This window comes from Pantherophis guttatus, chromosome 11 (genome assembly GCF_059756535.1).
Source record: "Pantherophis guttatus breed Tessera chromosome 11, ASM5975653v1, whole genome shotgun sequence".
NCBI classification, from domain to species: Eukaryota; Metazoa; Chordata; class Lepidosauria; order Squamata; family Colubridae; genus Pantherophis; species Pantherophis guttatus.
Window position 1 is genome coordinate 25,814,098 of NC_142073.1, and position 69,993 is coordinate 25,884,090.

The 69,993-nt window shown below is 44.3% G+C and overlaps 4 protein-coding genes across 11 annotated transcripts in view; 1 reads left to right on the plus strand and 3 right to left on the minus strand.

Moving 5' to 3' along the window:
* Positions 1 to 637: 637 nt before the first annotated feature.
* Positions 638 to 33,987, minus strand: LOC117670461 (fatty acyl-CoA hydrolase precursor, medium chain-like). Of its 4 annotated transcripts, none has more exons than XM_087877160.1 (13): positions 33,728 to 33,987; positions 31,141 to 31,345; positions 28,778 to 28,907; positions 24,309 to 24,442; positions 21,703 to 21,856; positions 19,607 to 19,711; positions 18,906 to 19,013; positions 17,957 to 18,097; positions 15,522 to 15,602; positions 13,053 to 13,200; positions 1,680 to 1,829; positions 1,026 to 1,098; positions 638 to 925 (listed from the first exon to the last, which is right to left on the minus strand). In XM_087877160.1, the coding sequence occupies exons 3-13, from the start codon at positions 28,862 to 28,864 to the stop codon at positions 739 to 741; spliced, it is 1,368 nt and encodes a 455-aa protein (XP_087733286.1). In that variant the 5' UTR covers positions 28,865 to 28,907; positions 31,141 to 31,345; positions 33,728 to 33,987; the 3' UTR covers positions 638 to 738. The 4 variants fall into 4 exon arrangements, with proteins under 4 accessions (XP_087733286.1, XP_087733285.1, XP_034281509.2 ...); XM_087877159.1 differs by having other exon boundaries at positions 31,114 to 31,345; positions 33,728 to 33,962; XM_034425618.3 differs by lacking the exon at positions 33,728 to 33,987 and adding an exon at positions 33,109 to 33,260.
* Positions 33,988 to 37,074: 3,087 nt separating this feature from the next.
* CIAO2B (cytosolic iron-sulfur assembly component 2B) lies at positions 37,075 to 45,360 on the plus strand. The gene is made up of 5 exons (XM_087877171.1): positions 37,075 to 38,158; positions 38,251 to 38,330; positions 38,408 to 38,533; positions 40,681 to 40,726; positions 41,246 to 45,360. Exons 1-5 carry the CDS (start codon positions 37,864 to 37,866, stop codon positions 41,341 to 41,343), a joined length of 645 nt encoding a protein of 214 aa, XP_087733297.1. The 5' UTR covers positions 37,075 to 37,863; the 3' UTR covers positions 41,344 to 45,360.
* Positions 45,361 to 47,169: 1,809 nt separating this feature from the next.
* MATCAP1 (microtubule associated tyrosine carboxypeptidase 1) lies at positions 47,170 to 64,287 on the minus strand. Of its 4 annotated transcripts, XM_034425623.3 has the most exons (8): positions 63,394 to 63,497; positions 62,757 to 62,838; positions 59,031 to 59,649; positions 56,906 to 57,049; positions 56,691 to 56,823; positions 48,801 to 49,106; positions 48,115 to 48,212; positions 47,170 to 47,453 (listed from the first exon to the last, which is right to left on the minus strand). In XM_034425623.3, exons 3-8 carry the CDS (start codon positions 59,589 to 59,591, stop codon positions 47,289 to 47,291), a joined length of 1,407 nt encoding a protein of 468 aa, XP_034281514.2. In that variant the 5' UTR covers positions 59,592 to 59,649; positions 62,757 to 62,838; positions 63,394 to 63,497; the 3' UTR covers positions 47,170 to 47,288. The 4 variants fall into 4 exon arrangements, with proteins under 4 accessions (XP_034281514.2, XP_034281511.2, XP_034281512.2 ...); XM_034425620.3 differs by lacking the exons at positions 62,757 to 62,838; positions 63,394 to 63,497 and adding an exon at positions 64,092 to 64,287; XM_034425621.3 differs by lacking the exon at positions 62,757 to 62,838 and having other exon boundaries at positions 63,394 to 63,534.
* A 3,789-nt stretch (positions 64,288 to 68,076) lies between these two features.
* LCAT (lecithin-cholesterol acyltransferase) overlaps positions 68,077 to 69,993 on the minus strand; it is a 22,611-nt gene continuing 20,694 nt past the window's right edge. For both annotated transcript variants that reach the window (XM_034425628.3, XM_034425629.2), the window contains 2 exons: positions 69,470 to 69,694; positions 68,077 to 69,127 (listed from right to left, as the gene is read on the minus strand). In XM_034425628.3, the coding sequence (XP_034281519.1) occupies positions 68,565 to 69,127; positions 69,470 to 69,694 (788 nt within the window). In that variant the 3' untranslated portion in view covers positions 68,077 to 68,564. The remainder of the gene's footprint in view (positions 69,128 to 69,469; positions 69,695 to 69,993) is intronic.

Here is a 69,993-nt window from a genome sequence, read left to right on the forward strand (position 1 = left end):
AAACGTCTTCAAAGAAAAAAACAAGGAAGTCCAGTTGCCTCCTGAAAAAGCACCTTTGGGACAAAATAATGGCAGTGTCTTTTTTCCTTTTCCTTTTAACATCTTACATCATGTTTATCCTTGATAAATTCTGGATCTATTTCTTGTAGGACTGATGGTTCTGCCTCTATGCCCTAACAAGGGCCCTTTGTTGCCAAAGCCAAACTCATTTCATAGTACGCTGATTCATTTTTATCCTTGAGCTCCAAGGTAAGTCTGTCCATTTCTGCACAATTGAGGATTTTGATTAGCACTTCTTCTTCCGAGGGAATTTCTTTGCTCTTCCATTTCTGGGCAAAAGCTATTCTTGCTGCTACTAATATGTGTAATATTAGGTAGGTTGTGTTCTTGTTATATTTGCCATCTATAATACCTAATAGCATCCCTGGGCTACAGAGCTCCAGCCTGGAAGAAGCCACAATGCATCTGGGATCATACGGATTAAAGGAAACTTTTTATTCATCTGCACTGTGGAAAATCTGTTTGAGACTGACTGAATGTGACTGATGATTCTTATTTGATTGCTTTGAATACCATTAGCCTCAAATATTACTTATGAAAAGTATATAATTGTTACAAATTACACTCATTTCTGGACTGTCTGTTTAATAAGCTTTAATAAGCTTTACTATCCAGTCCAGTCAAGACTGGTGCTGTACACCAGTCGGTCCTGCTGCAAGAGAAATAAAAAACAGCATTTTACAGCTCCGGGTGTGTTTTCTCTTCTTCAATTATTGCTTTCATTTTTTCAGGCAGGGCCTTTAACCAAAAGTCCACATAGCTGTTTCTCAGTTTCTTCGATTTTCTTTGTTCCAAGTCTAATTCGAGATACTCTTCATGCAGACCATAAGATGGCCATTCCACCAGGCCTTCCCCATTTGGATTCCTGGAAATAGCAGAGCCAAGAATTCAGTTTGCCTTTAGCATACTGCCTTCACATAACTCAGCCATCAAAATTCAATGTTTCAAAATAGCCAAACTCTCACCCGTTATGGGCAAAGTTGCTCCAGTATTTCATGATTGTTCTGCTAAGCTGTTTCTCATCCTCTGTAGCTTCACCTGTGCAGAGCACACAAGAGAAAATACTTAGTCATACTATGCATAATCTAATTAGAATTTAAAGGCTTTAAAATGATTTCTACCTACTTATGAAGAAAGTTTACCAGCAATTCCCATCTATCTGCAATTATAGCTAAACTGATTTCCCGTAAAGTGAACCCGAGATTTTAGATCGTCAGATTCTGGGGACACTGACAAATCATCTGAGTTAGGAACCGCTTGGCTGGATGGGACACAGCACTTGGCCTGATCATCCAATGGGATATTATTTTTGGGCTGACAACCTTGTCATGCAAAAGTAGAATCTTCAGGCTCCACCAATATGTTTTCAGTTTGTGAATGATTGATTTGAGCCATCTGAACAGTTAAGACAAAAACTTGCTAAATCAATGCAAGGTTCTCCTACTTCTTTTTCAAGCATGCCAGCAAACATCTGGAGCTAAATTAACAAGCTGCAGTTAAACTGTAAATCACTGATCTGAACAGAATCAAACTAAAGCTAATCTGCAAATCCCTCGTAGATGGCCTGGTCTGGGCACGATTTCTGGATAAATTTTCCATTCAGTCGTTTTAGGGCTTACTAAGTTTGACTGAGTTGCTTCTCAGGAATGGTCCTCCAAATACAAAGCCAACTTCATCGCCATGGTCTGCCTTTACAAAATCTGGCTTTGTATCTTTGAATGCTGTGGGACGATGCTGGAACTCATAAAAGTAGACCGGAGCAGCAGAATCTATCAAAAATATGAGAAACAGAGAAAGTATTATGGCCATGTAGAGAGAGGAACTATGTTCAGTAAGAGACAAGGAACATGACAGCTGTGCTCCTGCATTAACTGGCATGATGGTAGCCTTATATCAGGTTATATAAATTAAATTAAAACATTATATATAAACATAGGCAATTAGTGTTTCCTTGGAAAAATTTTCCAGCAGTCAAAAAGACAGATGCCTGACCAGAAAGGATTTTAGAAAGCCCGTGTCTGAACATGCTATGCCAGCTTCACTGGGCAGGGTACAAGGTGACACTGCACTGGTCTTATGATCATTATGGATTTCTACTGTGTGAGGATGCTCAGCGAAAGATCTTCTTCCCTAGTTTGAGCAGTTCTTCTAAATCTTCATGTCCACAGTCCACAGGTGTCAAACTCGCCATGTCACCTGATGTTTTTCCCATTTACGGAGCTGGGGTGGGCGTGATCTGCATGTGACACATCAGGTCCACGGGTTGCCAGTTTAACACCCCTGCTCTAAACTAAGCAAGAGAAGTCCTCCCTTGATCTATTCTGGACTATTTAGGCTTCCAAATTAGTCAGAAGCAATTCAGGTGGATCTGCCTAAGGTGGAATCGATTCTCTTTCCCACTTTCTCACATTGTTCTTCTGGACTTCTGGCGGTGATGTCAAAGCGGTATGGGTGAGGGTGCGTTTTATAGCTCCTGAAAGCCCAATTAATTCCTGAAAAGAAGCCCTTTAAGGGCATTTCCAAACCCGGAGGGCTCGGAATACTAAAGGGGAAGGTTTTAAGGCTTCGGACGATACGCTAGCATCCTGGAGAATTAAACCAAACTCCTTAAATCCAGGGAAAAATCTGTCTTTAGGGCAGATCGAGAGCAATGGCAGTCGCATAGCAAGGAAGCAAAAAGTGGATTCAGCATCGGTGGTCGCGGAAGATCAGGGGGAAAAAAGGGAAGTGAGATTTTTTAATAAGCAGTCATGAAACGAGAGAGGAAAAGAAAGTGGCGCTTGGGAAGGAAAGCGCTTAACAGAGAGACGATCAAATGAAGACAGTGAAACAGTGTAATAGAAGTGGCAGAAGAAGTTATCAACAAAGGAGATACAAAGTAACCAACTGAAATATTTGGACTCGAGTTATGGACTTATTGCAGAAAAAAAAAGAGTAAATACAGCACGAGAAGGAAGAAACATTGAAAATATATATAAACTTTGGATTTAAAAATTAAAGAAGTTCTTTCCTTAAATTGGTGGACTGAGGAGATAATTTGGAAAGAAATTTACAGATAGATGTGTGGACAATTGTGGACTTATAAATATTAAGAAGAAATTAAGAAAGAGTCTGGGAGGACTTAGAGATTGTACGGTGGAATAGAAAGTGACTAAGCTTGAACTGCGTGATAGAAAAAATCTGATGCAATAAGGACTGGAGAGAAGAAAATCAGAAAAGAACCCCGAAAAAAGGAAAAATCTGGTTGGAATTTAATATATTTATACTTACTTACAGAAATTGTAATCTGAGGGTGGGGGGGAATTGTGTTTGTTAATAACTTTTGAAAAAGGGGAAGTTATAGAATATATTGCTAAGAATAATCAATGTTAAAGAACTGTTTGGATAGATGTTGAAGAAACCAAAGGGAAGATATATCTTGACTATTTGGTACTTTATAATAATTATAGTGAAAATATTTGAAAAAGAATAATTAATTAATTAATTAATCTGATTTGGGGGAAGAGGGAACAATTGTTAAAGAGCAATTCAATGGTAAAATCTGATTTGAGTGGTGGTGAATAATAAGGGATTGATATATAAGAACTGTGGTAAAAGGTAAATATATAATATTGACTAAGAAAAATTGTGGTTACAAATTGAGAACAAAAGGAGGGTAATAAAAAAAGGGGGGGAGGGAAACAGACAAATATACATTTATATTTATAAATACATAGATAAACATATATAAATACAATTGAGATATACACATTGAATATTACTAGTAATTAAAAGTAATTAAGAGTGATATTAGTTAAATTAAGTTTGCAAGAAACTAAACAAATAAATTAGAAAGTAGTAAGCATAGAAGAACGTTTTAAATCAAATAGAATACTTCACTTTTATGATACTATGGAAGAACTTTACTAGAAACTTAACAATGTCAACCACAGCAACAGTAACCAAAACCGGAAAAAAGCTTATCTCTAACCCAACATCCATGGCTTCTCCTACAACTCAATGGTTAATTGAAAATATGTTAGGGAAGGAAAAAGATAAAACAGAGCCAACAATGAATAGTATGGAAAATATGCTCCAAATGATTCAAGAGACATTAATGAAGTCACAAGAATGAATGGTGGATAATCAAGGCCAGAAAACACCATCAAGAAATAAAAAATGAGATAGGGGAAGTAAAAGAAGATTTTAAAAATATGAAGGGAAAGATGGAAAATATACAACAAACAATTGTGGAAAATGAGCAAAAAGTTAAAAAAATAGAAACCAAGGTAGACCAATTAGACCTTAAGTTAGAAATGGCGGAGCAGAAAGTATTACAATCAAATAAGGAATTGTCGGACTCAATTATATTCTTGGAAATGGAGAAAGCCTCATATTTTCTATGTTTTCAAAATGTCATGAAGGAGAAAGAGGAAGATCTGGGGGAAAAATGGTCGAAATAATAGCAGAGTTAACACAGAGAGATAAGTCAGAGATAAAAGACACCATAGATGAAATTTACCGAGTGCACAACAACTACATAAGAAGACACCGTTTAGCAAGAGAAGTGCACATAAGATTTATAAAAAAAAACAATAAGAGATGAAATCTACAAAAAATCAAGACAAGAGACCGTAACATATAAAGGGAAAGAGATTATAATTCTAAAACAAATCCCACGTAGAATTCGAGAGCAAAGGCAACAGTACCAATTTCTAACATCTCACCTTATAAAATACAAAGTAATGTTTAGATGGATTATCCCCGAAGGTATTCTTATCACATGGCAGGATAGGAAATTTAAGATAGATTCAATAGAAAAAGCTCAATAATTCTATAAAAACTACCTTGAAGAAGAACAAGAAAGTAAAGATGAATCAGAGAGTAAAAATCAAGAGGGTGATCAAGAAGAGGAGCTGGAAAGAGAGAGAGATAAGAAAAACTCAAGAAAAAGAATGAGAAGAAAGAGAAGGAACAAGAGGAAGAGTAAAAAGGGAGACAAGAAACACCAGGAAACAAACACAGTAGGGGATGGAAGAGACATTATAAACGTGAATATAAACGGTCTAAATGCACAGAAAAAGAACACAAATATTTACAAAATTAAAAAATTAGAGATAGATGTGATTTGCCTGCAAAAGGTACATATAAAAAAAAATTCCAAAAATTATTAGAAAACAAGAAATTAGGAAGATTACACGTATCATTATCACAACAGAAAAAAAGAGGAATTGCAGTGTACATACTGCATATGTACACTGCATAAAAGAGAGAATAAATTCAAGATTAGTTTATGCAGATGATGAGGGTAGAACTTTGATGATAGAATTAGAAGCAGAACATAAACAAATTTTATTAGTAGTGGTATATGCCCCAAACAAAAATCAACAGGAATATTTCAAAAAATTACATGACAGAATAATAGAACAAGGATTAGAAAATGTATGTATGTATTTACAATGCCCTAGTGATAGCAAAAAAGATTATTATAGTAACAAGAAAAATAAAAAAAGAAGGAAATATCACCTAAAGAATTCTTCAACATGACATCAGAATTAAGTTTAAAAGACGCATGGAGAGAAATTTATAAAGAAGAAAAACAATATACATATTACTCTCATCCGCATCAATCATGGTCTAGGATTGATATGGCCTGGATGGCAGCACAATTACAATCAGAATTAGAAAAAATAGAAATAGGAATAAATGAATGGGCTGATCATAACCCGATAATTATATACTGGAAAGGGCAAAAAAGATACAAAAGATGGACGCTAAATCAAAACATACGTAAAGAGAAAGAATATAAGCAATTGTTGGGAAAAGAGCTAGAGATTTTCCTAAGTGTAAATAAAAAAGAAGACACGTCAATTCAAAACCATTGGGATACATTAAAAGCGTATATTAGAGGGTTGACGATTGCAAAGAAAAGGAGAGAGAAAAGGTCCCAGCAAGAAAAACTTCAGGAAGAACTTAAAAAATTAGAAGAAGACCTACAGAAAGATCCCCAAAATAAAAAAGTAAAAGAGGAACAGAGAATAATTAAACATAAACTAAATTTAATAACCCAAGAAGAAGTGGCATTGAAAATAAAGATGGCAAAACAAAATTATTTTAAGCATGCAAATGCTTAGCTTATAGTGAGCAGATGGTTAGCTTATAAGATAAAAAAGGAAAAAGACAAAAGAATGATACAACATTTGAAGGATGAAGAAAGGAAAGTCCAATATAAAAGAGAAGACAAGAAATGAATTATACATATTTTCTTTTCTAAATTATATACACAGGAAGAGACAACAGAAGCAAAAATTAAAAATTACCTAGAGGAAACAAATGTATGAAAACTTATGGAGGAACAGAAAGAAGTACTAAATCGACCAATCTCTGAAACAGAATTTGGAATAGCAATAAAAAGGCAAAAAAACAATAAAACAATAAAACACCAGGACCAGATGGAATACCAGTCAAGTTATATAGGAGTATACAAGAACAGATAGGAGGATTAATGCTGGAAATATACAACGAAGCATTAGATCAAACAAACATACCCAAAACATGGACAGAAGCATTAATCATGCTCATACATAAGGAAGGTTCAGACCAGCAATCAGTACAAAATTACAGGCCTATCTCTTTGTTAAATTCAGATTATAAAATATACATGTCAATTATAGCTGAGAGGTTAAAAACTATTTTAGATAAACACATATATTCGGATCAAAATTGTTTTCTCCCAGGTCGACAAATTAAAAACAACACACGGACCATAATAGATAAGAGTTTTATAAAGTACACCCAGAGAAACAAATTTCACTGGTTTTCCTTGATGCCCAAAAAGCCTTTGATAATTTAAACTGGAGATTCATGATACAACAATTGAAAAAAATGGAATTTGGGTCAAAATTTGAAAAAATGATTGAGAAAATGTATTAAAAAAACCTGCAAAGGTAATTATAAATCAATATATGACTGATAGATTCGAGATCACAAAAGGTGTGAGACAAGGATGCCCACTTTCCCCACTTCTCTCTATATTGTCATTGGAACCACTCTTAAGAAAAATTAGAGAAGATCGAGAGATAAAAGGATTGAAGCTAGAAAATGAAGAATATAAATTACAAGCCTTTGCAGACAACATGGTTTTCATAATAGAGGAACCTTTAAAATCAGGCCCTAAATTGATCAAAAAAAATAGAAGAATTTGGTGCACTGGCTGCATTAAAAATTAATAAAAATAAATCTAAATTGCTAACTAAAAACCTTACAAAAAAACAAGAGATAGAATTAGAAAATAGTATGAATATTCAAATAATGAAAAAAATAAAATACCTAGGGATTTGGCTAACTGCAAGAGGTTCCTCAATCAAAAAGGATAATTATGATAAATTAATACTGCAAATTGGAAAAGATTTGGAAAATTGGAAAAAATCTACAAATTTAAGTGATGGGAAGAGTCGCTGCAATAAAAATGAACATCCTGCCCAAAATTCTATACCTCTTCCAGGTTATACCGATAAGATTAGAAAAAAGCTTTTTTGATTTAATAAACAGATTGATCTCAAAATTTATATGGCAAGGGAGAAAACTTAAAATTAGATTAAAAATTTTACAAGATACCAGGGACAGAGGAGGAGTAGCCCTTCCAGAATGGGAGATCTATTATCAAGCAGTATGCCTAACATGGTTAAGAGAATGGTTGGAGTTGGGAAATAAAAGAATATTAACAATTGAAGGACACGATCTACAGGTAGGATGGCATGCATTCCTATGGGGTGAAAAACATAAAACTCATGGATATTTTAGAAGGCATATAATTAGAAATGCATTATTATCAATTTGGATTAAAATCAAAAAACAACATTATATGAAAATACCGATCTGGATTTCGCCTAATGAAACACATCCAAATTTAAAAGACTGGACCAAGATAATTAGATACAGGGATATTTTAAATTATTTGGGAAAATTAAAAACGAAGCAAGAATTTGAATAGGGAAGTTGAATGGCGGACGTATTTACAAATAAGATCAAAATATTTAGAAGATATAAAGACAAACGAGGTACAATTGGAGGAAAACGAATTAGATAAAATTGTATATCGGAGGGAACAGAAACTAATTAGTAAAATATATAAATTCTTATTATGGTATAAAATGGAAGAGGAAATAGTGAAAGATACTATCATTAAATGGGCAAGGAACGTCAATCACAAAGTAGCATTAGAGAAGTGGGAAAAGATGTGGCAAATAAACATGAAATTGACATTATCAACGGCATACAAGGAAAACCAGTTGAAAATGTTCCATAGATGGCATTTGCCTCCAGCCAGAATAGCGAAGATGTTCCCCAGCAACTCACCGAAATGCTGGAAGTGTAAAAGTAACTATGGAAGATAGGAAAAATGAGAAACAGGAATAAAGGAGAGAGAAAGAAATGTTTAAATTAAGGGGGAAAATTGGTAAATCATAATATGAATGACGGAAATGTAAAGATCAAGCAAAGTGTAGATGAAATAAAGAATATAGATAGTAATATGGAATAAGATAAAGTTCAAATATGTATAGTCAATATTAAGAAAGGATCACTATGAAAAAGCTGTAAAAAAGAGTTTATGTATATAAATGTTGTATAGCTGTGTTTTGTTTTAATGTGTTTATAATAAAAACCTTTTTTAAAAAAAGAGAATTTTGGCTTTCCTTTGATTTATTCAACTATTTTTGTTTGTTTGTTTGTTTTTTCTTTATTTATTTTATCAAGCATGTATAAGATAACAGATATAAGTATAAACATGACCGAGGTGGCGTAGTGGTTAGAGTGCAGTACTGCAGCTACTTCAGCTGACTGCTAGTTCAGCAGATCAGTGGATCAAATCTCACTGGCTCAAGATTGACTCAGCCTTCCATCCTTCCGAGGTGGGTAAAATGAGGACCCAGATTGTTGGGGGCAATATGCTATTTAGTATACTGTCTATGGTGTAAGCCGCCCAGAGTCCTTGGAGAATGGGCGGCATAGAAATATGAATAATTAAAAATTAAAAATAAAAAATAATGACTATGAATACATGAAATGGATTCAAATAAATGGGGACATTAGGACAGGGATGGTAGGCACGTAGGTGCTCTTATGCACGCCCCTTACAGACCTCTTAGGAATGGGGTAAGGTTGACAGTAGACTAAGGTTAAAGTTTTGGGGGTTTGGGGAAGAAACCACAGAGTCAGGTAGTGCATTCCAGGCATTGATCCACTCTGTTCCTAAAGTTGTATTTTCTGCAATCGAGTTTGGAGCGGTTTATCTTAAGTTTGTATCTATTGTGTGCTCATGTATTGTTGTGGTTGAAGCTGAAGAAGTCATTAACAGGTAGGATGTTGTGGCAGATAATTTTATGTACTACGCTTAGGTCAGACTGATGGCGACGTAGTTCTAAGTTGTCTAAGCCCAAAATTTCAAGTCTGGTGGCATAAGGTATTTTGTTGCGAGCAGAGGAGTGGAGAACTCTTCTCGTGAAATATTTCTGGACTCTCTCAATTGTATTAATGTCCGATATGCAGTGCGGGATCCAGACAGATGAGCTGTATTCGAGAATTGGTCTAGCAAAGGTTTTGTATGCCCCAATTTGCAGTACAATATTCCGGAGAAGAAGCTATGCAAGATTAGGTTAACAACTCTTAATGCCTTTTTGGTAATGTTGTTAGTGGGCTCTGGCACTTAGATCATTAAAGATGAGTACTCCAAGGTCCTTGACAGAGTGAGGGTTGTCTATGAGGTTGTGTATGCCCAGCTTGTATTTTGTGTTCTGATTTTTTTTGCCAATGTGTAAGACAGAGCATTTGTTGGTTGAGATTTGGAGTTGCCAATTGTTTGACCATTCTGACACATAGTCAAGGTCTTTTTGAAGGGCAGCAGCATTGTCGGTGGTGTTGAATAGTTTTACATCATCAGCGAAGAGAACGCAGTTGCTTATAATACGATCGCAAAGGTCATTTATGTAAAGTATAAAGAGTGTGGGTCCTAAAACACTGCCTTGGGGGACACCGCTGTTAACAGGTGCAGGGTTTGATAAGGTGTTCCCTATTTTGACCACTTGTTGCCTGTTTGACAGGAACACAGCTATCCACTTATGCAGGGATCCGGAAATGCCATAAGATTTTAGTTTTAGAAGTAGTTTGTCGTGCACCACTGAATCAAAGAATCATAGAAGTCTATGTAATTTCCGTCTATTGCTTTGCCCTGGTCGAGTTGTGTAGTCCATATGTGTTTGCAATGTAGGAGTTGCAGATTACAGGACAATTTTTTTCTGAAACCAAATTGTTTGTTAGAGAGTAGATTGTTTGTCTCTAAGTGGAGGGTAATGGATTGGTTTATGATTGATTCCATGACTTTGACAACATGAAGAGATTGGTCTGTAATTTTCAACTAGGCGGGGGTCACCCTTTTTGAAGATAGGGATGACTGTGGCTAGTGACCATAGTTTGGGCAAGGAGCTGATCCTGAAAGATTTTTCAAAGATTATGCTTAGAGGTTCTGCTATGGCAGCGGAAAGTTTTTTTAAGAAGTAGGCACATAATCCATCAGGCCCAATAGATAGAGATGGTTTTAGGCTGCGTAGTGCAGTGGTGAAATCCAATTTTTTTTTACTACAGGTTCTGTGGGCGTGACTTGGTGGGTGTAATTTGTTGGCTTTGGCGATTGAGTTTATTATTATTTTTTTTAAATTTGATTTATATGCCGCCCTTCTCCGGAGACTCAGGGCGGCTTACAATGCGTTAAGCAATAGCCTTCATGCTTTTGTATATTTTATACAAAGTCAGCTTATTGCCCCCACAAACTGGGTCCTCAATTCACCTACCTTAGAAAGGATGGAAGGCTGAGTCAACCTTGAGCCTTGGAGAGATTCGAACCCTGCAGTAATTGCAGACAGCTGGTCTTAATAACAGGGTGCTTTAGACCACTGTACTACCAAGGCTACTTTTATAATTCATTTTATAAATGAATTTACGTTTGCTGGACTCATTCATGCAAACGACTCTGCAAAACTGTTGGGCCACCGAGCCATCGTTGTTCTTGAACTCAGGGCCATCTCTGGAAATTTCGATGATTTCATCAGCAGAGATGGTTGATGTATGAAAGTTGCTGATAATGTTGCGAACCTTACTGATATCATCAGATTCGTTGGTGTCATCTAGACCAAATAAAATAGCGTTTGGACGTTTCTGTTCATGTTCGATGGCGTCTTTGATGAGTACGGAGATATTATTTGGTGGGTTGGTGGTTATTTGTGATTGTAGTAGTGGTTAACTATGACCATCTTATTAAAAAGAATATTTGTTTTAAGCGATATTTTATGGCCAAAGTGTTTTTCTGCAACTGAGAGAGGCATTCACTGCTGGAAGTGCATCCACAGTTCTAGTTGATTTTTTCCAGATCTGCAAAAGCAGATTAGTTTATGAAGGACTAAGTGCCCATTGTACCTCCTTGATTTGGAATTTCTTCTGGTCTGAGGAAGAATGCCAAGCACCAAAGTTTCCTTCCTACCTCAGCTCATCTCCCTTCAGGTGCAGAATCGTCTTTTTTCCCCTCCTGGTTTATTGCAACAGAAAAAATACTACCAAAAATTGACATCTGAAAAGGATCATGGTCCAATCTGCTTCTAATTTCTGGTTCTACTGGTTCTAGCTGAAATGGTAAAATGCTTCTCATAAGATGGCTAAAATGACAAAAATGACAAGAATAATCTATTTTTTGTAACCCTCAAGTTAGTTGGGAATTGTATTTTTAAGTTATTTTTGCCACAAAAAGCAGATAGAAATTCTGAATTAAGTCTCCTGGTTACCAGTTGCAATCACAGGGAAAAAAACCAATTAGGAGTACAGGTAAAAACCATAAAACAGCAAGAGAAACCTCCATCCTTCCAAAATATCTTGATTGGTTGACACCAATTCTTGCAGCCCTCGCTGCGACCATAGCTGATTCCTCTTCGGTAATTCCAACAAACTAGGCTTTGTCAATGATTATGCCTATTTATAAAAAAGGCTCCATTATCAACTTTGGAAACTATTATTCCATTAATTTGTTGCATATAATCAGCAAACTATACCTGAGCACTTTGGGACTGACGAGACCAAAATGTTCTGACCTAGGCTTCCTGATACAGTAAAAGCACACAATGAGTCCCCAAAACCCTCTCTTTATTTCAACGGCTGTGAACTCTGCTCACTCAGAGCCTGTTCATTCTCAATCTGTTCATTCACAGATGAATCCCAAATAGTTGTAAAAAGTCTGACAAAAGTCTGCCACAGTTCTTCTGATAAGGCTGATAAGCACCCACCTTTATCTCTCTTGACATGCTGCCAAGACCTAATTGGCAGTTAACTTTGCAAGGCCACACGGAACACAGTTTCAACACGGAGCTACAGTCTTGAAACCAGCCAGCACGAACAACAGTTGCTTCCTGCAAAGGCCCACGTGCCTTTTCTCCTCTTTTATGTCTTATGAGAGGGGCCAATCTTCTCCAAGCCCTACTCCCGAGTCGTCCCTTTAGTTTTAACTGTTCTTGCCTTCTGGCAGCTCTGCACATGCGTGACTGGGAACAGGCTCCCCCTGTTCCTCTGCCTCACTGAGGTCCGACTCTGGAGGCTCCGGAGTCCACACATAACTCCCAGATGGCCCTGGCCCCATCTCTGCCTCCGACGCAGAGCCCTCGTCCGAGCCTTCCCCAGACTCCAGGATTGGCCCATGTTCCTCCCCAGACTCCTCACTGTCCGACTCTGCTGCCAGCTCTGCAGGCCGCTGGCGGACCACAACACAAAAATATCTTCACAGATGAAGAGGCTGATTTTATAACTGCAGACCAAGAACTGACCATTGCTTGGTTTTCCAATATCAGGGGAAAAAATGTAGTACCAGGCCCAATGGGGCTTTATACAAATCCTTTTTTGACATTAAATTCACCTTTGCTCTATTTCTGCTCTATTTCTAGTCTAGGAAAAACCTATGGCTTTGTACATGAACTCGCCTCTGTGGTATCTTGCTGTTTGAAGAGAAGGTATGACAAAGATGGCATCTTCCATCATTTTCTGAAACTGATTGCGGAACTCTATAGGGTCTTCAATGGCTTCCAAATACTTATCCAGTATCATCTGCATAATCTCAGGAGGGTAATTCTGCCAAGAAATAAATACATATGTTGAGACACTGAGCATTGTTTTGCCTTTTGGCACTTCATTAACACTAATTAACCTTCACCAACAAATCTCATTCATCATGCCAATGTAGTTTGCTTGACCCTCTTTCATCCTATGTGAATCTGGCCATCCTAACCTAATCAATAAGGGTTAAGGAAAGTGTGTCTTTAAAAATCTCCTGCTATGTAAGATCATGGGCCTAGGTTCTGTGGCAGAGAGCGATGCAGCAGCCATTTCCAATGAAAACTACCTTTTAGCTCCCAACTAACAAGTAGAAGATGCTGGGAGAGGATTTTAAGTCAAATCTATTTAACTATGTTAGGAAGAATATATTGTGCAGAGAAGAGCAACAAATATCCTTAGGGGGCTGGAGGCTAAAATACTGTATATGAAGAACAGTTGCAGGAAGTGGGTATGTCTAGTGAAAAGGAGGACCAGGGGTGACAGGATGGCAGTCTTCCAATATTTGAGGGGCTGCCGCAAAGAGGAGGGGGTCAACTATTCTCCGAAGCCTCTGAAGGCAGGGCAAGAAGCAAAAGATGGAAACTAATCAAGGAGAGAAGCAACCTAGGAGAAATTTCATGACAGTGTGAACTATCAACAATCAACTTGCCTCTGGAAGTTGTGGGTGCTCCACAACTGGGCAGCCATTTATATAGAATGGTCTAGGGTGAAATTCAAAATTTTTCCCTACCAGTTCAGTGGGCGTGGCTTGGTGGGCGTGGCAGGGGAAGGATATTGCAAAATCTCCATTCCAACCCCACTCTGGAGCCAGCCAGAGGTGGTATTTGCCAGTTCTCAGAACTATTTAAAATTTCCACTACCGGTTCTTCAGAACCTGTTAGAACCTGCTGGATTTCACCCCTGGTCTAGGGTGTCCTACTTGAGCAGGGAATTGGACTAGAAGACCTCCAAGGTCCTTTCCAACTCTTTTATTCTGTTGTTTTGTTTCCTTTATTTACAAACCTTTATTATAATTTAAACCATTTTCTTTGATATTTATTTCTCATTACTGAAAACTTTATGATAATTCATACATATAGTCCTTGCTTACTGACTGCCTTGTTTAGCAACTGTTCAAAGTCACAGTGATGTAAAAAGCCAGCCGTACAACCATCACAGGATCCCTTGATCCCCTGGTCACCAGGCAGCTGCTTCCACAGGCAGAGCTAATGAGGAAAGTGAAGATCAAACCACGTCACGGTCGCTGCTGTCTCACACGGCAGTCAAATGGCGAGGCGCCTCAGAAGCCTTTTGCCGTCACATGATTTCCCCTCCAGCATAGAGAATAGTCACAGCCTTTGTGGCCATGTGGCAATATCACAGTGTCATTTTATTTTGATTTCTGATTTTTATTCTTAAAGCTAAACATTTCGCAAGCTCCAGTTAAAAGGAATGGAAATTGCTGAAATTTCTTTGAATTTTTGTAGCTTCTTATGAGCAGCCTGTGCCATTCTCTCAATTGTCTGCCTTTTTAGATCAAATTATTTTAATATATTGTAGCCTGCTTCTAATTTAAAATGTGCTAACAGCTCTGTCATCTTACAAGGCAGCGTAAAACATCAATCATTCAGTCACCCTGGGCTGCTGGATCCCACTCTGCTCTGGGCGAGAATCCCAAAGACAGACTCGCTGCTGTCCAGAGGCTGCCCAAGGCTCGGCTTGGACTTGTCCAGCCATTTTCTCCCTGGATTTCCTTCTGGGGTGGGGGTGTCTTTCAGGAGCCCTCATCAAGGCCATTTGGGGAGGAAGTCCTGATGGAAGCGATTTTAAAAACATATTTTTAAAAATTGCTGATAGGATGCTGAAGTACTGAGCTACTTGATAATGCAGACTTTAAGTACACTAATTACCCAATTAGAATAAAAATATTCAAAAACATCAACTAATTTAACAAGAAAAATATATAAAATAGACACATCATAGCTGAAACACACAGCTGGTCTGCAGTTCCCCCTTTCGATCCTTCACAATAGTCATTCATCTTCATCCCACAAAATCTACCTCACTGAGGACGGATTTTAATTAATTGGACTTTCATGGCTTCCCAGCTTGCCAAGCCATTCTGTTTAACCCAGCTTCGAAAGAAGTAATAAATAACAAAACTAACAACAGGAAAGCAGAAGAATGGTGACCAGGATAAATCTGTCAGCAATGGTTGAGAAGGGCTGGCTGGGCCCTCCCAGCTGTCTGAAGGGTCAGCAGGTCCAGCTTTCTAATCAAGCCATTTGCAACCCACCAACTAACATTCCACACAAAGTGAACTTTATGAAAGAGGTAGAAAGTGGTTTGTCTGATACCCAGATTGGCTGCAATGCTGCTGCAATCCTTTCCCGATCCATGCCTTCTACAGTATCTGAAGAATTATTTACCAACGAAGACTGAAATCCAAAAAAGACATTTCAGAATCTGAATTGAACTTAAGGAGGCACAAATTATAAAAATTATAAAAACTGAGCTACTACCATATTTGGTAAAACTGTAAGTAGACATTAATGAATTAAAACATATTTTGTCACAGTGCAATAAGCACTTAAAACCATTCATATAAAAACAGTTTATAAACAAGCCTGAGGATGATTCTCCAAATATGAATGTTTTTTTAAGTAAAACAAGCTAATAAAGAATCTTGGCATGACATTACTAAAGTGTAATGCATTCACCCAACAGTGAGTGCCTTGCCCTCTAAGGCTGCTCTCCCCCTCTGCCTGGCCCATGGCAACCAACAGCAAGCAGGCTTTGGAGCCCCTCCATTAAGCACGGTCCCTGGAAGAACACCCCCCCCATGCAGTCTGCCCAATTCTGCTGGCTTCTAAACGTGTGCCCCCGGACACACGTACTGTGTATCCCCTGCCCTCGTCTCCCCACTATATTCACTATTTGGCTTCCTTTTGGTTTTCTTTTTAGGCAAGGTGTGTGGTGGGAGCTTGTGCAGATTGTACAGACTCCCAGGAGGGAGGGAGCAAGAGACAAAGCATTTGTAGTCTGTGTGCAAGAAAGAGGGTGAGGATGGCTCCTGCTTGGGGTTCCCAGAATATAAATCGTCTGCTTTAGTTTGGCAAGATTTCCGTCTATGGGTGAGGAACAATAAAGGAAACAGCTTAGAAGAATCGCAGTGGGTCTGTCTTGGTTTTGGAACCTGACATGCTGGCTCTTTTTCATTTGGCCTCTACTTCTATCAGGTCATCTTTGTTGAACTTTGTAAATCCGAATCAATCGATCCGTCAACCTCTGGTCTGGACACCCTGTGCAGGACTTAAAAGAGCTGCCCTCTCCTTCCTTGATGTTGCTCACTGTCACCTCTTGGACCACTGGCCAAATCTTTTCCATGAGGCTTAGCATCCAGTATCTTTCCCTCTTTCCCTCTCTATAAAGGAATAAGAACAGCATCAGCCCAATTCTTATACAAACTGGGCAGTCGCTCCAGAAATAAATTATATTCAGCTCAGTGGTGAAATCTAAATTTTTTTACTACCCGTTCTGTGGGCGTGGCTTGGTGGTGTGGCTTGGTGGGCATGGCAGGGGAAGGAAACTGCAAAAGCCCCATTCCCTCTCTACTCCTGGTGGAAGGATATTACAAAATCCCCACCCCATTCTGGGGCCAGCCAGAGGTGGTATTTCCAGTTCTCCAAACTGCTCAAAATTTCCGCTACCGGTTCTCCAGAACCTGTCAGAACCTGCTGGATTTCACCCCTGATTCAGCTACACCAGCATCTTGTTAGTTTTCAATATTTTTCAGCACTTATTACTTCCTTTCATGACTTTTTTCCTGGACACCAACATTTATAGCATTTGTTTCAATTCCCCTATCTGACATACCATTTTCACACTTGGGGTTAGAGTGGATGACCTCTGAGGTCCCATCCAAGTCTATAATTCTATGCTTGAGTCATTAAAAATTTCTGAAGCTCTTTAGCCATTCCAGGCACCTTCCTAGTCCATCTGGTCTGGCTCATTAGAGTTAAAACTGAAATGTGTTTGAATATTAGTAGAGTTAAAACGCTTTTCTGATCTTGTCAAGGAAGACCAGAACAAAGAATTTTTGAATAGCATCTGCAAGTACTCTGGGAAAATAGGCATCTGAGGCTTTGCAATTATTGTACTGGTAATATTAGGATTAAAGCACCTAATAAAGAATTCCCCCATTATACATTTTATCTATTTTGGTTTATTTCTAGGTATATATGCTCTGCTCTGAGACAAATGTCTAATAACCTAATAAGTGAATGCTTATTAAATATGCTGCAGATATCAATAGCCTACAGGAGCCTACATGGAGATCTTTTCTGAGTTAAAGGGACATTTCATCAGTCCAACAAAACCCATTGTGACTTAATTTTCCCACAGTGCATTGGAAAGAGTTGGCCAACTGCCCAGAAGAGAGGAACATCTCAGCAAAACTCACAAAATGCAGTCAGGCTGCAGCCAGTAGCCTCTACTTCACCCTGGCAGCTTCACCCTCATTCTTTTCCCATCAGGGAGATCATATTCTCCTTTTTTTCATAGGGGGATGCATTAAAAACACCCACCCACACACCCACACCCACACCCACACCTACACCCACACCCACACACTGGCTCTCTCCTTCTCAATCAAGACTATTTAAGAAGAACTGGAAGTGCCGAAAGTAGGAAGGACAAGGTTGCTAGGCTATTTGCAAAATATTCCCAAGATGATCTCTCTTAGAGTTACTTATCGGGGAGTAAAGTATTTTGTGAATCACAAAAAACTTACACCATAGAGGAGCCATCCGTATTCATTATTATTCACCCCAATTAAATATGGGACGGCATGAAGCTCCTTGGAGGCCAATAATTCCTCTGGTGCTTTTAGAATGAATTTTCCATCAACAACTGCAGGGATAAGGTGAAGTTCCTGGGGAAAAAAAGTTACAATAATGCAAAACTGGAAAGGTACAGAAATGTTCACTTTGAGGCTCAACAAAAATTAAGAAAATATAAACTTCTGCAATCTCTGAGGGAGATGGGTGGTTAGGAAATAGGAAAAATCAATCAATCAATCAATCAATCAATCAATCAATCAATGTCTGCCTGCCTGCCTGCCTCTGTACAGGTTAAGAGCTAGAGTTGTGATCTGAGCCCAAAGACCCATCCCAGGTATTATGTTGCCTTTGAGCTCTGCATCTCTCCTGCTCTCTCAAGGGATCACGATTTCATCCCTCTGATTGTTGCTCAACCTCATTACAGGCAGGAGAGTGGGGAGGCAGACAGGGTGCACAAGCTGATCTTCTAGGACCCAAAACTCATCTTAAAAGAAAGGGCTATTCTTTCTTCAGCTCTCCAGCAATAGCCGGTTCCAGCCTGTTACTCAAGGCCGACCTGTTATCACTATTCCACCTCGGAGTTCTCATAACACCTTTGCGGCATCGTATTGGCTACTGGTGGACATGGGGCTCTGGTGGGGGTTGAACAGGGGAAATTAGCTTAATGCTTTGCACGGGAATCTTCAGACTCCGCCTGACTTCTCTGCAATCACTTCTCTCAGTAAAAGCTCCTTTTGAAATACCATCTGTTTCAAGAGTCATGCGTTCCTGAGAAGATAGCTGAGGCAGGGCCTTACATTTGCACTCAATGATGGCTGCTTTCTATTTGTTAGATTCTGACTTTTAGTGGATGAACATCCTGTCAGTAGAATGGAGAATTGTATACCTTCCATTTCTTACCGGAAGCAACCTGGAAATCAGTGAATTCAGTTCTCCTTCAGTCTTGTTCCGTAAGCAGAGCAGCATGGCAGGACTGGTGGTCTCACAGTTGGCAGCAGATGCCACTTTCTTCAAGGTGGAAAAAATATGCAGTTTAAATGAAGTACAATTTATATTTATCAAACAGGGATACAAAGCTGTGGCCCTGCTTGCAGAATTTAATCCTAATTTTGCCTTTTCTGAACTTCCACATCCAGTAGCTTGGACTTCCTACAAAAGCAGGGCCTGAGGGTATACCTGGGGAAGGGGGTGTTCAAAAAAAGTGACAACACCCCCCTCCCCATACATACCCCTAGACTGCCCCAGGTGCCTGTAATCACTGGTGGGTCTCATGTGAGCAGGATATGTCTCTCTGCTTCTAGAGATGTGGGGGAGAGGCTGAGGCCCCCATAGCGCCTGGCAGCTGGGCAGCAATCAAAATGCAGGAGATTTATAGGCACAGGGTCTGCGGATGTGGCTGGGATTTGTCCTTTCCTACTGCTTTTGGACTAATTTACTCCTTGAACCCAAACCATTTTGATGGCTATTTGGCATATGCCTGATCTGTTATCTCTTTCCCAGTTTTACCAGTTCCATGGCTCGCTTTTATTTACAGTAAAAAAAAAAAAAGCCAGGTGAATATTGCAGTACCAGCCTGCAGTTCTCAGACAATGGTTACTTACCTGAGCAAGGACTTCTGGATGCTGGATGAAGAAGCCGGGGAGCTGGACAGTTCCACTCTCAGAGATCGCTCTGTGAAACAAACCCTTGGACAAGGGAGATAAAATCTACCCGCACAGACAGGCAGAAAAGGACATAATATTCCATCACCTTTTGAAAGGGCCTTAATAATAATATATCAAACTTCTCTTGAACAAGGAACTTGGAGAACATTAAAAATGCAGATCACCTCTGGAGCTGTGGTGCCAATGGAATTGGGCACGGAAGTCTGTGTGGTGGTGTGCTTTTTAAAAATGCTCTGTTATTATCCAGAGTAAAGCCAGTTAAAGGAGGTAGAAAAGTTTTCCTAAACTTTAATCCTGAAGTTTGGCCAGAGTTGGCTTAAACAGCAGAGTTGCTTAGATAAAATGAGGCACATCACAAGAGTCTTGTCATTCAAGAGCATTTCAATATCTGCTTCAATTTTGAGATTTTTGAAAAAGCAGTTTGCCAAGACCACCAATTCAAGGTCTGGGTTGCTGCCAGCTGATCAGAAACCTTATTTATACCCTCCAGTCTCTCTCCAGAGTTTTGCAGCCAGAGTTTGCTCTGATGGTTCTAATTTGCACAATGGGCTTAATCAACGAAGCAGCAGCTGCGTCCTCAACATTCTGTGCTTGTTTAGTTGTAACGCTGCTTAGGGTTTTTGTGGTTTAGCCACAACATGGAGTTCTGCGTCCTGCAGGAGTCAGGCTAGTTTCCCACTCAAGTCACTTATCTTGTGCAAACCCAGCCAGTTATGAAGCAATCCTGAGTACAGGAACTTATTGGTGTTTATTCATTCATGTACTAGAACCAGTGGTGGGTTGCCCCAGTTCGGACCGGTACGCAAGAACCGGTAATAAAACCGGCGGGAGGCTCCGCCCACTGACCCGGACGTCATCATAGGTGATCTGCGCACAGGCGCGATGCGAACCAGTAGTAAAGGTAAGTAGAACCCACCCCTGACTAGAACCCATCTCATAGGGTGGAGGCATAAATAAGTAAAACTGGTAAAATCCAACTTAATAGAACAGAATAACAGAGTTGGAAGGACCTTCAGAGATCTTCTAGTCCAACCCTCTGCACAAGCAGGACACCCTGCACCATTCTAGACAAATAGCTGTCCAGTCTCTTCTTAAAATCCTCCAGTGATGGAGCACCCACAACGTCTGAAGGCAACTTCTGTTCCATGGGTTGATTGTTCTCACTGTCAGAAAGTTTCTCCTTAGTTCCAGGTTGGATCTTTCTTTAATGATCTTCCCCCCTTTACTTCTTGTACTGATTTGGAGAACAGGTTGACTCCCTGGTCTTTGTGGCAGCCTCTCAAATTTTTGACTGATAGCCTGTCTCCCCTGGTCCTCCCTTTCACTAGACTAGCCATGCCCAATTCCTGCAACCGTTCTTCATATGTTTTAGCCTCCAGCCCCCTAATCATCTTTGAGGCTCTTTTCTGCACTCTCTCCAGAGTCTCAACATCTTTTTTATAATATGGTGACCAAAACTGGATGCAGTACTGCAAGGCTTTATTAAATGGTACTAATACTTCATGTGATCTTGATTCTCTCCCTCTATTAATGCAACCTAGGATTGCATTGGCTTTTTTGGCTACTGCCTCACACTGTTGGCTCATATTTAAGTCATTCTCCACTAGGATTCCAAGATCCCTCTCACAGTTACTGCTAATGATCCAGATTCCACCTAATTTGTACCTGTACATATTATTAATCTGATTATTATTAATAATAATCTGTATCTGTACAGATTATTGACCTGAACAGAAAGCATCAGAGGCAGACCTTACCCAAGAGATACAAAAAGCTTTAAAGCCAAGAGCAAAGGAAGCTGGAGAAGTAGAGATCAAGCAGTGAACGACACAAGAAAATTAAACAGAAGCAGAGCTTCTGATGAGATAAGGATATCTGGAGGGTAGTCTCTTACTGGATCTGTAACCACCACCACCCCCTAAATTGTAAAAAGCTTTCACACTAACTCTGAATGTCCATGGCCCAAAACAAGGGATTGAATGGGATGCACTCTGTCAAAGGTCTTGCAGCTGCTTGTGACATCACATACCCACCTGAGCCCCTACACTGAATCCTCCGGCAGACTCTCCAAAGATGGTCACACAGGAGGGGTCTCCTCCAAAAGCCTCAATGTTTTCCTGAACCCATTGGAGGGCTGCTACTTGGTCCAGGAGCCCCCAGTTTCCCAGGGCTTCTTGGGAGCCAGTGCTGAAAGAAGAACAGCTCAGAGTAGCCAGTCAAGAAAAGGATCGTTTTTTGTTCTGGGCATTTCTCAACCAGTTATAATATTGAGGAAGAGATGGAGGGGGAACACCTCTTAATGCCTAATTGAATTATTATTATTATTATAATAAACGTTTATTCATTAAACATGAAACTCAGTCAACTGAACATTTAAATATATTATTGTTGTTGTTGTTGTTGTTATTATTGATTTAATCTTCAATTCGATTCACAGTTTGGGACTGGTAAAAACTTAACAATTCAAGTCCAAACCAAGGGCCTAAGACAGGGGTCGGCAACCTTAAACACTCAAAGAACCATTTGGACCCGTTTCCCAAAGAAAAGAAAACACAAAACCCTTCCTGTGCCTGACTATTTCCTGAGCAGCCACAAAACTAGCATATGTCGTCGAATTAAACATTCTGTTTTCTTCTGAAACTTTTCTTTTCTTGGATTTATCCATGGTTGGCCTAGCAGGAGTCAAAAAGCTCAATAAATCGTGTGCCAGCAGGTGTCGCACATTGGCGGTTATGATGCATATTTTGAGCAACAAGGAGCCGCAGCAGAGGGATGGAAGAGCCACATGCAGCTCCAGAGCTGCAGGTTGCTGACCCCTGGTCTAAGAGCTGTTAAGGTAACGTCTGAGTATATAGGCGGTTCCAAGTAAGGCAGGTATTTTTTTACAAAGTCAGAATATTCAGGTCTGAGAAGTTCAGAATTTCCACATATCCTTTGGATGTTGCTCCAAGGGCTCCTATTACTATTGGTACACCTATGGGTTTCTCCCTCCACAATCGCTCAACTTCAATTTGCAGATCATGGTATTTTGTTAGTTGTTGCTATTATTATTATTATTATTATTTATTGGTTAATCTTTAGTGAGATTCACAGCCTTTGAGGCTGGTTAATAGCTCAGCAGCTCGAGTCCTAACCAAGGACCTAGGAACTGTTAAGGTATCGTCGGAGGATGTAAGCTGTTCCGAGTAAGGTGGTTTTTTGTAGAGTCAAAATGTTCAAGTCCGGCAAATTTAGAATTTCTAAATAGCGGGGTAGCCCTTTGGGTATTGCTCCGAGGGCTCCAATTACAATTATTATTATTATTATTATTATTATTATTATTATTATTATTATTATTATTATTATTATTATTATTATTATTATTATTATTTTCTGGATGAATGATCTAGATTGCTTGCCAGCTGCCATGGAAATGGGGGAGGGGGGGTGAGCTATGAGCACTTGGGGGGGGGGAAGCATGCAGGAAGAGACAGTACAAATTTTTTGTAAAGCTTTGCAACTGCCAGCCTGGACTTTGCTTATCATCTTCAAGGCCAATTCTTCTAGCTTCGGCATGCAGAAGGCAGCAACAATGCAGCTGAATCAGAGACTTTCCCAAAACATCTTCTGGCTAATGATTGAACTCTGGTTGCCTAGCTACGGGGAGGGGTGGGGATTCTAGGTTTATTTCAATTTGATGCTTTGCACGTTTTTGCTTCAGATCTTGCCTGACTTAGCTGTATTCACTTCTTTCCTAGTAAAAGTACATTTTCTCTATTCTGTAGAGCCAAGGGTTTTTCTTTCCCAGGAATTGGGTAGAGGCAACCCTGACCAGCACCTTTTCTAACGTATTTTATTAAAAGGTATCATGAGCAGTAAAAAAGCTCAGGCTTTTCAATAAAATATGTTAACTGAAAAAAATGCTACCAGAAATTCTGAATGTTGAGGAACCTTTTCTACAGAAATATAATGAATGACTTCAGAACAAAGCTGTCTTCCCCTTTTCTTGGTAACAGCCTGCAGTTTATCCTGTTCCAAAATTTAATCCTCATTCTATCCTACTGCTTTCCCTTCTGAAAATGGATTCCTGCCTGTTAGATTCTCTATTTTCCCCTCACTCTTTTCTGTTCACAATGCTCATCTATGCAAACCACTCTTGGTGTTTGTTTTTTCCATTTTCACATTACTCTTTTATTTATATAGATTTAAGCTCCTCTCTTCAAATCATGACCAGGATGACTTAAATAAGAATGACTAAAATATTAGAGAGAGACCACAAAATCATTCACGCAATAAATTTCATTTCATATAGTAAATCCACAATGATATGAAAAATGCATCAAAATAAAACAGGTAAATGGGATATGCACATGTTCTAAATTCCACATAGCTGTTTTCTAAGCTCTAAACCACCACTCTGCTTTCGGCAGTTTCAGATAAGTTCCCAGGTGCCAATCATGGGACATTTTTTGAAAGCTGCCTTTGTCATATGTAGATTAATGGTGGAATAGACAGCTGCTTTAGAATTACTTGTATGGGCTTTATTCTGCAGGCATTTGCAAACTATAAAAGTCAGCTAAGCTGCCTGTGCCCGAGTACAGGAAATGGGCTGACTGGATGCAATTTGGGATATTTTCTTAGGTCTTACAACTTATTTTACCTGAGGAATCCAAGAATCCCCAGTCGGTACTGAACCACGACTACCACCACATTTCCATAAGCGGACAAGGCTGATCCGTCGTAGAGCGAGGCCCCGCCAATGACCAGGCCACCTCCAGGAAGCCAAACCATCACCTAGAAAATAGATCAGAAAATTGGCCATCGCTGAAGTTATTGATTTGGCAAAATTTTAATTGTTTCATCTCTGTGCCAACATTCAATTGATTAATGGGTTAATTATTTAACTAGAAACCTATGTTTAATGGGAATAACAGAATAAAATAGTTGAAAGGGAGCCAGACATGGCCTGTGAACTGTAAGAGCTCTGACCAATCCCAACTTGGTTTGCCTAGCCAGCAGAGCAAGGTGGAGAGAAACCTCCTTTCCCCTTCTCTTTTATTTATTTTATTAAATTTCTATACCGTCCTTCTCCCGAAGGACTCAGGGCGGTGTACAGCCAGAAATAAAACAATGACAATATAAAAATTAAAATCAATTTAAAACAATTAAATCAATTGGTCAAAAATTCTAATAAAACAACCCATTAAAATAATAAAAATATTATTATTATTTAGGCCAGCCCTGCTTGTTGGAATAGTAATGTTTTTAGGGCACAGCGAAAGGTACGCAGGTCGGGAATCCTACGAATCTCTGGGGGCAGCTCATTCCAGAGAGTGGGGGCCCCCACAGAGAATGCTCTCCCCTGGGGGTCGTCAGCCGACATTTTCTTTTCCTCCCTTCCCTAAAAAATAGGAAAAGAATTCTGTTTTGAAAAAATGAAAAACATGGGTTCTACACTGATAAATCTTGCATATGTATATAATACAAAATGGGGAATTGTGGAGAAATTGTAACAAATCAGATTTTTCCCTTAACTTTATTCTTCATACTGCTCCTTTTAAATAGGAACTCAGACTTTTCCAACTCAGCAGCCCTCTGCTTCACTGAAACATGACAGAATGATTCAATTAATAATAGCTGCTTGCTAATCACAGGATTTCAGATTCAAAGAGCAGATAACATTGCAGAAACTTCCAGTAAAAAGAAAGGAGGAGATATCTGCTTTTTTATTAACAACCAATGGCATATAAACGTCGCTAAAGTAAAGAAATTTTGTGATGTGGACTTAGAAATACTATTATTTAAATTGCATATCCTACTACAGCCCCCCTCCCTCTGGACAGTTTTCTTCATTCATCCTGGCTGGGGTCTATATACAAGCTTGCATAAACAAGGCACTGCAAACCTTAACTGACCAAATCCTGTGGGCTGAACAGAGATATCCAGACTCCCTACTCATTGTATCAGGTGATTTCAGTAGTGCTAACCTAAGCCAGGAGCTGCCAAGGTGCACTCAGCATGTCAGCTGCCTTACCAGAGGCACAAATGTTTTAGGCCACTGCTGCTCAACACGATGCCTATCACTCCCTACCAAGAGCAGCTGTGGGCCATTCTCAGGGGTGAAATGCTCCCAGTTCGGACTGGATCGCCTGATCCGGTAGCGATGGTGGCGGGTGGTTCGGAGAACTGGTAGCAAAAATCCCTGTGCGCCCCCTCCCCCATGGCCAGCTGAGCTGCGCAATCATCAGAGGCTGTTTTTTTTACTTTTAAAAGCATTTTTTTCTACAACCTCTTCGGCCGAAAAAATGCTTTTAAAAGTAAAAAAAAAAGCCTCTGATGATCGCGCGGCTCAGCTGGGATCATCAGAGGCTTTTAAAAGCATTTTTTTTCTGCAACCCTTTGGCCAAAGAGGTTGTAGGGAAAAAAATGTCTTTAAAAGCCTCTGGCAATCCCAGCTGACTTGCCTGATCGTCAGAAGCTTCTAAAAGCATTTTTTTCTGCCACCTCTTAAGGTTGTAGAAAAATTGCTTTTAAAAGAAAAAAAAAGTTAGCCACGCCCACCCAGTCACATTACCCCCCACCACCAAGCCACGCCCACAGAACCGGTAGTAACAAATTTTACATTTCACCCCTGGCCACTCTGATCATGGCATGATTTACCTCATACCTGTTTACAGGCAAAGACTTATAATCACAAAACAGTTGAAACAGTGAAATCTTGGACTAAAGAGACAAATGAAAGCTACAGGCTTGCCTCGACTGCACAGACTGGAACATTTTTGAGGCTGCCTCAGCAGACTTGAATTAACTCACTGACACCGTGACATTCTACGTTAGTTTTTAGGAGGACTTGTGTGTGCAGGCCAAAACTTTATGGATCTACATAATTCTTGAGTAGGTAGATTGAAGAGACTGGGAACAGGCTTCAGACAACAGCTCTTTATTTGGCAACTCTATACAATCCAGCAGCCTGCCTCTCTGACAGCTAGCCCTTTTATAGGGAGCTGTCAGGGATTTCAGCCAAATCACGTTTTAGTATTCTTCCCGCTCAAACAACGGACCAGAGGGAAAACCTGAGTTGTCAATATCTAACAATAATAATAAACCTTGGTTCACAGCTAAGCTCAAACATCCACGCTAGGCCAAAGTCTACAGGAAAGGAGACAGAATGCTGTGCAAACAGACCAGGAATGTATTAACAAAGGAGATCAGGGCAAAGAGAAACTCCTCTTGAAAAGCTGAGGAATCAGCTCTCCACAAATGAGCCACAAGTGTGGAAAAGCCTGAAAAATATAACTGGCTGCAGCAGACTTCCCTCCCTTGCGGAAGAGAATTGGCAACTGGCAGATGACCTGAATGTGTTCTACTGCAGGTTTGAGAGAAGATCACTGTCAACTATCGCTACCGTCTCCACCTCAGATATGCCAACAACAGCTAAGTCTCCTACACCCAACTCCATCCCTCTGAGCCTGGTGTATCACAAAAAATGATGTGTGAGATCTGTTTCACAGACAAAAAGGTGTAAAGCACCAGGGCCAGGCAGGATAATTCCCTCTTGCTTGAAAGTCTGTGCTGATCAACTGGCCCCCATCTTCACCTGCATCTTTAATCAATCACTGGAGACATGTTATGTCCTTTCTTATTTCAAACACTCCACTATCATTCCAGTGTCCAAGAAACCCTCCATCAAGGAGTTGAATGATTGCAGAGTGGTGACTCTGATGTCCATAGTTATGAAAACCTTCGAAAGGCTAGTGCTGGCCCACCTGAAAGCCATCATGAATCCACTGCTAGACCCTTTGCAATCAGCCTACCGTGCAAATAGATCGGCAGCTGATCGGCTGCAGAAATTCTGCACTCCATCTTACAATATCTTGAATCCCCAAAGACCTATGCAAGGTCCTTTTTGTAGAGAATTCTACAATACTTTACTAGAGAACCCGCTGTAATAGCCAGCGAGCCAAACAACTGGAGAGCAGATACTACATGAACAATTCAAGAAGAATGAATGCCCACAATCATTTGTCACAACTTATCTGCACAACACAGTTGGGAGAGAAAGGAAGAAACAAGGTACAAGACCAACCATATGGCATGCCCTGCCATAATCAAAAACATTTCGGAAGCTATAGAACGCAGCTTCTGTGATCTGCAAGTGGGCATCTCACATCGCCCAGAGGCTACCATAGGGGAACAAATTATGCATTGTAAAGATTGCTTTGAGGTGGGAGATACTTCCAAAGTAATCTATCGAATCCCCTGAGTGGATTGCCCCTATGACAGGGGTGAAATCCAGCAGGTTCTGACAGGTTCTGGAGAACCAGTAGCAGAAATTTTGAACAGTTCGGAGAACCGGTAGTGGAAATTTTGAGTAGTTTGGACAACCAGTAAATACCACCTTTGGTTGGCCCCAGAGTGGGGTAGGAATGGAGATTTTGCAATATCCTTCTCCCAGGAGTGGGGAGGAAATGGAGATTTTGCAGTATCCTTCCCCTGCCATGCCCACCAAGCCATGCCCACCAAGCCATACCATGCCCACAGAACCGAAATTTGGATTTCACCACTGCCCTATGACTATGTAGGACAGACAGGAAGCTAACCACCAGATTGCAAGAACACAAGGGAGCGGTCAGACGGGGAGACCCGAACTCATTGGTAGCCTCACACTGCAATGAACAAGGACACACATTCAATTTTGCAGCTACTGAGATTGTTGGACCAGGAGGCACAAAAACAGCCAGGAAATTATTGAAGCCTGAGAAACAAGCCCCTCATCAGTCAACAGGAGTGCCGATTTACCCACCAGCCTGTCAAGTACTTAAAAGGCAATGGCTGGGCAGCACAAGCAAACGACTGTTAATGATTTAAACCCAAGCCATCAACACACCCCAATCACCATCTAAAAAGCTGCATACAACAGGCACTAAAAATACTACACAGAGAAAAGCACAGTCTGCTAGAGAAAAATTGGCTCCAGCATGAGTCTGAAAGCTCGGAAGACAAAATCTCTGATTCTGGAGACCGACTTAGATTGAATTTTCCAATTTAGTTGGGGTTAGGTGCCTCAAGGAATGTGTGGCATGCAAGAAAAGCTAAGAGAAAGGAAACTGATTTTACAATTTTACCTACAGGCAATTTAGCCTTCATATCTGGAGTGAAAATGTTCAGGTAGAGGCAGTCTTCAGAGACCGTCAGGTTGGGTAGCGTTATATTCATGATCTTCTTTAAAGCATCCAGCCATCCCAGGTCTTGCAGGCACCTTGAACATACACAATACAAAAATGTGCCTGTTGGCATCAGGAGCGCTTTGGGATCTCAGGGGTTAACCTGGGCAAAGGGACTCTGGCAGGCAATTGTAACCCTCCCCTCCCCACCCCCGGCAGCACTTCTGAGGGGGGAACACTTTGCTGGCAAGAAGCAGCCATCTCTGCAGGTGAGCCAGTGTCTCCACAATATAACCCACTCCTCGAGGCCCTGGTGCTACTCCCAGTGACTGAACTGGAAAAGCTGGTTCTGGATGGCAGCCCCCACCCCAGCCAGGCAATTGCTCAATTCATAGCTCTGCCGTTCTTTCCATCCCAAGCCATTCAAGGCTTGGCTCCCCCACCCCCCCTTTTTTTTTACCCTTCCAGCCCCACCCAGCCCTTTTTTGAGAGGCAGAGGAATGCATTTATGCCCCAAAGAGCAAAGGCCCCTGCCTGCCTGGAGGGCATCTCAGCGTGAGCCATCGATCATGCAATACATCCCCCGTAAGACATCAAGGGCCTGGCTGGCTTTCTTGGGAACCAGTAGAACTAGAGCAGCTCCTGCGTACTTCTTTTCACATGTTGTCATCACAGTCATTTTTCCATCCAGTGTGCAGTATTTGAAATACGCTATGATTTTTTTTTTTACACCCCCCCCCCCAGGTCCAATTTCCTTAACACTTGTCAGGGATAGATTAGCTTTGATGGAAATGTCAAGAGAGACCGACTTGGGTGTCCCACCCACTTTTCCCACCTGCCCAGCAACTGGTCTTTTGCCACTGTTGTGAATTAAAGGTCGGGTCATGCATAAGATTGCTTTCTCTTAAGACCATCGGCATCCAGTCAGGCACACCTTTCTTCTCCGGTGGTCTCATGATGTCCATCTCATCCTGCCCACCCCTGGAGCAGCTTAAAGTCATCCTTTCTTGTCTCAAGGATGAAGTCGCATTTTCTGCCCAAAGCGACAGTTTGGTGTGGTACAATTTAATGCGGTTTTACTGGATGAAAGGTTGGTGGGTCGCCTTTGAACATGCCAATGAGGAGGAACCAGTACACAAAGCTTCCTCCAGCCCCTTCTTTTTGAAAGCTTTGTGAAGCCAATGATTATTTTTAAGCAAGGTGGCTGGGAAAAATGTCAGCTTACCTTATGCTTTATTGCACTCAGTTTTATATTGTGGTGACCAAACCTCCATCCAGTTTTGGTCACCACATTATAAAAAAGATGTTGAGACTCTGGAAAGAGTGCAGGGAAGAGCAGCAAAAATGATTAGTGGAGTGGAAGCTAAAGCATACAAAGAACGGTTGCAAGAATTGGGTATGTGTAGTCTAGTGAAAAGAAGGATTAGGGGTGACATGTTCCAGCATTTGAGGGGCTGCCACCAAAAAGCAGGATAAGAAGCAATGGAGGGAAATTACTCAAGGAGAGAAGCAACCTAGAAGCAAGAAGAATTTTCCTGACAGTGAGAACAATTAACCAGCGGATGGCTTCCCTCCAAAAGCTGTGGGAGCTTTTAAAGAAGAGACAGGGCAGTCATTTGTCAGAATAGTATAGAGTCTCCTGCTTGTGCAGGGGTTGGACTAGAAAACCTCCAAGGTCCCTTCCAACTCTATTATTCTATTATTCTGCTATTCTGTTATTCAATTGAAACATTCTTATAAACAGATATTTTTTGAAATATGCATGTTCTGTTTTTCCATTGCTTCAGCTCCAGATGCTCCAGACTTGCCACATCCCCTTTCTCACCTTGGAGAAAGGCCTGCCTCGGAGCCTGGGGAAGTTGAAGGAGAAATACAGGGATGGACTTCATCCTTCAGTGGCATCCTCTCTGCATCCTTGGAGGAGAAACTGAATTACACGTTTCCCCCTTGTTTTTAATTAAACATAAGGGGAAAAGTTGAAGAAAGAATAAGAGTAAACTATGAGTGAATAATGAAGTGTCATGGAGGTTGTATCTTTCCAATGTCTCGTTGCAAATAACTGAATGTATTCTATTGTTGAAAAGATTAAGAATCACCGCTTAAAACTGAGAGAAACATAACTGATCCAGGAACATTTCCATCATGGATTGCCACCATGATGTACATCATATACTCCTGATTTGCCCACTGGGCTCAGCACAGTCCTAAATAACTTAAATTAGTTTAAAACATTTGTGTTAAAATATGAAATGCAGTGCAATCTATCTGAAGTAAAGTTAAAGCAATTCTGATTAATTTTACCATTCAAGCATTGAAGGAAGACCTTACAGTGGGGGATGGGATGTGGAGTCTCTCACGTGGCTCCAGGGTTCAGCTGGTTGTGGTGGGGAAAATCTCAGGGATCCAGTTGGGGGTTTGGCAAATGGGACCCCAAAAAAGCTCTTCACAGGCTCATCCGTGCCCTCCACACTAGCCAGTTTGCCTCTCAGACGTCCATATTTGGTAATCACTTCCAGGTGGTCCTGTCTTTCACCTAAAAATTCAAGCCTAGATATAAGGACAACAAGCAATAGACACCACTGTCTATAATGTCTGGAGAGTCGCTTGTCTGAAATGGTCGAGGGTCTCCTGCTTGAGCAGGGGGCTGGACTAGAAGACCTCTGAGGTCCCTTCCAGCTCTATTCTGATTGATTTCCCATTCCAGAGTCACATTTATATATACTATAATAGTAAGATAAAATATCTGTCCTGAGCATTCTAGTTAAATGTTCCAGCCTGCTACCAGCTAAATCTCTATCAAAACTACGTAATTCTGTGGTTTGTTTAAGGGTCTGTAGTCCTGGTTTGCATGTGATGACAACCAGACATCTGCGGAAGGGAAAGGGTTTTTTTCATCTTCCTGGTGCATAGAAAGAAGGGTGAATCATTCTAGATGTATAAGGGCCAATTTTGGGACCTGTGTATCAACCTCAAACTGTACTTCATTTCTTCATGCACACACAGCTGTAGTCCTCTCAGCTGGAATGATGCTTCTGTTAGCAGCGGAACAAGAGTTGCTGAAAAGATGAGCATATTTTTCTGGGAGAGAAGTTGCAGCAGAAGCTGTAATCTCTGCTCAGGTTCCTTACTGCAAACACTGCAATGAAACGATCTACACAACAGACACTCCTATTTCCCTAAAATCACAGGAGGTGCTCTGGGGTTTGGTGGACTCTGTCCTGTAATTATGTTGTTCATCATGCCTGGCTGAAAATAAATCCTTCTTCAAGCTGGATGAAAGTAATCCATGCACATAGCTTGGATTAGCCAGGTTGACAAGTGCTTTTCACTATCAGGGTTCTGCTGTTAGCAGGTAGTAACTTCAATTTGGTGTTCCAGATCATTCAAATTCCAAAGGACTCTCTGTTTTGTGTCTAGTCAAAACCAGAAGCCAGGCTACGGCGAGCCCAGAGCCCTGCAATCTTTGATTTGCTGTGAACACCCACTTTTTGTTCAGTCAGATAAGTCCACCTCCCTGTAAATAAGTAATGTGCCCTTGGCCCTTTCCATCACATACTCATATTGTAAACATGAATATACGCTTTTCCACTTGTCTCAGAAATGTTGCTCCTGTTTCAGATAGTCTACCTGTAAGGTGATGTTTCTGAACTTAGAAAAAGAGAGAATTAACTCAAATTCATAGAAGGAAAGATGATCAATTGTATTAACAAGGGATAAACAGAACCTTCAGAAAGTCTGTCCCCCCCTCACAAGAAATAGTAACAACAAAGAGTGACTTACAGGCTTTCCCTACCTTAGTTGATCCTGGAAATACAATTCTACACTTGCAATACAATATACCAAAATACTTTGGTAAGAGTCAGATAGATTATAAATTTGCTTTATAAGCAAATTGCATACACTTCGTCTTTCAAAAGGTTCCCAACAAGAATAAATATCTACTAATGGGAAAAGGTGCCTATTAATCTTGTTTAACTTTTATTTAATGAGTTTGGTTATTATTAGCAAACATGCATAAATTCACAAGATGGACTCAAGCTGTACAGGAAGCAAATGCTGCATTAAAATCACATTATTTAGAGAAGGCATGTCTTAAAATGAAAGTTGGAAAGAGAGGACTCTTTTCAGTGCAAAGCTGCAATCAGGAAAGCAACAAATAATAGTTAGATATGTCTTGACAGAAGTTTCAAAAGAGAAAAAGAGTAAAGTCATGAGAGCAAACACCTTGTGCTCCTTTACATTCCCTGAAGGACTTTTCTAAATTTATTCATAATCAGCAAAAGAAGCTCCATTTACCCTCAGTTGTTATTCCAGCAACCAACAAGCTTTCAATCACAATCCCAAACAGCCAGCACTTCATCTCTGCTGAAGTCCACTCGCCTCTCTCTTCCAAAAGCACAAAGGTCTCTGGAGAAAATGCCAGCAAAGGGAGTGCAGGCTAAACAAAGGGTGTGTTTAAAAAGAAAAAAAACCTGAGACCCACTTTCCCAACATGAAAAAAACATCACAAAGCTGCCCAGTTCTGCAAAGCTAAGCAAGAGTTCAGAGCTCATTTTTTATTCAGCTGGATTGATGCTGCTGCTCTGACATAATCTGAAGATATTGAAGCCACAACAACTGATACACCTGGCTGAACTGATAATTTCAAATTTGCTCCTGAATGTTGTGTCAATCCTTCCTTCCTCCCTTGTATTCTTTAAAAGTGGACTTAAATGGAATACTCTTATTTTCAATAGCTATCCTAGATCCAGTCAGTGAGGCAACCTCCACAGTTTTTATTTATTTATTTATATGCCACCCTTCTCCGGAGACTCAGGGTGGCTTACAATGCGTTAAGCAATAGCCTTCATATTTTTGTATATTTTATACAAAGTCAGCTTATTGCCCCCACAAACCGGGTTCTCATTTTACCTACCTTAGAAAGGATGGAAGGCTGAGTCAACCTTGAGCCTGGTGAGAATTGAACTCGCAGTAATTGCAGGCAGCTGGAAGCTAAATACTACCTTTAACAGTAGCATTAGTCTGCTGCGCCACTCAGGCTCCTCAGTTAGGTTGAGGTCTCATCCATTTCTATTTAAAATCACTCATTGCACCTGTTTATCATGTAATGTTATTGTCAGAACTGCCCCCTTCGGCTTCTATGCTTTGCTGGCATCCTGTCATACAATGCAAGGGGGGGGAGGAGGGGGCAATGGAATGTAGAGAGTAGAGATGAGAGTGGGAATGGAAAGACAAAAGGTGGGAAAGGGGAGGTGACAGCCTTGATAGAAACCAGAGAGGCCAGAACCGGATTACACCAGTCTTCAGGGACTGAGACCGGAATGGGAAATTGCATCAAGTGGCACCAAACATCCAAGCCTTTCCCAAAACACCTAAACGGCATGCCATTGGACAGTGATGAACTTGTCAAGGGGAGAGAGCCAGGGAAGGGGGAAAGTGTAATCTTTTGCATGGGAATCTTCAGATCTAATTTTTCTTTCGCTGCAACCACTTAACATTAGTAAAAGAACCTATCATTTCAAGCAAATGAAATCAAGGGTTTTTCTTTCCTAAGGACTGAGCTGGGACTCATAAGACTGACAATTATGTGCCATCAAACTGGTATCAACTGTTAGCAATCGCATCTATTTGCTCCAGGAGGCTGTGTCACCACATCTTCCAACAGTGCACTCATCATTCCTATACTGTAATCAAATCCATTTACACTGTTGTTGACCATCCGCTCCATCTCTTTCCTTCCACCTTTCCCACCATTAGAGGCTCCTAAGAGAGCTGAATTTTCTGTCTGAAATATGTTAAGAGCCTGGTCATTTGCGTGTCAAGCTTCAGGGCCGACATTGTGCCTCAATTGAGAACTCCAAAATGATTTGTTCTATGATCCATCAATTGCTGTTGTTTTTTTGGCTATCCAGGGCATTTCCTCCATCATCAAAAGCATCCATACTCTTCTTATCCTGCTTCTTCGAAGTCCAACTTTCATAAAGTATCACAGGAAATACCACAGCTTGCCCTATTCTGACATCTAATATCTATTCCTTCATAGCTGATCCGCCTATTGCTAGTTTGTTGACTGCTTATTTCTTTATTGTTTTTGATGATTGATCCTAAAGGCAGAAACTATTCACCACATTGATATCCTCATTGTCAATTCTAAGGTTGGTTGTTGTACTGGTTATTTAATGTTATATTCTTCCTAAAATGTTTACTCACATATAGTATCTTTGTAGACAAATCACAACTGGTGGTTATTCTAGATGGGAAGCTTTGGGAACTCTCTCATCCAGAATGGTGAAAAGGTATCCCAGGATTAAATTTCCTTCAAAATTAAAGTGGTCAATTGAAGAAAATATTTCAAGAGTACCATACTGTGTATACATAGGGTTCTGAAGCATAAAACATAAGCCTGATATCGCACAAGTATTAAACACCAGATCCAGAGAAGCAGAAGTCCTCCACACTAGACAGGACCCAAGGGCAGACTATGCAGAGGCCTCAGAAGCAGCCCAGCACATAGAGGCAGGGTGTACGATGCAGGAAAGAACAGCAGACACTGAAAGGCACAACCAAGTAACTGGCCTTATGCACAGAAACCTCTGCACAGAATACGGGCTAGACCAGTGGCTCCCAACATGGGGCCCACACCCCACAGGGGGGCAATTTGATTTTTAATGGGGACAATTCGAAAATAAGCCATTAACTGAATTTTTGAAAGCCTGCTAATTGTTCTTATATATTTGTGATGAAACAGCTGTGTTTCATTTACCTATTGTTGTCTTTGTTAAAGTGCATTTCCTAGGGCCTGGTCTGAAAAGGATATCCCAGCTGGGGGTGGGGAGGGAGCAACTGCCAGCCAATCAGATGTGTTCCAGGGGTGGGTTCTACTTATCTTTACTACCGGTTTGCAACAGGGCTGCTTGCGCACGCGCTCTTCTACACATGCACAGAAGTGTTCTAATGACGTCGGGGTCAGTGGGCGGAGCCCCCTGCCGGTTTTACTACCGGTTCTATAGAACCGGTGTGAACCGGGGGCAACCCACCACTGATGTGTTCCCACTAAGGATCATGGGACTTGCAGAGTCTCTCTCTCTCTCTTTCCTATGGGCTTTGCTGCTGGGTGCTTGCAGGGAGAGCTGCTCTGTGGGGAGTGGATACAGGACCAGGACCCAAGTTTAAGTAAGAAATTGTTAGATTTACAGTTATTTTTAGTCTGTGTTTTCCCAGGCCATGTTTTATAAGACTTTTCCTCAGAGCAATCTGGGGCTGGCCCATGCATGCGTAGGTCTTGCCAGGCCTGTGTGATTCACCTCCACCTACTGAACTACCAAAGCATTTCCCCACTAAGCTGCAGGTTCAAACCGAGTGGGCGAGTAGGGGGGTCATAAGTTACAAGCCCCATTTCGTTCATGAAAATCTTATAATTCATAAATTAAGCTAAGAATGTTTTTAAAATTTCCCTCTTTCTGCGCCATCTTCTTTTAATAGTTATTTCTTTTAATAATTTGCATCATTTCTTAAGTTTTTCTCACGTTTACTTCTTTTAGTCACAAACCCTATGCATAAAATGAGTAGTGCAAGCAAGAAAAAAATATTACAGGGTCAAAGTATTACAGAAAAAGCTTTCATTAAAATTATTTTATATTTATGCATTTCAGTTCTCTATTAGTTTTTCAAGTTTATTTGCTGTTTTTTCATAACCCTTCATATTAGTATTTTTTAAGTTCCTCAGTACTTCTACTGTCTTCCGTTCTTTCTCTTTCATGGATGCCATGTTCTTTGGAACCTTGTTTAAACCAAGTTAATGGCCCTTTAGGCTTCTTCCGCGTGAGTAGGAGTTCACTTTTTGAATAGTAAGAATTATATGTGTGTGTGTTGTGGGGGGGATCAGGATTTTAGAGATGCTTAGTTGGGGCATGGCCAAAAAAATGTTGGGAACCACTGGGCTAGACCCTTCCGGGTTTAAATGGAAGGTCCCATTTATGGTTGTGGAAAACAAAGAGGGATAAGGACCTGCGGGACTTGGTACCAGATCCAGATAAGTGGGCAGCTACCGGCCAGTCAACCCTACATGGTGGCAGCAGACAAGGACCAGAAGACAGCAGCGGTTGCGAACATCAAGGAGCAGCAGTGCAGGATGAGAAACTGGAGGAACTGGGGAGGATGTGGGAAGTCAAGACCAAAAGGGCCCCTGGGGTGCAACTCCCAAGCTGAGCCAGTGGATTCCACCGGAGGGGCTTCCGAGTTCCGCCCCGAACGGGCAGCCTTAGGAGCCGCTGCGCAGAGCCCCCAAACTCCGAGAATGCCCGTGACTGACTTGCGGTGGTTTGGATGAGAGGAAGGAGGCTGCGCTGGGCTGGGCGTGGAGGGAATCAGCCTTTGCTTGTTTCGTGAGTTGGGCTGATACAGACACCAGAGTTGGAAGGCTGAGAAAGGGGGGGGGGCCCTCCCCGCCCTGCCCCCCCCAGCCCCCCCCAGCCGGCTTTAGAAGGCGACGGCCTCCAGCTCCTTCGGCAGCCCGCCGGGCTCGGCTCCAACCGCCTGATGGGGCCGATGGGGGAAGGGGAGGCCGGGGCATCGGGCACGTCCGCCACCGGGAAGGGGAAAAACCGGGTCCCGCGGCTCTTGTGGAGTTGGGTTTCGACCCGAGGAAAGGAGGGGCCGGAAAAGAGGAAGCGAAGCCGCGGTGAAAGAGGTCCCGCAAGACCCGCCGCTCTGCGGCCAAGAGAGCGGCCGCTTCCTCGGGTCGGGACGGAATCCCTCCGGAAAGACCCTCGGACCCAGCCTCAGCGCTACCGAACAGGGGAAATAAAACCGTTAAACGTGGGCGCAGGAAAAGCCGAGACCGGCCTTTGACCGGCGCGAGCCGCAGTGGGGGCGCCGCGAGGGAAGCGGCCGAGGAGGACGCGCCTTGAAGGGGGTATCCGACGGAGAGCTTCACCGGGAAGCATCCCGGAACCAAACCACGGGGCCTCAGTTTCCTCCGGGCCCAGCGAGGCGCGCGGAGTTTTCTGTTTCCGTTCCCTCATCGGTCTTTCACTTCCGGACGGGCGGCAAATGGCCCACGGGAGAACTACTACGCAGGCGCACGGGAGAACGGCGCTTACGTCCCCTGGCCTCACCCGGAAGCGGTGTGTCGGCACGAGCTCTCCTTCGCCGGAAGTAGGCCGCACCGCAGCCGGCCCTTCCATTGTCGGCCCCCGGCCTGCAGTCGTCATGGTGGGCCCGCTCGGCGGCGGCGGCTTGGAGAACGCCAACCCCCTGGTTTACCGGCGCCAGAGCGAGCGGCCCACCACGGCCCGCGAGCAGGATGAGGGGCTGGCCGACGCCATCGACGACCGCGAGATCTTCGATATCCTTTGGCGAAGGCCCGGGGGGAGGGGGAGGGGAGGGGAGGGGCGGTCGGGGTCCTCCCTGCGCGCCCGGCCTTCCTTGACGGAGCACATCTCATCCGCGGCATCCACGACCCCGAGCACCCGCTGACCCTGGAGGAGCTGAACGTGGTGGAGCAGCTCCGCGTGCAGGTGGGAGGCCGAGCGCGTGAGGGGCCCGCGGCTCCCCGCCCGGCGCCGCCTCTGAGCCCCCTTGTGCCCCCTCGCAGGTGAGCGACCCCGAGAGCGCCGTGTCGGTGGAGTTCACGCCCACCATCCCGCACTGCAGCATGGCGACCCTCATCGGCCTCTCCATCAAAGTGAAGCTGATCCGGTCCCTCCCGGAGAGGTTCAAGGTGAGCGGCGGGAGGGCGGTCAGAGCGAGCAGACGAAGACCTGAAAGCTCCTGCTCAGTGCAGGGTCCTCGTGGGACCTGTGATCATCCAGCAAAGGAAGGAAACCCCACGCAGTAGCCTATTCCGCCAATGCGTGGTGTGTATAAGTCAGAAAGTTTCTAAGGTGCAAGTCACCTTCGCTTCTGCAGCCATTTGCTCCCTTGGGGTGAGGATGGGTGCCACTTTGAAGTTGCAGCAAAAAAGGATAAAAATTTGTTGAAGTTCTGTTAGCAGATTAGATTTTATACAGTTGTCAAGGTGATTACAGCCCTCCATTATTACTGTTGCACACTCCATTGAAAAACTGGTCATTTTATGTATACAGTTGCTAAATGTGCGTGTGTGTACATATGTATACACAAACACATATGGCTTGGGGTGGCTTACAGATCATAAAATATCACAACCATTAAAAAAATACATATAGCATATCTTAAAAAATCATTAAAATCATAAAATTCATAACTCAGGTAATTTCAGTAATTAGTACAATTTCTGTGCCAGCTTTGCCACATTTCCCGATTCCCATTGGCAAAACCATGTTTTCAAGATCTTTTCAAAGGCCAGCAGAGTTGGACCAATTCTAATCCCTAGGAGAATTATGTTCCAAAGAGTGGGCAAATTGAACCCAGATGTGGGTTCTGGAACCAGTTCAGGAAGAAGGAAGAGAACCAGCACAACCAGTACTCCTAACTCCTGGAACTAGTCCAGGATACCAAGGCTAATGCTATTGAAAGCTACTGAAGGTTAAGAAAAGCAAGGAGGGACACACTACCCCCATCCCCAACGCTGTGTCCCACCTTTCTTTCCTTTTGAATAAACTCTAACTTCCGTTGAGTGTCCCAACTGAAAGTACCTTCCCACCAAATTTCAGTGATGCCCATCACATCTTGGTCATCTTCGTGGATTGGGATCCTTAACTCTCCCTGCTTATTTTCCATATTCATTTCATTGGAATAACCAAGATTTTAAGTGACACCATCTCCAGGCTTCTCTGTTCCCTGGTTTCAGTTTCTTCCTGGGGAGGGGGGGGCATAGTTTCTCTCTTTGTCCTAAGTCTTTGGTGGCCACTCTCAGTTTTGCCATCCCTTCCCCTTTAGTTCTCGTTTAAGGCCTTCCTGCCAAGATACAATTAATGAACAAAATCCTTCCCAGCCCCTTATAATCTTAGTAGATTCTTTTAAGATACCTTTTGGCTATGTTATTTGTCTTGCAGTGGATCATGAGAAAAGGAAGGTTATTGATGGCTTTGAATAGTTTTGGTAATCACATTGTCATGTGCCATTTAAGGGCACCTGCAAGGCAGTAAACCTCCTATGATGTCACCTTTGGTTTCCACACAGCCCCTCAGTTCATTTCAGCAATTCATCCATTGCTACGATTTGCCCTTTTTCTCAGGGTGGCTGTTAGGCTTCTTAGATCCCTGGGGGTTCAAGCATCTTCTGTAATGTTACATGCAACGTTGTTCAGGTGGCTGCATCCAGAGAGCCCGATAGCAGTTCTTGGCTTCTGTTGACACTGATCTTGTTATTTGGCAAAAAGAAGGCACTCCCAGAATGAGCTGGGAAATAAACATGCTAAATGCATGCTTACAATCTAAAAGATAAGAGAAGCAGACAGATTTGAGGGGGGAAGAAAAGTAATCCAGTTGCTCCAATAATTAAAATATATACATTCTAATTTGATTACATTTAGGTTTGCAATATCTATCTTCAGATTTGACCAACTTATTCTGTTTTGCTTTCTGTTCAAAAAGTCAACTTTAATTGGCATCTTGTGTGCAAAGGAAAAACTTTGTGGTAGTGCTTTTTCCATCTTCCCTATACTATTTCCTCTCGCCCTTGCCTCTGCCCCCCATCCAAGAACTGAATGAAGTTGAGCCCCGGGCAGTACATAACCTGAAAAAATCAGAACTGTTTTTTTTCTGAAAATTAAAAACAAAGAGTTATTGCAATGAAAGAGTTGTTGCATCCCTTTCAGGGGGCTATGCAAACTGAGGGAGGGGTTCTTTGGCGCTCTCTGGGCTTGGTTGTTTTCTTGCAGACATTTCAGGCCCAAACCAGGTACCATCAGTGCTCTGGTAACTTGAACTGCTGTCTCCTTTTCAGGTGGATGTCCACATAACACCTGGGACACATGCTTCTGAGCATGCAGGTAATGTTTTTATGTTTCATGTTCAGCACACATTTTGACAAGGTTGTGTTGAGGATGTTCAGCTACTCAGATGCAAAGCAGAAAAGGTGCTTCAGAGAGGGTTCAGATGCTTTTACTGCCCATTTAAAAAAAGTGCCTTTTTCTCCTACAGCCCCCCCCCCACCTTTGTCACCCTCTGCTGACAGGGCAGATTCATTTCCAAGAGATGTTTTGGATTATTGGTTCTTTAGAAATGGCCATTTAATTATCTTAAACACCTTAATATGAATGTGTTTTAATTTATGTTCTACCTTCATATTGTATCTTTTTTTTTTTTTTTTTTGCAAAAATAAGTGTTATATATTTGAGTCTGAGGCAAAATGCACACATCTGTATTGTTCATATGTTAAATATAAGTTGGTAAACATAATTTTGCTGGTTTTGGGGAGAAATGGGGAACTCATAAACTGCTTGTTTGTTGGTTGTCTCTTAGCTGGGCAACAATCTAACTAAAACTATATCTGGACTGCTTTTCCACAGTAAACAAGCAACTTGCTGACAAAGAGAGAGTAGCGGCCGCCTTAGAGAACATGCACTTGCTCCAGGTGGTGAACCAGTGCTTGTCGGGAAGATCTTAGTGTCTCTGTGTGTGTGTTTATCTCTGAGAGCATCTTCAAGGTCTGGTGGAGGCCGGCTTCATGGTGGAAAAAGGTCTTTTACTTATCTCCTCTGTCTACGTTGGAGTAAAAAAAAATGTAGTTCCTTAGCAAAAAGGCCATTTAAATTCTTTCAAGAATTGGTGATAAATGTGGTTCTGAAATATTCTATTTGAATAGGGGAAGGTGTTTGTAGTAAGTAACAGAAGCCTTACACCTTCCTAGTCAAATAGGTCTATTTTTGAAAACCTCCAGTGATGGAGCTCCCACAACCCCGGGAGACAAGCTATTCCATTAATTGTTCTCACTCTCAGTAAATTTCTCCTAGGTTGGATCTCCTTTTAACAAGGTTCCACCTATTACTACTAGTCCTGCCCTCAGATGCTTTGGAGATCCCCTCTTCTCTGAGACAGTCCCTCAAGTACCAGAGGACAGTTATCATCTCCCTGCAATCATTATGATGTTTGGTAGGGTAGACCTACCTATCTCCCTCAACCATTCATCATGCAATCTACCCTGCTACCAAGTTAAAGGTTTAAAGTGGCTTGGATATGTTTCTTATTCACAAGGCCTGTCATGTCCTTGGAGGCCTTCAGCCTTTTGGGGCTGACAGGCCAATTGGGATTCTGCTAAATGCCCTGGTGCTGCCAGGCCTGAAGGCCGGCTTGCCCAAATGTGCAGCCCAATAAATCTGAGCATGGAGCAGAACTGGGGAAAAAGTTCTGAAAACTGCTCCTTAGCATTAAGAATTCAGCCACCCTGTGGCCAAATTCACACACTTTGTAAAACACAGCCACTATATCATATGCTCCTGCAAAAGAAATCTGGTGCAGCTTCACACAATAGTCTGGCTCTCCCAAAGTGCTAAAGCATCCACCATTCTGCCTTCTAGCCATGTTCATCTGCACACCCAGCGCTTGCTTTGGCCTCCTTTTTTCTCAGGATCAGCTCCTTCCGCCTTCTTTCCTGCTTACTTGCTTCCCCATAGGGTTCCCATGGCTTCCTGTTGCTCTTTGCAGCATCCCTCCCCCAACCTCTCCTTTCTCCTCCTCCCACTCAGGAGGCCCCATTGTTCCTTCCTGGGGTCTGGAACAGCTCAGCCCATCTGGATTCTGTTCCAGAGCACCAATTTAAGAGGGTGGGGCATCCTAGAAAAGAGTGGGGCTAGTGCAATAAAGGCAAGCAGCACATGCCCAGAGGCCATCTACATATTTGCAAAATGTGTCACATATATATTTATACCCATAGAGAACACAAATTATATCTACAAAATGTAAACTAACTGAAAAACTTGAAACAATTAAAGATCTAGAGAAAAAAGCAAAGGGCCTAGAGATAGATATAGCTACTTTGAATTCAAACAACAATATGAGAAACACCAATTAAAGGAAGAAACTTGCAACCAAACTGAACACAGTAAAGGAACAATTAACCTAACACAGAAAATGAACCCATAGAGACAGACAGATGGCAAACTTGTCACTGATACAAAGGGGGGCGGGGGGCGGGAGCGGGACCCAGTTCAGTCTAGTCCAGGCCTGCTTGGAGTGAACCATCAATTTCATTACCTCCCCTTGGAAGAAAGGGAGCAAACACCTAGAGAAGGGACATCATTGAATGTACCAATTATAGAAAAAAGAGGTCAGACTTCGTTAAGAAAAAATAAGGCGTGTGTTGGTGATAGGAGACTCAGTGCTCAGGGAAATTGAACCAGACCAATCAATCGAACTAGGGAAGTTTGCTGTCACCTGGGAGCCAAGATCCATGATGCAACTGAGAGGCTTACTAAAATAACTAAATCCACAGATTATTATCCTTTTCTCCTCTTTCATGTGTGGATGAATGATAGAACAAAGTCCTTGGAAACAATATCAAGAGACTAGGAGCACCTTGGCCTGAAAGCCAAAGAGATGAGGACAGTAGTGTTTTCTTCTGTGCTCCCAATGAAACGTAAGCATCCAGTGAGGAAAGGCAGAACTTTTGAAGTAAACAGCTGGCTTAAGAGATGGTATGGATGTGAGAACTTTCAGTTCTTAGTTCATGGTCTACAACACCTACATGAAGGGCTTTTGGCAGGGGTTGAGCTACACCTCACAATTAGCGGGAAGAACATCTTTGGAAACCAACTGACTCGCCTTATCCCAAGAGTTTGAAACTAAAACTGGAAGAGGAGGGAGACAAACTTATAGAAGCTAATTCCAAGCATAAAATGCAGGGACAATCAGCCAAGTGGTATGACAAAAGGGGAACTCATACAAAGCAGGAGATGTTGGAAGCAAACACACTGGGTCAAAATGCAGCAGAAAGAAAGTGGAACTGCTTAATTCATTCTTTTCATCAGGTTCTAACAAAAGAAAAAAGTCCAATCTATCAAAAGCAGAACTGTAAAAAGTATACTAGGAATCCAAGTCAAAATAGGCAAGAAAATATTAAGACAGCACCCATCCATACTAGACAAATTCAAATCACCAGGACCAAATCCCAGAATTCTGAAGAAGTTGACAAGACATGATCTCAGAACCACTGAAACATATCTTTCACAGATCCTGGAGCACCGGAGAACTACCAGAAAACTGAAAAAATGCTGACGTGGTTCCCATCTTCAAAAAGAAAAAAGAAAAGAAAAACCGATCCAGGAAACTACAGACCAATCAGCCTGACTTCAATAGCTGTGAAGATTCTGGAAAAGAATCAAGCAATGGATCTGTGAACACCTAGAAGTAAGCAAAGCTATTACTAGAAGCCAACGTGGGTTTGTCAAAACATCATGCCAAACAAATCTCATTTCATTCTTTGACAATGACTAAATTAGCGGACCAACAAAATGCTGTGGACATAATATACTTGGACTTCAGTAAGGCATTTGATAAAGTAGGCTACAACCCATTTCTTGGTAAGAGAAAAATGTGGAATGGACAGTATCACAAGATGGATTAACTGGCTGACAAACCATACTTAACATAACCTCAGTGTAACTACTTCTGTATGGAAGGATGTATGCAGTGGGGTACCTAAAGATTTTGTCTTCAGTATTCTTCGACATCTTCATAAATGTTTAGATGAGAGACTAGAAAGTGAACTCATCAAATTTGCACATGACACCAAGCTAGGGGGGATAGCCAACACTTTGGAAGATAGGCTTAAGGTCCCGAAAGATGTTGACAGACACTGGGCTCTAGCCAACAAAATGCAATTCAGTGATGTGAAAAGTAAGATTTTACAAAAAAAAAAAACAACCACCACCACGAAGTGCACAGGTATATAATAGGTAGTACCTGGCTCAACAACAGTAACTCTGAGGGATGTTGAAGTCCTAGTGGATGACTACTTAAAAATAAGTCAGCAGTGTGCCGCAATTGCCAAGAAAGCCAACGCAGTCCTAGGCTGCATCAACAAGGCTCAAAGTCATGTGAAGCGTTAATACCTCTTATACTAGCTTGGTAAGACCACACTTGGAATACTGCATCCACTTCTGGCCACAATATAAAAAAGATGTTGAGACTCTAGAAACAGTGCAGAAAAGAGCAACAAAGATGATTGGGGTCTGGAGACAAACATGAACAGTTGTAATAAATGGTTATGTCTAGTTTAACAAAGGATTAGGGCTGACATAGCTTCAATATTTCAATATTGTTTCAATATTTGAGGGGCTATCAAGATGAGGGAGGCAAAGTATTCACCAAGACAAGTAATGGGTGCAAGATTCTCTAGAACTAGAGAAATTTCCTGACCATGAGAACAAATCAGTGAAGGGCTACCCTCCAGAAGTGGATGTTCCATCCCTGGAAGTTTTTAAGGAGCCATTGGTCTGAAATGGTCCAGGGTCTCCTGTATTCTGTACATTTCAGCAGCATAAGCTACCAGCAAGGAAGCATTCAGAAACTAATAAACCCTTTTGAAAGGGGTTCAGTTAAATCTCATTTAATACATGGGTACAAGTTCATTTCCTGTGTTTGAAAATAGAACACATCTGCCAATAAACTTCTTTCGATAATTGTATGATAGTTTATGGTGTTAATATTGCTTAATTATGCTACAGTGTTATAGTGGAGGGATGCTACAGTTGGTTCCGTTGGCCATTGCCTGCCAAGGAAGTTTTATATCGACTTATGGTTGTAAACCTTTTCAGCTCCCTGGCCAATTCAGCCTGTTCAGATGGAATAAACAAAATGCAATGAAGTCATGCTGCTTTCCGAAAGCTGCTGTCAAAAATGTTTTTTTGGTCCCATCTGACTCTTTTATCTATTTACATTTGATGTGACCCCAGGACAAAAAGGCCAAGTCTAGTCCTTCATCCAGTTCATTCTGCAAGAGGCATTAGCTGTGACAGCCTGGGAGTTTGCCATTTTAGTCCCAACTCATCTATGGGGTATCAGACCGAAAAAGCTGAGGAAAAGGGTCCCAAATAAGCAAAGTTTGAAACAGCAAAAAGCCACCTGGGCAGTTCTTCCCTTTGACCTGAGGACGGAGAGACTGTATTACACTCAAGAACAGGCCTGACCAGTCCCAGCTGCCCCATTATAGTCCTTGCTGGGCATAGGGTCATCAGGCTATTGAAGGCTGCTAGGGAAGGGAAGGGCAGACCATTTTCTCCATCCTTAATAGAAGAGGCAGAAAAACCACCCACCCTCAAGTAGCAAAATGAAAGAAGATCTTGCTCCTAAGAAGCCCAGTAAGACAGACTCGGACATCAAAATCCTTTTCTGTACCAGAGAACCTCAGAACTGTTCCCATTAAAGCCAAGAGTTTGGCTTAAGATAGGGAAGTTGTTAAGGAGCTGCATTGGTTTTATTATAATGGCCCAATTCTAGGGATAGCCCCTGCCATTTTCCCACCAGTCTCCCCACCATGAGTGATCACTTGCCGAATGGCTTATCAGTCTGACTGCAGCCCAATCTCCTCTATTCTTAGACCCAAATATGTTTGGCTTTTCTTAAAAGATGTAGCTTAAACTAGCAGAAGAATAAGGACAGCTATTCAGTGTCTTACATTTGGGAGAAAGGCCAGGAGGAGTTGGTTAGTTGTGGTTTGGAAGGCAAGTTAGTTTTTGCTATTGAGATACTGTCCAGGCCCAGACACCAAGGCCTTTGGCCTAAAAATCTGGCTGGAAACCAGTCCTGGGCAGACTTCAGTTCTGCATGTTCCTCCGTACATTTTCTAGAGTCCACAGCCCACCGAGGACAAACATCTGCTATCAGGTGGCGGTAGGACAGGTGTGCTGTGGATTAAGGTGCAAGTGTGGAGGTGAACAGGTGAGGGAGGAAGGCTTTTTGTTGCCCTTGTAAAACCATTTGGAATCTGAAATTCTTGGGATCTGCTGTGATTTTCTTAGAAATTAACCAGTGTCTTTCCAGGCTCCCTTTATCCACCTGTGGCCTTTGTCAAGCACAACCAGGCCAGATTGAAAGTTCACTCAATTACAGATATAATTTCAAACACTATTAGAGAGTAAGGACTACCAAACTCATGCTGAAGAATTTCCGCACCTGCCCTTAAGCAGCATTTTAAAAAATCTTTTCTGGCCATCTGGAGATCACTCAGTTGGCTCAATTGGAGAACCCCGAAAATATTGCCTAAGGATATTTTAGCAGGTTCTAAGCCATCTAGACTAACCTGTCCACAGAAGAAAGGCATAATCCAGACATTGATCTTTGTCAATCTGCTTAAGAACATCTCTGGCCGAGAACAAAGTTCCAGGAGAGGTAGCTGAGCTCTCTCTTAGGACACTCAAAAGGTAGGACCTTGCTCTGATTGCTTCACTTCACAGTCAAAACCAGACACCCCCAATAAATAGAATAAATAGAACACATGAGCCATTGGTTTGTTTTCAGCAGGCCAAAGTCCAACAAAATTCTCCTTTTGGGCTTCAGGCATCTTAATGAGAGCACAGCCTGTCCAGCAGTAGTGCAGAGGGGCAGGCAGCAAGTTCACTCCGGCATCAGCAGCTCCAGCTCTTCATCACTGAGACAATTGGTGGCAACTATGTGGTTGAGCTGCTGCATATACCGTTCAAGGTCCTGCATGAAGTGGGGGATTCGGGCCTTCTCCAGCACCCCGTATTTCTTCAGGTGGTCCACATCTTCATAAGAGACCTGAACGGAGGACATTTGCATGTTAACTCATTGACATGATTTAAATCTCTTCGTGATGACAGCACATGCAACAGCCCGTGTTTCGTAACTGGCTACCTAGAGCAGTGGAAAGAGCGGGGCCAAATTGGCTGTGCCCAACCAAGCCATGGGACTCCCCCAAAGCCATTCACTGGAGAAAAATGCATAAATGTATAAACCTAGGTATGAGTTTTCCTGGATTTTAAGCATGATGCCTTTCATTCACACTGACTTTTGCTTCAAACCTGATAACTCATGTGATCCTTCGGGCCAGCCTTTAGAAAAAATATGGCTGCTAAAGTTAGGGGGACTTTATGAGCAGTTTGTTAAAGTTAGGTCCCCTGCAAGTATTTCCAAGGTGTGAATGATAAATGAACGAGTGATGAAAACAGACCCCTGGGTCTATTAGAGAAGTATTTCTCAGAGAATGTTAATCCTTGCTCAATCGGTGTGAACATCACTTAAGTCCAAGCTTGCACTAGGCAACATAGTTTTCAGGGGGGAAAGCGGCCCCTTTCCACTCAAAAGCAAAGGTCTCAGCAATTGTGAAATGGGAGATCCAAGATTTCCCCTGGCCAGCCCTTCCTCCTTGCCCTCCATCTGTCTCCGCTGCCAGAGAGAAAAGCAAGTGGGCTCCACATACCTTCCCCAGTGCAGCCAGCAACCGGAAATCAATCTTTTGTCGATGCCGAAGGATCTGGAGGATTCCTTCCAGGTACACCTGATCTTTGCTGAAGCAGCCTGCAAACGAAGAAGAACCAGCCAAATCTGTGCGTGTGATCCAAACCCCTGCTTTCAGTTCAGAGCCCCCTCCCACCTTGCCTGGCAACACACAGATCCCACCAAGGGGAGTTTTTTGTAACGGGCTCTGTGCCTGCTGCCTCTGGAAAAGGTTACCGAGGAATCCTTTTGGACGTGGAAGGAGGCTGGGAGGGAAGACATTTGCTTGTTCTGTGACTGGCTGCTTCTTTCTGCCTCCATGCTTTTGAAAATTTGTGAGGGGAGAAGAGAGGTGACCTTGAGGGGGTAGCTGCTGCTGAAGCCCCCCAAACCTCCTGCATGTCAATTAGGTTTCTAAAAAGCCTCCACAGGGACAAATACTTTAAAAGCCAAATGGCTCCAGGGACTGTTGCAAGGAGGATCAGAAATTGGGACGGTGACGGTCACCTAGGCCTTTCACCCCAGAATGGAGGGCAGGCAGGCAGGCACTTCCCTGCATTCTCTCTCAGGAACCAGCTGGCTGGAAAGGCAGAAGAGAAGGCACAGGGTAGGCCAGCTGGCCTCTGGCAGTGGCCAGAGGGTGGCCGATCAATAGGTGCACCCCCCTACCTGGCAATGAGGTGTTGGCCTGGCCTCGCTTGGCTCGCACGCAGTACTCCCACCGCACCCCGGCATCCTGCACGTAGCGCCCCAGGTCCTGGAAGAGTTCGCAGAAGGACATGCGCCCAGCCTGGCAGACGGTGTAGTAGAGGAGGGCAGCCCTCCAGAGAAAAGGCTGCTTGCGGAAGAGGACACTGTGCAGACTGGCCAACCCTTCCTCTGTGGGGTTAGCAGGCTTTAGGCTGTATTGCTTGCGGCCTTCTGAGCTGTGCCATGGCTGGGAGGCATTGTTGACTCCGCGGATGTAGTGGGTGCCTAGGAAAGAGGATGTAGCTTATTATAGCCTCATTTTGAAAATTGGCTTTGCTTCTATTGAACATCCCTTCATTTTGTTCAAGAAATCAGCACCTGCTTTGATTGGCTGGGGAGAGGTGGTCCTTCAAATAACCTAACCGGAAGCCATGTAGGGCTTTGAAGGTAATAACCAGCATCTTGAATTGCACCCAGAATCAAATCAGTAACCAACACAGCTCTAGTAAAAAAGGTGACCGACAGGGAAATTGACATTTCAAACTGTATGGGCCACTGCCTTTTCAACCAGCTCAAGCTTCCGCATGCTCTTCAGGGGCAGCCCCACATAGAGCATGTTACAGGTTGGTCGGTCCAGATAAGGGCATAAATGGCGCACAATCAGCAATTCTCTATTTGACTCATGTAATTACCAATGGAATTCTTTTATCAATAATTAGAAAGCAATTTGGGAACTTGCCATGGCCAATCTGATAACAGGCCTAATAAGGACAGATTCATGAGATTAAATGAATTTGCTTAATTGATTTTGAGGGCAAAATGCTGTTATATGCAAACACTAGCGTTTTTTTCCAATGATTATCAACTCTCTACCTCAATGTGTAGAAGTGATACAGTTATACAGTAAATATTATGGGAATACAATAAATATAATCCCAATTGGTTAGAAGGTCCTAAAGATGTATAAAAAAGTTAAGATTTGTATATTATCTAGAAGCTGTCCAGTAGCTAGAAATTACTGTCTGCAAGAAAAAATACTGTATTAAGAACATTTCAAAATGTATCACCCAGAAGAAAGAGAATACGTAGATGAAACTGTTGGTTTGTGGGAAAGAAATAATATTGTGAAAAGGAATTTTGCATCAAGGCTGAAAAATATTTAGAGACCAATGCCAGTGTTAGTTCCACTTCAATACTTTAAATAAATTCATCTTTTAATGGTTAAATATCCAGGATTTCTTAGTTAATGTCTCATACTTTGATGGTAATTTTATTTTTTAAAACATTACTTAAAGTCTTATTGTTAACCTAAATAATATGGAATGGAAACAATATGGACACTTTGGGCTCACCATTTATACACTCCTATCAAGAACTACCCCTTCAAAAGTATAAGTATAAATTAAATGAGAAGTTACCAATGGGGAAATACCCAGACGCGATAGAGAATATAAGTGTAGAACAAAAAGAAGATGTGACCACATACAAAGAGCTTCTTAACAAGGAAAGAGGTATATTACAATTAAAATCTCTGAATCAACTAAGAGAAGAAAGGATAATTCAAACATGGTTTCAGTATGTACAGTTGCAAGCTAGATGGAGAGAAGATCAGAAAATTGGTATCTTGCAAAATGAGGAGAAACAAATTAGAAATCAAAGTCAAATGGATATAAAATGCATTGGTAGAAATAGATTCAGAAACGGAGTTAGTTAAGGACTGTATGATAAAGTGGGCACAAAATATTGAAGAACCAATAATGATGGAAACGTGGGAAAAAATATGGGTTAGAAATGTGAAGTTTACGCAAGCCCAAAATTTAAGAGAGAATTTTTATAAAATGTCTTATAGATGGCATCTAGATCCTAAAAAGTTAGCCTGTATGTATCCAAGTGTGCAACCTAACTGTTGGAGATATGAATGTGATGATGCCACGTATTATCATATATGGTGGACATGTAAAAAAATTAAGGCATTTTGGATAAAAATATGGTGGATTATTCAAAATATTCTCAAAAAGAAGATAAAATTTATTCCACAGTTCTTTTTGTTAGGTATAATTACAGATTGTACTGTTATAGAGACTAAGTTGATTTTAAATTTAATAACAGCAGCCAGACTTTTGGTGGCACAGTACTAGAAGGAAGACTTACCTACTATTGAAGAATGGACATTAAAAGTAGTGAATTTAGCAGAGATGGCAAAAATTTCGCCATTTTTGAAGGACCATTCAAATGAAAGACATATATGATGTGGGTGAAGGAGAAGAGTGCAAAAGTTGGCTTGAAACTCAACATTAAGAAAACTAAGATCATGGCATCCGGCCCTCTCAACTCATGGCAAATAGATGGGGAAGAAATGGAGGTAGTAACAGATTTTATTTTCCTGGGCTCCAAGATCACCGCAGATGGGGACTGCAGCCAAGAAATTAAAAGATGCTTGCTCCTGGGGAGGAAAGCTATGGCAAATCTAGACAGCATACTAAAAAGCAGAGACATTACCCTGCCAACAAAAGTGTATATAGTCAAGGTTATTCCCAGTTACAATGTCTGGCTGTGAAAGTTGGATCATAAGAAAGGCTGAGCGCCAAAGAATTGAGGCCTTTGAACTCTGGTGCTGGAGAAGACTCCTGCGAGTCCCTTGGACTGCAAGGCGAACAAACCGGTCAGTCCTAGAGGAGATCAACCCTGACTGCTCCTTATAAGGTCAGATCCTGAAGATGAAACTGAAATACTTTGGCCACTTGATGAGAAGGAAGGATTCCCCGGAGAAGAGCCTAATGCTGGGAAAGACTGAGGGCAAAAGAAGACGGGGACGACAGAGAACGAGATGGCTAGATGGAGTCACTGAAGCAGTAGGCGTGAGCTTAAATGGACTCCAGAGGATGGTAGAGGACAGGATCGCGATGGGTCGGACACGACTTTGCAAGTAACAATAACAATCGAGCTAAGAATTCTGGGAAACCCCCAGACTGCACACCACTCTTGAATGGGAAATGCTACCTTGTCCATGATGAAGGGTGGAACATGGCCAATCCTGGAAACATCCAGGATTGAGTTAGAGACAGTTGTTCCCATCTACACCTGTGCAGCCTCCAAGCACTGGGACGGAGCCTTGATTGGCCAAGCCCAGGATTGAAAGATATAATGAGGTGTCATCAGCATATTGTTTCATGTAGTTGTGGAAGATGAGGGGAAAGATGATAGAAGCTGCAGCACTCTACAATGAAGAGGCTGAGGGAGCCACCGCTCTGCCCCAACAACTGAAACTGGTCCTGGAGAAAGGAACAAAACTCCCATAAAACAGTGCTCTCCCCACTCCCCCTCAGCTCAGGTAGGAGGGACATCAGTGCTGAAGGTATTAAAAAATCACCAAGAGATCAAGGAGAACACAGATAGATGCACCAAAGGTCATCTACAAGCTCCACCAAAGCTATCTCACTACTTCATCATGGTCTGAAACATGACTGAAACGTCTCCTCTAGTTTCCAGGGCCAGCCGCAAGATGGACCGTGAAAGTAGGACGACCACTCCAGGGGTGGGTTCTACCTATCTTTACTACCGGTTTGCAATGGGGCTGCACATGCACTCTTTTGCACATGCGCAGAAGCGTTCTGATGACATCGGGGTCGGTGGGCGGAGCCTCCCGCCAGTTTTACTACCAGTTTTATAGAACCGGTCCGAACTAGGGGCAACCCATTACTGCACCACTCCTGACTTCCTCATGAAGCCACTGTCCTTCCAGATCTGGCCAGAGGCCATTCATCAGCTGCCTTTTATTTTTAAAATAATTTTTAATTCATTCAAATATTTTATTTGATTTCTCTTCATTTCTTCTTTGTCCCATCACAGAGTTTTTCAAGGCTTTAATAAGGCTCTTTTGTAAAATTATCCAGGTCATTCTCTTGGTTGGTCATTTGTATTTTACTTTTACTCTTTGAAACTTCCACTGAACTTGGATTCAGTGAAACATCTTTTTCTATATTGTACTCTTGGCTTGTCAGTTGTAAACCCAACTATGATACCATCGCTGTCTTGTCAGATAAAATTTGTTCTACACCTGTCCTTTCCTTAATGATATCTTTTGGATACAATCTATCCATAGAAACAGATATAAGATATACCTACATTGTTGATATTGCGGCTATTATTTTCTGATTCCATTCTTCAATAGTCTCCTTCAGTATTTTAATTGTGAGAACGTTTTTTGCATATGCTTCCTCTGTCTAAAATTTTTAGTCCCATCTAGTGTCCAGTTTTTGAAATTATAAAATTGTTTATCTTTGTTTTGTCTTGTAAAAACCAAAACAGGATCTATTTCCCACAAGAAGCTGTTTGTTCTATATAACTAATTCCAAAATTCCAAAACAAAAGTTTCAAAATTCCAATTTTATTTGGACCCTTAGAGGGTGAAGGGGGATGAACATCACCCCAGAGAAACGATGCTAGGGAAGAGAGGAGAAGAAAGCCACAATTGGCAGTGACTGAGAAAGTGGTATCTGAGGGCTGAGTTTCATGGATTCATCTGAACAACGATTTTCATACAGGTAGTCCTCAACTTTTGTGTGTGTATATTTTGTTTGTTCTCTAATATATGATGCCATCAAGAGAGTAAAAAAATTGAAATGGAAATGGGCCGGTCCCCTAGCAAGAACCCTCCCGGAGGGTAGGTGGGCCAAGGCAGTCACAGAATGGATCCTTCTTGATAAAAAGCGTCCACGAAAGAGACCTAAAACAAGACGGAGTGATGACACCAGCAAGTACAGGTAGTCCTCAACTGACAACCACCATAGAGCCCAAGTGAGTTTTGCCCCATTTTATGATTTTTCATAAAATAATGCTTGTCAGAAGATCGTAAAAGGGGATCACGTGACCCCGGGACGCTGCCACTGTCATAAATGTGAATCAGCTGCCAGGCATCTTAATTTTGACCACCTGATTATGGGGCTGCTGCAAAGGTCATAACTATGAAAAATGGTCATAAGTCACATTTTTCAGTGCCGTTGTAACGTTGAACGATCACTAAACGAACTGTTGTTAAATCAAAGGACTACCTGTATTGTGGGCCCAACTGGCAAAGGAAAGCTGAGAATCGTATTGGCTGGGAACATGGGGAAGAGGCCTTCATCCTGCAGTGGATAGACGATGGCTAGATGGAGGATAATGAGCCCTCAACTTACAACCATTTAGTGGCTGTTCGAAGTTACCAAGGCACTGAAAAAAGGGACAACTGTTTCTCACACTTATGGCGATTGCAGCATCCCCATGGTCATGTGATCAAAATTCAGACGGCTGGCAATTGACCCACATTTATGACGGTTGCCGTGTCCCAAGGTGATGTGATCAACTTTTGTAACTTTCCGACAAGCAAAATCAATCGGAAAGCCAGATTCACTTAACAATCCTGTTACTGACTTATACCTGAAATGATTCAACTGTTAGCAACTGGTTCAGAGTTAACAACTTTGGCAAGAAAAAGGGCAAAATAGGCAAAATTCACTTAACAATTAAGTTACTCAGTAATAGAAATGAGCTTAATTGTGGCCATAAGTTGAGGACTATCACTGTATTGCCAAAATCTCCCTACAAAACATAAACCACACTTGGAGTATTTACACTGGAGCTGGATAAACCAGTTCCAATTTGGATGAAACCTCAAGTTGTGGTTTTGCTTTCCTTGGAGTTTCTTTAAATCTGAAGCTCCAACCAATTCAGAAAAAGAAAAAAAACCTCTATGTCACTTCTCATCTCACTAAGGCCAACATATTTTATGAATTTCCAAATGATCTAAGTTCATTTTTAAGACATCTGGCATCTAGTGGCGATAAAAGCGGCAAAGCGTAACCACTTTTCCGCTCTTATTGCATCGGCAGATAACCGCCCAGCCGCCTTGTTTAGGGTGACCCGCTCCCTCCTATATCAGGAGGCGCGGGAGGACCCCTTGCAAGGGCAGGCTGAGGATTTTGCACAGTATCTGCACGATAAAATCGCTCAGATTCGGGAAGGCTTGGACTCTGACTGGGTAGATCCCGGCGGGGTGACTGAGGCTGGTCTTGAGAATGTTACCTGGGATGAGTTCGACCCGGTGACTCCTGAGGACGTGGACAGGATCCTGGGGAGGTTAAACGCAACCACATGTTTATTGGACCCGTGCCCCTCCTGGCTGGTACTGGCCACCCGGGAGGTAACACGAGGCTGGCTCCAGAGGATCATAAATGCTTCTCTGGGAGAGGGTTTCTTGCCTCCCGCCTTGAAAGAGGCGGTGATGAGGCCCCTCCTCAAGAAGCCTTCTCTGGACCCGGCCGTTTTGGCAAACTACCGTCCGGTCTCCAACCTTCGCTTTGTTGCGAAGGTTGTGGAGAGTGTGGTTGTGCGACAGCTCCCGCAGTACCTGGATGAAACCGTCTATCTAGATCTGTGCCAGTCCGGCTTCAGGCCTGGGTACAGCACGGAGACGGCATTGGTCGCATTGGTGGATGATCTCTGGAGGGCTCGGGACAGGGGTTGCTCCTCTGTTCTGGTCCTATTAGACCTCTCAGCGGCTTTTGATACCATCGACTATGGTATCATGCTGCACCGGCTGGAGGGGTTAGGGGTGGGAGGCACCGTGTTGCGGTGGTTCTCCTCCTATCTATCCGACCGGTCGCAGTCTGTGTTGGCAGGGGGGCAGAGGTCGACCTCGAGGCGCCTTGCTTGCGGGGTGCCGCAAGGGTCGGTCCTCTCGCTGCTCCTGTTCAACATTTATGTGAAGCCGCTGGGTGAGATCATCCGTGGTTTTGGGGTGCAATGCCATCTGTACGCTGATGACACTCAGCTGTACATCTCCACCCCAGACCACCCCAATGATGCCCTCGAAGTGATGTCCCAGTGTCTGGAGGCCGTGCGGGTCTGGATGGGGAGGAACAGGCTTCGGCTCAACCCTTCCAAGACCGAGTGGCTGTGGATGCCGGCGTCCCGGTATAGCCAGCTGGTGCCATTGCTGGCTATTGGGGGCGAGTCACTGACCCCCACAGAGGGGGCTCGCAACTTGAGCGTCCTCCTGGACACACAGCTGTCTTTAGAAGAGCATATGACGGCCGTGGCCAGGGGGGCTTTTTATCAGGTTCGCCTGATACGCCAGTTGCGCCCCTTTCTGGATCGGGACTCCTTGTGCACAGTCACTCATGCCTTGGTCACGTCACGCCTGGACTACTGCAACGCTCTCTACATGGGGCTCCCCCTGAGGAGCACCCGGAGGCTCCAGCTGGTGCAGAATGCAGCCGCACGGGTGATTATGGGAGCGAAGTGGCGCTCCCACGTAACGCCTCTCCTGCGCGAGCTGCATTGGCTTCCGGTGGTCTTCCGGGTGCACTTTAAGGTGTTGGTTCTCATCTTTAAAGCGCTCCATGGCTTAGGGCCAGGGTATTTGCGAGACCGCCTGCTGCTACCGATAACCTCCCACCGGCCAATACGCTCCCACAGAGAGGGCCTCCTCAGGGTGCCGTCGGTCAGGCAATGTCAGCTGGTGGCCCCCAGGGGGAGAGCCTTCTCTGTGGGGGCACCTGCCCTGTGGAACGAGCTGCCTCCTGGAATACGATTGATCCTGGACCTCCGGACCTTCCGTAAAGCCCTGAAGACGTTTTTATTCCATCAAGCCGGCCTAGCCTAAATGGTTTTTAATTGGGATTTTAAATTTTTTATGGATTTGGGGGTTTTAAATTGGGAAGCTAGTGATTTAATTCTTTTTAATTATCTTAACTTTTCTATTTGTATGTTTTTTAATTTTGGCTGTTCACCGCCCTGAGTCCCTTCTGAGAGAAGGGCGGTATACAAATTAAATTAATAAAATAAATAAATAATAAATAAAAGTGGGAGACATCTTTCAGGGCTGACCTATCTCATGACGCAGCATGCCCTCCAGCCAGTTCTGACGCGCTCCAGAGAGGTTGATTGCTAAAGTTGGGCGGCTATTTTCCACCATCATGACCGCCTGGGAAAGGAGGTCTTCTGTGAGCTGAACCACCACCTGGAGAAAAGAAGCAGAAGGAAAATAATGGAGACAGGATATCTTAGGATGATTCCCTTTGGAGCAGAACCCCAGAACTCACCTCTCCAGAGCAGCCTTCCTTCTGCATATACTTCCTGGTGATGGACCAGATTTGGCATTTGGTAAGTAGCTTTCCACCATTGGAGGCCTCAAAGCTCTCATAAGTACCGTATTTTTGAAGGACAGCGTTGATTATTCCAGTAGCCTGCAACAGATACACAAAGTGGATATCAAAAAGCTCTTAAGTTTTGCTCTAGCCTGGAGTGGGACCAATTAAGATTGCACTGAACATCCAGGTACCTGACCTGAAGACTGGATTCACAAATCTCACTAGACTAGATAAATATTGAGATGATTCAGGTGGTTATGGAATCATTCCTTATATTAGCATGTTAACTGAATCAGATCATTACATTAAGTAACTCTAGTTGATTGGGGGGAGGGGGCTTCTCATGTTCTGTGAACACAAAAATGTGTGGCTAGTCCAGGTTTAGGGCGTCATGAAACCAGTCGTCATTTTGCAGCATAACAATACCATCACTAGGGGACAGAACTGGAGAAGGTCATAAAGTATCAACATCTGAAAATCAAATTGGCAAGTACCAGCCATGGTAGCCCCAGGGGTTATTAGCATGCCAGGCCCCATACTAGAAACTCCTTGGAAGCCATTTGGTTTGCAGTTGCTTAGCCTTACTGCAGTGGCAAATGTGATGGCACAGAAATGCTGGTATGGTGGCACAAGATCCTCCCATTTATCATATTCTTTGAGCCTGCCATTTTTTAAATCCCTCTTTTGTAAGGAAAGAAACCTATTTACTCAAACCAGTGTTCCTAAACTGGGGGTAATTGGGAGATATCCTGGGGCTAATGGTCAATTTGTAATTGATTGTGAATTAAGGATCCAGTTTGGGGAGGCTGCCGCTACCAAGATGCTTGTGTAAAATAACTATCTGTGTTGTTGTGCGCATCATGACAAGACCAGGAAAAGAACGGGGTCAAACAGTCAAGCCTCTGGCTGAAAGATTTTCAAGTATGAAAGCAACAGATGGCATGCTGCCAGAACAGAAAGTCTGAGAATATGGGAAATCGGCTCAACATCTTGGCATGAGCCAAGGAGCTGCAAAACAAGATCCAGGGATGAACAGACTCTGCTCTCCCCCCATCCCTGCCCTCCTTCCCCTGGCAGGTCCTTCTTGTTGACCACACTGGCAGGTATGCAGGCGCCCAGGAGGGCCCCGGGAGGGAGGCTGGGCTTGCCATCGCTGCTCTGTGTTGTGGCCCGCCAGTGGCCAGCATAGCTGACAGCAGATTCAAACAGTGAGGAGGTTGGGGAGGAACCTGGGCCAGTCCTGGAGTCTGGGGAAGGGTCTGATGAGGGCTCTGCATCCGAGGCAGAGAGGGGGCCAGGGCCGTATGACAGGTATCAGCTGCCTTCGGAGTCAGACATCAGTGAGGCAGAAGAACAGCTGGGGCCTGTTCCCAGGGTACGCGTGCACAGAGTTGCCAGACGAAGGGAACAGCTAAGGAACAAGGGTCGACTTGGGAGTAAGGCCACAAGTGGATGATGAAGGGCCCCTCCCATAGGGAATAAAAGAGGCTCAAAAGGGGAGGGGTGTTTGCAGGAGACAATTAGTTCATTCCTGCATTCTTGCCAAGTATTGCAGCGTCTGAAAGATATTGGCCTGGCATTCTCCCAAGCCTGATAAAGGTCGGTAATTGTGAACTATCTTGAAAGGCTGGGGGAGGAAAGACTTTGCTGGAGAGGAATTCACTGTAAATTAAATAGAAGGGGTTTATCGGGACGAGGACTTGGCTTCGTGCCGCTGGGGAAGCCTAGGTCAGAACACTCTGCTCCCAGCAGCAACTGGAGGGAAGTTCTATGTGGCCTGGCCAGGGGACAGTGCCACTGCTTCTCCTGGGGCGCTGATCCTGGGCTCCCTTCCAAGGCTTTGGGAAGGGCACGTGGCATGGGGCCTGCAAGGGTGCAAATGCTAAGGCAGGCTCTTCCCTGGGCATTCTCTCAGCAGGGATGGCACAGGGAATCCTGCTGCCTGCAGGCAGATGGACTCGAGAACCTCTTTGGCCCCCTCCAGCAGTCCTCATCCAACCACAGCAGCTTCCCTTTGAAGGGCTCCCTTTGGGAAAGAGCCACAAGAGCCGCATGAGCCGGCCAGAGGGAAGGCTACCTGCACCAGGAACTGCCCAGAGGCTTCTCGGTATTTTTCCAGCACGGCTTCAGGGACGGACTCCCCATATTCAAACTGAGGGTTGTAGGCAAACGAAGACCGGAAGAATCGCTCTCGCTCTGCCTCCAAGTTGGCTGGCCGTAGGGCCACCAGTAAACAGGGGCTTCTCTTCCTGGCCCGGCATGCCCCCTCCTCGGCTCTGGCCCTGGGCAGGTGAGGGAGGGAGGCAGCACTGCGGATCCGGCCCCGCGCCCAGTTCTTCTGGTTCACCAGGCAGCTGCTGTCGCTCCGGTGCATCCAGCTGCAAGGGCCCTGCAAGGCGAGGCAGGGGCGCAAGGCGGGGGGACCTTCCAAGCCCCGGACGAGTTTTGCCTGCTTGGTCCTCCTTCCAGGCCCTGAAGAATCCGACTCCGGAGATGGAGGAGAGGACAGGAAGGGGTCCGACTGCCCCCTGACACATGGAGGGCTCTCTTTCTTTCTCCCACCTCTCCCAGATTGTGGGTCTGCGTGGAAAACCCCCGGATGCAATGGCGGATGATAGGCCGGAGAGTCAAGCACCATCTTGTGATTGTGTAGCCGCTGGAGGCCTCATGAAGCCAAACCTGGGATTGGGAGAATGCTGCAAACAGAGGAAAAAGACAGCTGGTTGGATTTAATTCACACCTCACCAGAAACTCAAGCTGCATTAAATGCTTCCTCCTATTTTCTCAACAACACTCCTGTAAGGTAGGCCAGGCTGAGAGAGACTGGCCCAAAACATCTGGGGCTTCATCACTACACTAGACCATCTCCTGGGCTGGTCCCCCAGGGAGGGAGGGTCTCTGGGGGCCTGCCTGGTCCCCAGGGAGCATCTGAGGAAGATGTGAGATGACAATCTGCTCCCCAGTCCAATGCCCCAACCTCATCTCAGCGCTTGCAGAAGAGTTGCGCTGTGGAAAAGCCCGTCAGCCAGGGAAGGCCCAGTCCCAGGCTACAGCCTCTCTCGCCCTGAAGACTGGGGCACCCAGTGAAAAAGAGGAGCCGCTTGAAGGGTTTCCCTTGTGCCAGTCTGAAATCCTCCTTCTCAGCCCCGGGTTGAACTTCCCCTCCCAGGGACTGAGGGGGCAGCCACAGCATCACTTGAGCCACCAAGGGTGGAAATACAGAATTGAGAATCATCCGCATACTGGTGATACCTCCACCCATGGTGATCTCCACCCATGCAGCCCAGCGGCTTCATGTAGGCGTTAAAGAGGAGTGGAGAACAAGGAGCAGCCGTCACTTGGTCTCTCGCTCCCTATCAAACACCGATGGGGACATCCTTGTAGAAAGGAGCCGGGGAGAGCTGGGGAGGCTGAAAACAGGCACCTCATGAGGCCTCCGCGTGGCCTGTTCTGACCAGCAGAGGCACTGCGGACCAGTCCTTTGATCTGGCCCCGTGGGCTAGATTTAAGCCCTTCACGGGCCCATGGGCCTTGAGTTTGATACCCCTGTGCTAAACAAACTTTATCGCCTTCTTTGACAAAGTGACTAAATTAGGGGATTAGCAAAATGCTGTGAACAGAGTTTATTTGGACTTCAGTAAGGCCTTTGATAAAGTAGATCCCAGCCTACTTCTTGGTAGGATAGAACAATGTGTGATAGACACTGCCAGGTGGACTCACAACTGATTGACCAACTACACCCACTGGTATTCCTCAATGAAACTACGCTACTGGTAGAAGATTAAAGAGAGAACCAGCCTAGAACTAAAGAGAAGTTTCCTGACACAGAGAACAATTAATTGCCTCATGAAGCTGTGGGTGCTCCATCACTGGAGGTTTTTAAGAAGAGACTGAACAGCCATTTGTCTGGAACGGCATAGGGCCATGACGGGGAACCTATGGCACGCCTGCCACCTGTGGCACGCAAGCTGTCGCCCTAGGTCAGCTCCACTGCGCATGCGCGCCTCCCACCAGCCAGCTGATTTTTTGGTCTCTGCCACGCATGCAGAAGACGTGCGTGCATGCCCATGCCACCCCTCCCCTCCCAGGAGTCTCCACGCGGCCCATTTTGAATGCCAGGAAAGTACAGGGCTCGCGTAGAGGCTCTGGGAGGGTGAAAAACGGGCCTACCGGAAGTCCAGAAACGGGCCATTTCCAGCCTCTGGAGGCTTCAGAGAGGCCTGCTAGGGGTGCGTGGGGCTTTTATTTTATTGCTGTGGGCATGCACGCACTTTTGGCACCCGAGGAAAAAAAAGGTTAGCCATCACTGGCATAGGGTCTTCTGCTGAGCAAGTGGTTGCACTAGAAGACCTCCAATGCCCCTTCCAACCCTACCGTTCTATGTTCTAATCTAAATCTTAAAAGTAAATTGAGGCTTGCAAGTAACGGGAGCCCAGGATCAGTGGGTGAGCTGTTCCCCAGTTTTCCAGGCCCTTCTCCAGGACTGCCCCAAGTTGACTGGAACAGGTTCTGCCACCGCCTTCCTGAGCAACTGCATGGGAGACAATCCCTTTGCCTTGGAGACCCAACCCCGGTTCCTATAGTGAAATTCTCTCTCACCCCCCCACCCCGGTACATCCTCAGCAGCCGGCTCTCTCCTCCCCCCAGTGGCACAACCACAATCAGCCACAGCTTCATTTTCCTCACTGGAAAAAACAGGTGCCGAATCTCTGGGTTCTGCCTTCTCAACATCACCTCTCTCCACTTCCAGCAGACCTGCACTGTCTTTGACTTTCTAACCTACGGAAGGTCATTTTAATATATATATGTGTATACGTAGAATATAAATATGGAGAAGGGCCTGGAAGACTGGGGAACATCCTCAAAAAGCAGACGAAGGGAGGACCTGGGAAACTACAGAGCCACAACTTGGTTTCTGTCCTCCGCAAAGTCTTCAAACAGTCCATCAACACTGTGTTTGTGAGCACTCGGATAAGCATGTTAGAATCAATAGGAGCCAGCATGGACACCTCACAAACAAATTATGCCGGAATATCCTTATCCATTTTGACAGCGGGTCAAGCTTAGAAGACGGAAGAAATGTCTGCACCCAAAGAGGGCCTGCTTCACCTTGGAAGGGATTACCAGGGGACATGGCCCTGGAAAGATTCCTACAGAATGTCAGCCAAAATTCTGCAATAGTGTCAGTTGATAGGACACAAATACTTGCTATAACACCTAAAAGAAACTTCATTGCTTATGTCGGCCTGCTTAATTTAAGCTGATCTACCTTGCCTTTATAAAACACATCCTTTTCAGCACATCTCACCACACCCCAGAAGAAAAATGAGGGAAACCAAGATCTCAGGGGCCTGAACAGCCTCCCAGGATCAACCCCTCTGCCCTCTCCATGCCCAGGAGGGGGAAGGGAGGGGGGCAGGCAGATCCTGGCTAGGCTTGGCTGCCCACCTGCTTGGTGCTGTGCTTGGCCCCACTGGGCTAGCCTTGGAACCAGAATGCTGGCCTTGGGAGCTTTGGGGCTGCTGGGGAAGGCTTATGCCATCACAATGGCTGGGGGTTGGAGGGAGGAGATGCAGCACCAGGACTACAGCTGCCCCCAAAGCCCCTGCTGCACTACCAGCCTTGCCCAACAGACTCACTCCAACCCCAGCCACACCAAGGCTTGCCTGCCCCAAGTCACTGCTTCTTGGAGGCTGAGGAGACCCACATATGCAGCCCACAGTGCTGTGGGAAGTGGTTGGGGTTGGACTTGGTAACAGGGAGTCCAAGTTCAAGTTCCCTATTATGTGCCAGGGAAGCTCACCTGAGAACTGGGACCAGGCACCCTTTTGGCCTCACTTCCCTCACTTAGGGGATTGTTGGTGGGAAATTAGAGGAGGGAGATGCTGAAGGAAAGAAGGGGGGAGGTGTAAATCTAGTAAGCAGCAACAAACACAGCAACAACAGCCAACAAAACCCATTGAATCCATTAGAGAAGATTCAAAACTTGGTCAATCCGTATTTTGTTTCATACAATTCACTGCCAGGTTAACTTTAATCTACTGATATATTAAGTACTGCAATTTATATGCTTCTTTATATGCATTTCCAGAGATTCTAAACACCATGTAATGCTACCACCAAAACCAGTTAGTGCCATTATGACTAGATGGGTGTGATGCATTCTTAAGGTGGCGCATACAGGTGAGTGGCCGAGGGCGGCCCATGTCTGAATCCGGGAAAGGAGCATGGGGGTAGTTAAGTATATCTCGATTAAGTTAAGGGAGGAGAAGCGGGTTGCATGAAAGCTTCCAACATTCTGGACTCCAGCGAGATCCACCGACTCTGGAGGCCAACTTGGCTGTGCATTTTCATGCGGCTCGGAAAAGGCTCCATTTAACCTCTTCGCTGCCGACTCCCCCGCTAGGCTGGAGGAAAAGGTTTCATGGCATTGTTATCACCTGAGGCCGAGGATTTTTCCGGGGAAGTCCGTTCCCTCGACGGTCTCGGGGGGATCTCCCAAATCATTCCCCAGCCCTCTTCTCCTTCCGGGACTGCCCATCCCTGGGGTCTCTGAGGGAGGCGAAGGAGCCCCCACCCAAGGCCCAAAGGGGGTCGGCGCCGCCCGAGCGCCTCTCCGGCCTCCCCGGGGACCCCCGCGGCCCCAGCCAGGCCTCTCCCGCCCACGGCCCTCGGGCGCTCCGCCGCCGCCGCCGTTTCCGGCCAGCCTTTCCCCGAAGCCCGCAGGGCGGAGGCCGAGCGCTTGACCTCCGCCCCGCAGCCGCTCACAGGGGCCGGAAGCCGCCGACCGCCGCCTGCCTCGCCGTCGGGTTCGAAGGGGGCAGCTACAGGGTCCCGCCGGCACGGAGCGCCAAGGCCTGGGCTTCGCATGGCAGACCGCAGCGCGACTCCCCCCCCCCACTGCCCGACCCCCGAGCTCCCCAGGGCGGCCCGGCTGCAGCGTCGCTCCCGCTGCGGAGCCCGAGGCGGGGGGGGGACATCGCTCTCTCCCACCTCCGGCGCCCGCCCTGCCCTCGCTGTACCCCCCCGCCCCCCCCGAACTGCCTTCCTCCGGCCGGCTTCTCTGCCCCCGTCCCGGGTCCGGCTGGAAGGGGCGCCGCCCAGCACAGGCGACGGGCTGAGCCCGAGCATCACCCACCTGCCCCGCCGCCGCCTGGCTTCAGTCCCCCCGGGCGGCCCCGGCGCAGAGAGGGGCGCCGTCCTGCGGGCTCCGCGGGGGCTCCTGCCGGCCACGCCCGCGCTCCGCAGTGGGTCTCGCCCGCTTGGCCAGCGCCGGGCCGGCCGCCCCCGGAGCATGCTCAGTCGCGCCCCCGCGCCTCGCCAGCCCGTCCCGGTGCCCAGCCGCCCGGCGGCCCCAGCAGGAGTCCGGCCGAGGGGGAGACGGGAGAGCCGGCCTGGACCGCGACTTCGGGAGCGACGCTGGGGCCGGCCGGGAAAAGCTGCTCGGGCAGAGGGTTAGACTGGATGACCTCCAGGCAGTGGGGGGCTCCTCGCGGTTCGGCCCGGTTACCCTGAGCCAGTAGCGGTGACAGTATGACGTCACCAAACCGGTTCTGCCCCCGCCCCGTTATTGCCCCCACCCCCAATCTATTGCTGCCTCCTGAGTCCCAGCTGATGGGCTAGAAGGAAAAAAACTGTTTAAACTCTTGCCTCGGCTTCAAAGGGCCGCCCTACAGCTGATCAGTGGTAAAAGGCAGTTTGGTGGTAGACCGGTGCCTGCAAAAATAAATGAGTAGACCAGTACCTCTGCTAAATCCTAAAGAATTGTCACATGACCGGTAGTAAAAAAAATTTAGAAGCCACCCCTGCCTCTAGGGTCCCTTCCAGCTCTGCTACTCTTTTAAATTTGTTAGACATTATTCTGCTTTAAGATAGTTGGAGAACATGCTGAAAACATACCAATAGGTAACAATGTTGTGTTAGAATAGATCTTCTTTTACTTGAGGCCGGTTAGAAAGAGGCCCACTCTTGAATGCCAAGGCAATGGAGATAAGAAAGAGTCATGCTTGCAAAATATTTTATGGGTAGTTATAGGGAGGTATTGATGAACATGCAATTAGAGAAAGAGATGATGTTCTCTCTAAAAGGCGCTTCGGATTAGCCGCGATCAGTCACTGGATGCGATGGAGGAGTGTAGGAGTCTGCAGTCTTCATATGTGCAGGAATTTTCCTATCTTGGATGGCAAACCTCAGATAAGGAAGGTTACTTGCATGTAGGTGCCAGGAAATGGCATTAGAAGATAAGACCCTAACTCTGTAAATAAGAGGAACAGGAGGAGAGGAAGTGGGATGTGTGTTAGATTTTAATTATAGCTAAATATTATAAGTGCTTAAGCAAAACAGTAATGATTAACCTATGATTTAAGTTACCGGGAAGATTCTGTGAGCCAATGATATTCTGCCAAGGACGCTGTAACTTGAAAGTAACAAACTATATAATGTCACTATGTAAGGCAATAAACTACCACATTTATCCTCAACCTTTGTGTGTGTTGGTCAGGCAATGTGTTCTTTGTCAAAGAAACAATCCAGCAAAAATCCACAAGTCCCACTAGGGCAAGCTTAGGCAAAGCCGTGCTCCTGCCAATTTTTGGGAAGTTGATTTTACTGAATTGCTGAGGAAACAGAGCTTTCGATACTTGCTGGTTTTTGTGGATGCTTTCTCTGGGTGGATTGAGGCCTTCCCTTCTGCACCAACAAGGCACGTGAAGTGGTCAAGGCCCTTTTGAAGGAAATAATTCCACGTTTTCCTCTTCCCTATCAAGGTATTGATAATGGGCCCCACTTTGTCTCCACCATCACCCAGCAAGTAGCCCGTGCCTTGGGCATTGCTTGGCAGCTTCATTTTCCGCATTGGCTGGGCAAGACCAAAAGGCTGGCAAATACTTACAGGCAGAACGTTCACACAAAAACCACCAGTTGGGATCCCAAATGTGCTTTTTCAAGAGGCAACCAGACTTTCTTGTTTTTCCTTGAAGACGTTTCGCTTCTCCTCCAAGAAGCTTCTTCAGCTCTGATTCGAAGGGTGATCATCCCTGAGGGGTTTTTGTATTTTCCCCCATTCCCTTTGCAGCACTTCCAACTTTGAAGGGTCCTTCTTATCGGAAAGATCCATGTGACACTGAGGCTTATCGGAGCACTAAGCACTTATCTTAAGCAGTGCTGCTGCTTGGGAGCAGAGGAGACCCTCCCCTGGGTGACCCTCCTACCTTATGGAGGAAAGGGGGGCTCCTGTTGGCCTCTTCAGCCTGAAGAGGGAGAGTCTCTGGAGGGAGGGAGATGTCAACTCTCTCCCCTTTCCCTCCCTCCTCAGATGACCTTGGCAATATGGTTCATGGCCAAGTTCTTGGGCAGAAGAGACCCTCCCCAAGGATGGCTGAATACAACTGAGGGCAAGAGGAGAAAAATGTATTTCTGTCAGCCTCACTAGGTTGGCCAGAGAGGAAACATGACCAGATAAGCAAGTTCCACTTTATGGTGAAGATATATAATAATAGACTAGAACAAAACAGAATATAATAAAATATATGTATAAAATATAGAATGGAATATTACAATAGACTAGAATATTGACAAGACTCATGTAAGACTGAAGGTAGAATTCTCCCACGGTCACCTTTGCAGTCTGAGAATTTAGGGAGAGGCCCCTTGGAGTGTCTTCCCCCACTCACTATCCAACTGCAGGCTTATTTGCCCCTTCCCCTGGCAGAGCTCTTTTACCCTGTTTCCCGAGGTCTTTCTCGCATCCCATTACATCACCCCTCCTGAACTCCCAGGGAAAATCAGAATTAAATGTAGTTGTGTCATTCCCCTTTTCTGGTAATAACTCTCTAAGCTCACAAAAGGCATCCTGTAACTCAGCTGTGCCTGTAGAGGTGGCAACTGCTCCTTTATCAGGAATCTGTGGGTCTCCACCCACATCCTGTGTGTCTGGTGTGAAAGGAGCCGGGTCATTTGCTCTCCCTGAGGCACCTCCACATTTAAGCATCATTTGTCTCAGAACTTCCCCAATTTTGTACTGAAGTCTATTCAGTACTTGTGTCCTTAGGGGTAGACACTTTTCAAGTTTAGTTTTGTGAAGACACATGTCTTTTGTAGCTAGTGTAGTGAATCTAAGATAAGTGAGAATGGATCATGGTTTTGTTGTCCCTCTGTTCAGGTCTTTGTAGCCACGTTCCCCACTTCCCTCCAGAGTGGCTGTTTCTAGAGCACAATTCAGGGGTGAAATGCTCCTGGTTCGGACCGGATTGCCCGATCCACTAGTGATGATGGTGGGTGGTAAGCATTTTTTCTACAACCTCTTCGGCTGAAAAAATGCTTTTAAAAGTAAAAAAAAAGCCTCTGATGATCACACGGATCAACTGGGATCGTCAGAGGCTTTTAAAAGCATTTTTTTTACAACTTCTTCAGCTGAAGATGGTTTTAAAAGTTAAAAAAAAAAGTTGGCCATGCCCACTCAGTCACATTACCCCCACCACCACCAAGCCACACCCACAGAACCAGTAGTAATAAAATTTACATTTCACCACTGGCACAATTGTGGATGCCAATGTTGGGGAGTTGGAAGAGTGAATGAATTCTTTCTCAATGTTAATATTCCAATCTTCCTTGAGAATGGCTAATTCATGAGTAGATAAGGGATCTCCAAAGTGTCCCTTTAAATTCACGCATGAAGTCCTGATAGTTGCCCAGCACTGAATCGTTTCCCTCAATGGCCGGTGTTGCCCACTTTGCTGCTCTTTCCTTCAGCAGTCATTTTGGTGCAATCGATGGCAAACCCCATTGCCCTTCCATTTCACACTGAGTGAGTGAATGACCAGAACTGATCCCAGCCCCCCTGAACTTTTCCAGCAAGCTACCTAAGGAATGCAGGAGCAATTTGTGTTGCCACAGGTACGACATATACTGTTGTGTTGTACCATGGCTTTCTGCAAATTGGTCATTGTGCATCCACTTGTTGTCATGTTAGCAACAACAACGCTACTGCCAGATGCTCAGCAGATAGCAAAGTTCCTTGAGGACCAGAGGCCATTCCTAAAATTCTTCTCTTTGGAAGAGCATCAGAGACTTGCAAGATTAATATCAGCCTTACTAAATAGACCAAGATAAGAAACAAGACCAGATGCACTAAGTCTACTTTATTGTAAAATTATATTAATAGAAGCTTGCAGGTCTGCAGGTACAAATCTCCCACTGTCTCCTTTACAGCCTGAGAAATTAGGAAGGGTCTCTTCTGAGTCTCTTGCTCCACCCACCATACAGCTGCAGGCTATGCTGTCTCTTATCTGACCACTCCTTTGGCAGCGTCTCTAGGCCATCTTACAAGATCTTTGCCACATACCATCATGATTTATGAAAAGTCGCTGCTGCTCTACAGAAACCTGTAAGCAGTAATTGTGCTCTGGGCTTCTTGTCTCTTGAAAATACGGTGGGGAAATGGGAACTATCATATTTAAACCAAACACTGGGGGGTGGGGGGCAGCCAACCCTCGAGTCTCTCCAGCACAGGGAAGGTGCTGTGCCTGTGTGAGCATTCATGTTCCCTTCCCACACTAACAGAACCAAAAGCAGCCAGTTTCTCGGTGGGGAGGGCGTTCCTTTCCCTGGGGATTCAGTGGGCTCTTCCTCCCAGGTCTTGTGCAGCAGTCACATTCTCCAGGTTCCCGAACAGGATTTCACTGATGTATTGTAGAGTACGGTTGTCAAAGACCATGTTGAGATGATCAGCTCCAGGCAGCTCCAGGACATGGACCTTCTCATACTGCTGGTTGCGCCACTCCTTGCACAGTTCTATGCTGCGCCAGCTAACCATCTCATCCCCGTCCCCATAGATAATATCCACTGGGTCCTCGTAGGGAAAGCGGTCGTTGTAAATGTAGGTCTCTGGAGTGGGGTATCCGGTGCCAAACAGGCAATAGACCTCCACGCCTGGGGCTGGCAGCCCTGCCAGCAGCTCCTTGCTGTCATTCCACATGAACCAGCCGTCTTCAAAGTTGATATCGTTGAAGAACTGCTGGTAGTCCCGGTAGGTGTAGTTATAGAAAGGGGTAGAGACGAAGATGTGTGTCTCCGGCCAGGCTGTGTGGGTGGGGAACACCCAGGGAGTGTTTGTGGATATTCGCTTTTCTTCACGCAATTTAATGTTGGACATAATAGGAATGCCCTGATGGTCACCTGCAAAGGACACCAATGGAATTGCATTATTCTACTCCCACTTTCAGGTTTGCTAATTTGTAATAAAAAATTGCATTACAATGTTATTCAGCCAGAGAGGACAGCTGGTGAATAAACTGAACAAGATCAAATCTTCCCTCTTCTTAAAGACAAACCGGGTACAAAGACAGAACCAGATCGATGCCTCTCTGTTTTCTCCTCAGAAGGGATGGGGGCTGTGGGCAAGATACACCCAGGATAAAGATCTAAAGAGTGGGTAGAATGGGGAAAGCTGGAGACCGGGAAGAATAGCTGGTGCAGGCCCCAGGGAGACACGGCTGCAGCGCCTGGGCAGCTACTCACCCGAAGCCATGATCCGCATGGGTTTCACTGCTCCCCCCCAGGGGGCCCCCAGGGAAATGAAGCCCTGAACAAAACGGTCCTTCCAGGCCTGCGGCTGCTGGACCAGGAAGTAGAGGATGTGGAGGTTGCCAAGGCTGTGGCCAATCAGGAAAACCGGCTTCTGGTAAGCTTCAAACATCTCTTCGATGAGACCCCGCAGCTTGGAATAGTAGACCTCTTGCTCGTCTGTGGAAAGAGGAGGAGCATGAGAGGGAAACTGCACCCTCACCCTCACCCCCAGGGATCCAGAGGGAATGTTCCCATGCCCTGTCCAGAGTGCCGGAGGGCTCCTTCCACCCCTGCCTCCCCCCCACCAGGCTGCAGGCAAACCGTCTCCAGTCCCTTTGAGAAGGGCAGGTGAGGGGCACACCATGGGGGAATTAGGGTGTGGGATGCTCCTGGAGAAGACAGCTGACCCTTGACCCCACTTCTCCCCCCCCCATGGCTCAGCCCTGATGCTGAGGCTCTGGGTCCTTGGTGGCTTC

Bases quoted from the DNA above. Each gene is read 5' to 3' on its own strand.
- MATCAP1 (XM_034425620.3), bottom strand. From the start codon at position 59,591: ATGGTGCTTGACTCTCCGGCCTATCATCCGCCATTGCATCCGGGGGTT. The intron at 48,213-48,800 runs GTAGGGGGGTGC...CTTCGTTTGCAG, and splicing joins GGCCAACACCTCATTGCCAG to GCTGCTTCAGCAAAGATCAG. The intron at 47,454-48,114 runs GTATGTGGAGCC...TCCTCCGTTCAG, and splicing joins TGCTGGCTGCACTGGGGAAG to GTCTCTTATGAAGATGTGGA.
- CIAO2B (XM_087877171.1), top strand. From the start codon at position 37,864: ATGGCCCACGGGAGAACTACTACGCAGGCGCACGGGAGAACGGCGCTT. The intron at 38,331-38,407 runs GTGGGAGGCCGA...GCCCCCTCGCAG, and splicing joins TGGAGCAGCTCCGCGTGCAG to GTGAGCGACCCCGAGAGCGC. The intron at 38,534-40,680 runs GTGAGCGGCGGG...TCTCCTTTTCAG, and splicing joins CCCTCCCGGAGAGGTTCAAG to GTGGATGTCCACATAACACC.
- LOC117670461 (XM_034425618.3), bottom strand. From the start codon at position 33,172: ATGAAGTGCTGGCTGTTTGGGATTGTGATTGAAAGCTTGTTGGTTGCT. The intron at 31,346-33,108 runs GTAAATGGAGCT...TTGAATTTTTAG, and splicing joins TGCTGGAATAACAACTGAGG to GTGAAAGACAGGACCACCTG. The intron at 1,830-13,052 runs GCGAGTTCATGT...TATTTTTGATAG, and splicing joins AACAGCAAGATACCACAGAG to ATTCTGCTGCTCCGGTCTAC.